This window comes from Lactuca saligna, chromosome 2 (assembly GCF_052625555.1).
Source record: "Lactuca saligna cultivar CGN05327 chromosome 2, ASM5262555v1, whole genome shotgun sequence".
Classification (NCBI taxonomy): Eukaryota; Viridiplantae; Streptophyta; class Magnoliopsida; order Asterales; family Asteraceae; genus Lactuca; species Lactuca saligna.
In genome coordinates, this window is record NC_136418.1 from 101,160,129 (window position 1) to 101,232,217 (window position 72,089).

Here is a 72,089-nt window from a genome sequence, read left to right on the forward strand (position 1 = left end):
AATTGCGACACATGGAAAGTGTCGTGAATCTGCCCCAACTCTGCTGGCAAATTCAAACGATAGGCTATCCTGCCTACCCTCGTGACTACCCGAAATGGTCTGATATATCGGGGCCCCAACTTGCCCCTCTTCCTGAATCGAATCACTCCTTTCCAGGAGAGACCTTCATGAGCACAAAGTCACCGACCTGGAACTCAAGCTCAGACCGGCGTCTGTACGCATAACTCTTCTGTCGACTCTGAGCAGTTAGTAAACTCTGTCTGACCTGCTGGATCTGCTCTATTGTCTGAAGTACGATCTCAGTGTTTCCCATAACGCGTTGTCCGACTTCTCCCAGCAAATGGGGGTCTGACACCTCCTCCCATACAACAGCTCAAAGGGTGGCATACCGATGCTCGAATGATGGCTGTTGTTGTAAGAAAACTCGGCCAAGGGCAAATACGAATCTTAACTTCCCCCAAAATCCAATACACATGCTCGGAGCATGTCCTTGAGCGTCTGAATCGTCCGCTCACTCTGTCCGTCTGTCTGGGGGTGATATGCGGTACTAAAATGCAGCCTAGTACCCAGCTCCTCATGAAACTTCTTCCAGAATCTGGAAGTGAAACGTACATCCTGGTCTAAGACAATCGAGATCGGCACCCCATGCCGAGATACCACTTCCCTCACATACATCTCTGCGGAAGAACTCTCGCTGATAGCAAGGAAGTGAGCGCTCTTCGTCAACCTGTCCACAATCACCCAAATTGCATCAACTCCCCGAGCAGTCGTTGGCAATTTGTTGATGAAATCCATGGTGATCTGTTCCCACTTCCATTCAGGAACCTCCAACGGCTGCAACTTACCATGCGGTCTCTAGTGTTCGGCCTTAACCCTACGGAAGGATAAGCACCTCTCAACAAACCACGCAACATCCCTCTTCATACAGGGCCACCAATACTCCCTCCTCAAATCCAAATACATCTTAGTGGCCCCAGGATGGATCGAGAATTTCGACCGATGAGCCTCTTCCATCAAAATGGTACGCGTTCCTCCCACAAACGGTACCCAAATACGCCCCTGAAAAGTCATAAGCCCCCGACCATCGGTAACAAACTCCGATACCAACCCAACAACTCGCTATCTCTTCTGGTTTTCTGACCTCACTGCCTCAGCCTGTGCTCCTCGAATGGTGTCCAACACCGGAGTCATCACGGTCAATCGCAAACATACATCTCACAACGAGGTGCTCTCCGCCTTGCGACTCAGGGTGTCGGCTACCACATTAGTCTTGCCCGGATGTTACAGGATCTCATAATCGTAATCCTTAACCACATCCAACCACCTCCTCTGTCGCATATTTATGTTGGACTGATCCATTAAATACTTCAGACTCTGATGGTCCGTGTATATCGTACACCGAACCCCATACAAATAGTGGCGCCAAATCTTGAGGGCGAACACCACTGCCCCCAACTCTAGGTCATGGGTGGGATACCTCGTCTCATGAGGCTTCAACTGCCTCGATGCATATGCTATCACATGCCCTCTCTGCATCAGCACTACTCCCAATCCCAAGATCGATGCATCACAGTATACAACAAAGTCCTCCATTCCCTCCGGGAGGGCTAACACCGGGGCCTTGCATAACCTTTGGCGAAGCATCTCAAAGGAGGCCTGCTGCTCGGGGCCCTATGAAAAAGCGACACCCTTCCGGGTCAACCTAGTGAGTGGCACTGCGATCTTAGAGAAATCCCTGATAAATCTCCGATAATAACCGGCCAGCCCTAGAAAACTCCTGATCTCGGAGGGTGACCTCGGCACCTCCCAAGTCATTACCGCCTCAAATTTGGCCGGATCGACCAATATCCCTTCCTGGTTAACAAGATGTCCCAGGAACTGGACCTCTCGCAACTAGAAATCACACTTGGAGAATTTGGCATACAGCCTCTCCGATCTTAGAACTCCGAGGATCTCCCTCAAATGCTCCTCATGCTGCTCTCTAGATCTCGAATATACCAAAATGTCATCAATGAATACAATCATCGATCGATCCAACATCGGCCTGCACACCCGGTTCATGAGATCCATGAACACTGCCAGGGCATTGGTGAGTCCGAAAGGCATCACAACAAACTCATAATGCCAATAACGCGTCCTAAACGCTGTCTTCTGGACGTCCTCATCTCGCACCCTCACCTGATGGTATCCAGACCTCAAATCGATCTTGGAGAACCAAGATGCTCCCTGCCACTGGTCGAACAAATCGTCGATCCTCGGTAACGGGTAACGGTTCTTGACCGTCAGCTTGTTCAACTCCTGGTAATCAATGCACATCCGGTGTGAACCATCCTTCTTCTTGAAAAACAGAATAGGCGCTCCCCACGGCAAGCTACTCGGCCGAATAAACCCTTTCCCCAGAAGCTCCTGAAGCTGTGAGGATAACTCTTGCATCTCTGGAGGTGCAAGACGATAAGGCACCTTAGGATAGGTGCGGCCCCCGGGACCAAATCAATATCGAACTCTACTTGCCTCACGGGAGGCTCACCCAACAACTCCTCTGGAAAGACATCCGGGAACTCACGCACTATAGGAACCTCCTCCACTGACCTCGGCCTTTTGGAATTAACCCGCGTATCCGACACGTACGCCAGAAAACCCTTACAGCCCTGTTGTAGACACTGCCTCACCCTAGCGGCCGAACAAAATACTGATCCAGAACGGGTACCCTCGCCGTACACTATAAGAACTCCCCCACTAGGGTCTCGTATGGTTATTAGCTGTCGCTCGCAGTCGATAACCGCACCGAACCTGCTCAACCAGTCCATGCCCACAATGACATAGAAATCCCCCATGGCAATAGGAACCAAATCAATCGGGAACTCAACACCGAAAATCTCGAGTACGCACCCACGGATCACCTCTGTGGCATATATCACATTCTCGTCAGCTATGGAAACTCCCAGAGGCCGAATCAGCGCCTCGCGACTAACACTATTGTGCTGACTAAAAGCCAAAGATACAAAAGACCAACTCGCACCCGAGTCAAATAATACCAAGGCAGGTACAGAATTCACAAGAAAAGTACCTACATATAACATAATATAAGCCTAATATCTCAACATTACAATAAATACACGAAAGAATGCATACCAGCCACGACATTGGGCGCTGCGCGGACCTCCTCCGCGATCAACTGAAACGCCCTCCCACGTGCCCTCGGCGCCTCGGTCTTCATTGGCCGACTCTCGATAGCTCTGATGGCGGCAGGGGCAGATCCCTGAAGTGCTCCCTGAGCTGATCCCCGCAACTGTGGACATTCCGCCTTCCGGTGTCCGGTCTGGTTGTAGGAAAAACATACTGTAAACCCCTTGGGGCAGTCCTTGGCCATATGCCCCTCCTTGCCACATTTGTAGCAAGATCCAGCTCTACATACTCCATCATGACCCTTGCCACACTTTCCACAAGTGCATCCCTTCTGGCTCCCTGATTTGGGATCAGCGGGCTTGGCCCGCTTGGCTGCCGGGTGGAATTGTGCCGGTCGCCGATCCCTCCCCTGAGACTCAGCCTCCTACCTAGCATGAGTCTCCAGCTCGATCTCCCTCTTCCGGGCATTTTCCTGAAGCTCAACAAATTTCCGGTATGAGGAGTTCACCACGAACTCCCAAATGTCTCGCCTCAAGATACTCAACTACCGGCTCATACGTGCCTGCTCAGTGGACACATGCTCAGGGCAAAACATCGCCCTCTCGTGAAACATCCTGGTAATCACCGTAACAAACTCAGTGACCTGCTTGAGGGTCAGAAACTCCTGGGCCAAACGCTCCCTCTCCACCTGGGGAACGTACTCATCTCGGAACATGGCAGTGAACCTCTCCCAGGTCACTGCCACAAGCTCAGCAGGCGAAAAGTGTGCTGTCACAAACTTCCACCAATCCTTCGCTCCCAAGCGAAGCTGGTTCAGCGCGAACCGTACTCTCAAATGCTCAGGAGATGAGCAAGTGAAGAAACACCCCTCTATGTCAGGAATCCATCTCATAGCCACCACCGGGTCCTGGGTACCATCAAACTCTAGTGGTTTCGTGTTACTGAACTCCCGGAACAGCAACGCATCACCACCCTGCGACCTTGCAGCAGCAACAGCTGCAGTGGCCGCCTCAACAGCAGCCTCAGAAAGCGCAACATAACGCTCATCAAAAGTCTCAATCAGCACGGTCTTAATAGAACCAAACATCTCGGGTATCTCTGCCCTGATGACCGCAGCCACTTCCTCGTGAATGATCTGACGGATCTCCTCATCATTAGCCTCGACGCCCTCCGGCATATGATGTGTCCTCACCATGATCAACCTCTGAAATACAACATATGATAAATTAGAATCCGCTCGAGCATACTCACACTCGACAACTCATCCCTCCTTGATCCTTGGCATTCCGAAGATTCTTACTCGGACCGTACACCGACCCGGTGCTTTCAGTAGTACCGGCCCAATACTATTGTCCACATCGTTTCAGTATACACCCTAAGTCCTCCTCTTCGAATCCCAATTTCCAAGTACTCTATCACTTTCTAACAGATCTCTCATAAGCTCCTTGCTGCTACCTATTCACTCTCAAGCATCTCATAGCAGCTCACCTCTCCCTAGGCTAAGGCATCACAAATCAGGGCACTCTAGTCCTAATAGGAATACCTAGCCTACTTTAGCAAGAGAATACATCATAACAATCTCATAAACATATAATATAAGGGTATTTTGGGAAATCACCGTTCGGGCGCTAACTGATCGTACACACGTTTCTCCTCTGAATTTCTCTACAAATATTTTACTCTTAGAAAATTTGGTTTTTTTTTTAAAATATTTTCCAAATCCTCAGTTTGAGTTCAAATACTCCCGAAGGTGTACCCGAATCCCTCAAACCAAGGCTCTGATACCAACTTGTAACACTGTAAATTTCAAAAAAAATTTTTGAAATTTTATAAAACATAATTCACTTAATATTCATAAAAGAACCATGTTTGAAACTCAATCCAAGTAATACAAAAATCCCAAGATCTCAAAATCATAAATCCCATGCGTGTGTACTGATCAAGTCGGCGCCTTCCCACGGTCGTCACTAGTACCTGAAACAAATAACACCAAACACTGTAAGCACAAAGCTTAGTGAGTTCCCTAAAATACCACATATAACACATATTAGCCACTCGAGGTTATAAGTCTGTGGGTCCGTGCACCCAAACTCTGTGAACCCTCAGCTTCTAACTCTGTAAACATGCACATCATAAATCACAAAGAATAATGCAGTGCAACACATAACATATAAATATAGCATACAAGCATTGTATGACATAACTCTATTTACCTACTCAAGGTAAAATATAGTGAGAAGACTCACCTCGCGTATCTCAGTAATTCGTAATTCCCTGAAATCACTAGTGCTCGATCTCCCGAGCTATAGTCCTCCTATAACATAATACGTCTCTAATTAACACTTTCCCAACTAAGGTTGACTATCCCTTAACAAGTCAACATAGGTCAACACTGGTCAATGGTCAACGGTCAACTTTGATCGGACTCGGCGAGTGCACTATAGCGACTCGGCGAGTCTATATGCATACACTGATTTCCCTGGGATCCTCACTTGACATGACGAGTATTCTCCTAACTCGACGAGTTTCACCCGACATGAGTTGTGGGGCCTCCACGACTCAACTCGCCGAGTTTCAAGAACAACTCGGCGAGTCCCAGCTTGACTCAGTCCACCTGTCAACCCACTCTGACTCTCACTGACTCACTGAGTCAATCCCTCAACTCGGCAAGACCACTCGCTGAGTGGTGCTGGGCAATCTTCATGCTACTCGCCGAGTCTGTTCTTCGGACTCGACGAGTCCATGCCATACAACGACTCAAACTTACTTCTGAGGTCAGATCTGTTCCACTAACTCATAGATCCAGTCCTTCCAAGCTTATTTATCACGTAAAGTCACTATCTTGATGTACATACAACATCTATATGACCATATATGATGATTTAGCCACAAATACCACAACTCAAGGTCATAACCTCCATTGCTCTTCATAAATCTTGATGAGTGAGGCTCTCTGGACCTCTATGGATCCAGATCCAAAGCCTCATCACTAGAAGGGACTATTTGGGCATCAAGTCAACCCAACAAAGGCCACAAGAAACCCTAAATCCAAATATACTTCATAAAACAGAAGATGAGCTGAATTAATACCTCAAGTGCGATGATCTAAGCTTCAAATCCACAGTATAGCAACCTCCTTTGCTTCCTCTTTGTTAGGACCTCCTTCTTCTTGCTAAACAACACCACAAAGGTCAAGAATGGCTTCCTTTCTCTCTCAAAACGCTCAAGCACTCTAGGGTTTCTCTTTTATGGATTGGTGAGCACAAATGACGGACATAAGGCCCTTTAAATAGGTCTCACACCCTGGGAATTAGGGTTTCATTACACAGCGTGGACTCGCCGAGTCCACTCTTGGACTCGCCGAGTCCATACGTGAACCCGCTGTTGGAATAGTGTCTAAGGCTATAACTATATTCGGTGGTGCATGGTCCTTTTGGGTTGCCTTCACCATAGCAACTTGAAGGATGATTTATTAAGAGAGAGTGAATATTATAAGGAATAATATTTAGCTATTTGATTAATATAAGTCATAAATTAATTGGTATTAATTTGGTGACTTAAAGAGATTAATTAAATAAGAGGGTATAAACTGTCAATTGTTTGATAGTTAGACTTTAGACTATAAATCCATTAGGATACACCTTGGATGGATTCTAAGAGCTTTAGGATAGCTCAAAATCGTCCATAGGGTTATCTATGGAATGGATTTGGATAGCCTTAAGAGAAGATTATCCAATTAGGGTTTAGGGTGAAGCCCTTAAGGAGTCTAATAGTATAAATAGCCCCTATGGGTGAGGGAATTCGACACATAACCTAAAGCAAGGAACCTCTGGTCGAATTCCTCCCCTCTCCTCTCTCCTAAATCATCTTGCTTGCTATTGGTGTTTGTAAGCCATTAGAGGAGTGACAATTGTGACTCTAGAAGCTCCAAGACAAACAAGATCAACAAGGGATTCAAAGGTATGATTCTAGATCTGTTTTAATATTGTTGTTTAACCTAATTAGCCATTAGAAGTCTTGGATTCAAAAGCATGTTTATTAGAAAGCCTAGATCCAAGCAATAGGGTTTTGCATGCGCACATAGGAAAGTTCTTATGGCTAAAACCCAACAGTGGTATCAGAGCCTAGATTGGTTTTCTTTAAATTGTTGCTTAATTAACTGAAACAAACCTGCAAAATTCGATTTTTTGGGTTTTGAGTCACTGACTCGTCGAGTTCCAAGGTGGACTCGTCGAGTAGGCCTGACTCGGCGAGTCCCCTTGTGCACTCGGCGAGTCTAGGCGTCAGGAATGGCCATATTCGGGATTTTTTCATAATTATCTTATGGAAACTTACCTTAATCATATTAGATCAATGTAAATCCGATTTTTTGATAAATATGACTATTATCTTGATCTAATTAAAGATATTTATCATCCAATAAAATATTTAATTTCCTTATATGATAATGATTAATTATTTTGGTAATTATCTTCAAAGAAATCAAGATAAATCAAATAAAGATAATTAGAATATTAATTGTTAATTGGAATTATTTGTTATTTGATCCTTCATGTTTTAAATGTTTAAAACCTACCCTAAAGTTTTGAAATTTATATTTGTGATTAAAAGTTTTAATTTAGACATCTTAAATTTCAAACCCTAAATTATGAAAAGTTTAAAATGTAACCCTATACTTATATGATATTACTAGATTAATATATATATGTATAACTAAATGCTAGTCTTACCGCTAGTAGGCCTCATTCACGAAGCCGATCTATAAGGTGGGTATAAGGTTGGGGCCTATAAAATGGCACTTAATGGGTGTACACTCACACCCACCGCTTGCTTGATTGGTGGAGGGTCGTTAGCCGAACGGGTAGGATAGGGCAACCTCATCCTCTCATTGAAAGTATGATAAGAAATACGAAGTAACTAAATTTTTTTTAAATTTCCCAATCTTAGTTACTTTAGGAAAAGTGAATTGATGCAATCCCATGAAATTACACTTTGCACCTTGCTAAGATGTTAGTGGAGCGTGTGTGGTTTACCGGCACACTAATTGGTTCTAAGCGAAGGTGGCAAAGGGTGATTCATTGTTCATCATAGTTCGATGGAGCGTGTGTGGTTTACCGGCACATTGAATAGGTGATCGTTACAATGAAGGCACCATGTGAATTTGCATGGTAATTCACACCCGCTTTGTGATCCTCGGCATCCCAGTCACAAACAAGAGGGGCATATCGAGATTTAAACATGCCATTGAATAGTTCAATGAATCTCATCCGAATCTAGGAATTCTCAAAAACACTTAGGACTAAAAGTTTAAGTTTTGTGATGGAGAATTAGTGAATCGTCATTCACTTACCTTCAATTTATTTGCATGATAGATTACGGCATCCCTTTTCTAGTATGTAAATGTTATTGTTGGATCCTAGCCCTAATTTTTCTTATTGGGTGATAATTAGGGATTCTTATTCTAATCAGTCTTTGTCCTTTCTATAGATGTCAAACGCAAGCAACGCTGCTGCTAGTTCTTTCACGTTGATGAGCCTTTGCCAAAAGGTCACCTTCGATGGAACGAACTTTGGCGAATGGATAAGATACATTCGCACCATTGCTCGCTATGAGGATAAAGAGTATGTCCTCGATGAGAAGCTCGAGAAAATCAACCCCGAAGTTGCTACTCCCGCCGAAATCACCGCCTTTGAAACTCATGAGCGAGATGCAACGAAGGTACATTGCATCATGATCGCTACCATGAACTCCGAATTCCAAAAGTCCTACGAGGACATGTATCCATACGAAATGAATCAAGACTTGTTGGAGAGGTACCACCAAAACGCGAGACAAGAGCGTTACGAGATCTTCACTAACATGATTTCCGCCAAGATGGGTCATGGAGAATCTCTTATCGTGCACTTGCAAAAGATGCAAAGGTATGTCGACCGCCTTCGCAAGTTAAATGTTGACTTCGGCGAAGACTTGGCGATCGACATGGTGCTTCACTCTTTGCCTCCAATGTACAATCAATTTAGGATGACCTACCACATGAACAAAGAGGAGGTCACTCTAAGTAAACTCCAAGGTCTCTTGAGGGTTGCTGAGAGCAATTTCAAGGACAAGTCTGTTGCACCAACTCCCAATCCATTCGCTGCTCCTGTCTTGGCTATTGGTCAAGGGAAGGGAAAGAAGAGGAAAGCTTCTTCAAATAACTATCGAAAGGTGAAAGCCCGAGATGGTTCCTCTTCTAGTGGGACCAAAGTTGATCCCTCTAAGCCCTGCTCTAACCCGAAGGAGGCAGAGTGCCACCACTGCCACAAGATAGGACATTGGAAGAGAAGCTTCCCGGATTACCTGCAAGCCATCAAGGAAGGAAAGATCAAGCCATCTTTCGCAGGTATATATGCAATCAAATCTAACGATTCTAATCATGCTATTTCTTGGGTTCTTGACACCGGTTGTGGTTATCACATTTGTTCTAATGTGCAGGGACTAAGAAGAAGTAGGGATGTGGAGCAAGGAAGGATCAATCTAATCATGGGGAACAGAAGATCGTCGCCTGTGACCAAGATTGGAGTGTATTCTTTAGTGCTTAAGAATAGTTTAGTTTTAGATTTGAACAATTGTTGCTATTCGCCAGAAATGGCTAGAAACATCATTTCATTTCATGGTTTATATAGACAAGGATTTAGATTTTCTTTTAATAATGAGAATGGTTCTATTTTGGCTTATCTAAATGGTGTCTTTTACTTTGAAGCTATACCATGTAATGGAATATATGAAACTGTTATGATTGTTGATAACTTAGGAAATGATGTTTTGAATATTGATTCTTCCACTAGTATGGATAAAGCATCCTTGTGGCATTGTCGTCTTGGACATGTCAACAAGAAACGCATAGCCCAACTCCAAAAGGATGGAGTGTTGGAGTCATTCGACCTTAAGGAAGATGACACATGCGAGTCTTGTTTACTTGGAAAGATGACTAAGTCACCCTTCACGAGTACTTGTGAAAGGGGCGAGGGACTATTAGACCTAATACATACCGATGTATGTGGACCTTTTAGATCAACCACGAAGGATGGGAACCGCTTCTATGTGACTTTTACCGATGATTATAGTAGATATGGGTATATCTATTTAATCAAGCAAAAGTCAGAAACCTTTGAAAAGTTCAAAGAGTTCAAGAATGAAGTGGAGAATCAATTGGGCAGGAAAATCAAGATGCTTCGATCCGATCGAGGAGGAGAGTACCTAAGTCTTGAATTCCACGATTATCTCAAGGAGTGTGGAATAGTTTCGCAATTGACGCCTCCTAGGACACCGCAGTTAAATGGTGTGGCAGAAAGGCGTAATCGAACCTTATTGGATATGGTTCGCTCTATGATGAGTCGTGCTTCACTACCTATCTTCTTTTGGGGGTATGCCTTAGAGACTGCCGCCCATATCCTTAACCGAGTCCCTACTAAGAAGGTTGCCAAAACACTTCACGAGATGTGGACGGGGAAAGCTCCCTCATTGGCACATATCAAGGTTTGGGGTTGCGAGGCTTTCGTAAGACGAGATACTCACGACAAGCTTGAACCTCGAAGTGAGCGATGTATTTTCATCGGCTACCCGCAAACTTCCTTTGGATATCTCTTCTATAGACCAAAAGATAATGTTATCTTTGTTGCGAGGAGAGGAGTTTTCCGAGAGCGAGAACTCATAAGCCAAGGAGACAGTGGGAGGCAAATCGAACTTGAAGAGATTCAAGAATTGATAGATGAAGGAACCTCTACCGCTGGCATTCAACCCGAGGAGGAAACTCCGGTTGAACCGATTGACGAATCCTTACCTCTTAGACGTTCCGATAGAGTTAGAGTTCATCCCCAGTTTTATGGTTTTCATATTACTACCGAAGGGGACACGTATATTAGTGATGGTACACTAGTAAATCTTGATGAACCTAATAGCTATGAGGAAGCCATGGCAGGCCCGGAGTCTGCGAAATGGAAAGAGGCGATGGATAGCGAGATCCAATCCATGTACGATAACCAAGTTTGGAATTTGGTTGATTACGTGCCCGAACGTAAGACCGTAGGGTGCAAATGGATCTTCAAGAAGAAGACCGACGTGGATGGGAACGTACACACATATAAGGCGCGATTAGTTGCGAAGGGCTTTACTCAAACTCCCGGAGTTGACTATGATGAGACCTTCTCACCAGTTGCGAAGATTAAATCTATTAGAGTGATGCTAGCAATTGCCGCATTTCATGATTATGAGATTTGGCAAATGGATGTCAAGACCGCTTTCCTTAACGGAAAGTTGGCTGAGGATGTTTACATGGCTCAGCCAGAGGGGTTTGTGGATCCGAAGCATCCGAATAGAGTGTGTAAGCTTGAGAAGTCCATTTATGGACTTAAGCAAGCGTCTCGCAGATGGAATCTTTGCTTCGATGAGAAAGTCAAAGAGTTTGGATTTGTACGAAGCGAAGACGAATCTTGTGTATATATCAAAGCCAGTGGGAGTATAGTAAGCTTCCTCGTTCTATATGTCGATGGCATATTACTCATAGGAAACGACATCCCGACTCTGCAGGAGGTTAAGTCCTGGCTCGGGAAGTGCTTCGCTATGAAGGACCTCGGAGAGGCTTCTTACATTTTGGGAATAAGGATAGTAAGAGAAAGAAGTAAGAGACTAATTAGACTTAGTCAGAATACTTACTTGGAGAAGGTACTAAAACGTTTTAGTATGGAAAACTCAAAGAAGGGAGAACTACCGATACAAGGAAATGCCAAGTTGAGTAGGACTCAAAGTCCGAGTACCGAAGCTGAGATAGCAGAAATGAGCCGAGTACCATACGCTTCCGCAGTTGGCTCAATCATGTACGCTATGACTTGTACTCGCCCTGATGTAGCCTTCGCTTTGAGCATGGTTAGCAGATATCAAGGGAACCCTGGCAAAGCACATTGGATTGCGGTGAAGAACATCCTTAAGTACCTTCGGAGGACGAAAGAATGGTTTTAGTCCTTGGAGGGAGTGATGACTTGAAGGTGCGAGGGTATAGTGACGCCAGCTTTCAGACCGACAGGGAAAACTATCGTTCGCAGTCGGGCTGGGTTTTTACCCTAAATGGAGGAGCAGTGACATGGAAAAGTTCCAAGCAGGAAACCATAGCTGATTCAACGTGCGAATCAGAGTACATCGCAGCGAGCGAAGCGTCGAAGGAGGTAATATGGCTGAAGAACTTCATCGGTGATCTTGGAGTTGTGCCGGCCATAAAGGAGCCCATGGAGATTTTCTGTGATAACGAAGGTGCGGTTGCCTTGACCAAGGAACCAAGGGATCATGGTAGATCTCGACATATCGACAGAAAATATCACTTCATTAGACATCGTGTAGAAGAAGGAAAACTCGTAGTGAAGAGGATATCATCAGAAGATAACCCAGCAGATCCGCTTACGAAGGGACTGAGTAGGGTTAAGCACTTGCAGCATGCTAGGAGTATTGGGCTGAAGGATGATATTAGCACAGATTAGATAGTATTAGAAACGTATAATAGATAAATGTAATTGACATTTGATGATTAAATAAAGGAGTTTTATTTATGAGTAAAGTTACTGTCACATGTTAATTGTTTAACTATTGTTTCACTTTGCATGTTTTGACTTCCAGAATAATTGAGTTTATTAGGAATAATCGAATTATTCAAATGGTCCATAATCGTTCATATGTTGGGAGTAGATATGAATGAAGATTGTCATGAATTGGTGTGTAGAGTGTCTAAATGGTGTTAGACATAGCAAGGGTTGCTGTAACGTTCATGAGTGCTTATGAACTGGTTTTGAGCATTGGAATAAACCCGCGCTTGCTGGAATCACCTTATGGAATACGATATAAAAGGTGATCGCAAGACGATAATATCATATGGTCTTAAAACCTAGATATATGGTTTATTATTTGTTAATTGATTGTGCATTGATAATGCGAAAACGCATCAGTAACTTGATGTTATAAAATGCATTGTTGTGTATAGTTGGTTAATGAATAAGTAAATGCATATAAGTCGAAGTTTATCTGTAAATTTTATCCTAAGAGGATAGAAGAGATATCTTGGCCACTCGATGATTTGATTTGACTTATGTGCCGGGCCCGGTCAGAACTGAATTGATGTGTTCGATTAAGTTCTATGTCAAATAAATCGAAGATCGAGAAATCTAAATGCTAGACTAACCATTCCATAGGATTGTCAGCATGATATCTAACAGAGGACTGTACGATCCCTTATCTAAAGGACAAGATTGATTAGATCAGAGTTGACAGCGTCTTTGAGAGCTACGATTGCAAACCGTATTGTACTTGTATAGTTACTAGACTTATCCAAGTGGGAGACTGTTGGAATAGTGTCTAAGGCTATAACTATATTCGGTGGTGCATGGTCCTTTTGGGTTGCCTTCACCATAGCAACTTGAAGGATGATTTATTAAGAGAGAGTGAATATTATAAGGAATAATATTTAGCTATTTGATTAATATAAGTCATAAATTAATTGGTATTAATTTGGTGACTTAAAGAGATTAATTAAATAAGAGGGTATAAACTGTCAATTGTTTGATAGTTAGACTTTAGACTATAAATCCATTAGGATACACCTTGGACGGATTCTAAGAGCTTTAGGATAGATCAAAATCATCCATAGGGTTATCTATGGAATGGATTTGGATAGCCTTAAGAGAAGATTATCCAATTAGGGTTTAGGGTGAAGCCCTTAAGGAGTCTAATAGTATAAATAGCCCCTATGGGTGAGGGAATTCGACACATAACCTAAAGCAAGGAACCTCTGGTCGAATTCCTCCCCTCTCCTCTCTCCTAAATCATCTTGCTTGCTATTGGTGTTTGTAAGCCATTAGAGGAGTGACAATTGTGACTCTAGAAGCTCCAAGACAAACAAGATCAACAAGGGATTCAAAGGTATGATTCTAGATCTGTTTTAATATTGTTGTTTAACCTAATTAGCCATTAGAAGTCTTGGATTCAAAAGCATGTTTATTAGAAAGCCTAGATCCAAGCAATAGGGTTTTGCATGCGCACATAGGAAAGTTCTTATGGCTAAAACCCAACACCCGCATCCAAAATCGCGATCCTACTCGGCGAGTTTGAGCTCCAACTCGCCGAGTCCACTCACAATTCTCAAAAAAATACACCAATAATAAATACCTAGAAATTCCGGGCTGTTACACACAAGTATCATGCTCTCCCTCCAAGAGATTACGGTTTATAATACAGGACTTGAAATGCATACTCGAAAGTACGTTGAAGTTGAATATCTCACATCACTTAGTATAAACAGATTCACGATAAGAAAGTCATTGTTTTACTTTATGTGAAAGTATTTCGTTCTTCAATATGTATATGTAAGAATGTATGAATAACTCGCAAACTATACCCATAATAGTTTTTCAGAAAGTATGTTCCATTTGATGAAAACAACTTGGTAAAATACTAAACTTTATACGTAAAGCAGGATAGATGTTGTATTTATAACGATACGTTTTCTTGTATTGTACTTGTATTCCCCCCTAAAACATGAAAAGACTTGAAAAGTAGGGGTATGAACTCACTTGTCTGGTTTGGAGAGAGTGGGACTAGAGTTGAGTAGAACTTCAACCGCAGAAAGTTGCGTCTTCGAGCTTCTCGGGGATCTCGGTAGCGTAGAACCTTCGTAGGGGGCTCGAGTGTGGAACCGAGGGTGTTAGGATGGTCTCTGGTACGTATGAGTGTGTGAGAGTCAGTGAAATTTTGAGAGAGGTGTGCTAAAATCCGGAGCTTATGCCTTTTATGTATAGGGCTGAATACACGAGTACGCTGGGCGTACCACCGGAGTACACTTCGCGTACGCGTTACGCTGGGCGTACTTCGGTTACGCTGGACGTAACTTTGCGTCATGGCTTATGACTCGGGTCTAGCTAGGCGTAGAGCTTGCAGCCGATGGGACTCGACCCTGCACCTGAGTATGCTGGGCATACTCTTGAAGTACGCTGGGCGTAATCCCAGCTTCAATCTTCTAAATTGTGTAACTTTTACGTACGGGCTCCGTTTTTCGCGCTCTTTATATACACACATAGGTGAGACTATGCTCTACAACTTTCATTTAGACTCCGTCGGCTAGTTTTGACTTTATTTTTAATACTATGTTTTTAATAGGCTGGGACTGCTAAAGCCGTCAAAAATTCATAGTTTCTTTATCCGATGTCTGTTTTTGTTTGTTTTTTTATCATCTTACTCCTGACGTGGAGACCTTCAACTCTAGTTTAGGTTGCATTAGCTAAATATCGTTCGATCTTCAATTCGAGTTTTTAGTTCTCTACTACTGTTATGAAACTTTGAAAATTCGTAACTTCTTCATACGAGGTCCAATTTGGGTGATCTTTTTATGCACATTCACCGTTTAACGTAATATATGACTTTTGTTTAGATACTTAAGGCTAAAATGCATTTTATTGAAATATCTCATTTTACATTTAATAATGTCTTACCGGGTGTGTCGTGAATATTTTGAGTAGTCGAAATCTTTTCATTATAACTCGGTTTTGAATGTTCTTTATGTTTTTGGAAACCTGTGCACGATATCTGTCATTTGATGCATCCTAACTTTAGATTTTTAACACTTTATTTTTGAGGTTAATTCCGTTGATTCCAAATAGTTTCGTTGTATTAGACTTTTGAGTGTTACATTGCTTTGGAAAAATATAGGGTTGTCACATATTCCATAACTCTTGCTCCATTTTCTGAATTTCGCCACACGGGAAATACTCGGCCATCAACATTTCTTTCAATTCTGCCCATGGCATGGCATTGGCAATAGGAAGAGTCATGGCCTCCAAATGTCCATTCCACCAAGTGAGAGCTTGATCAAAAAATATGCATGTTGTAAACTTCACTTTCACATCTTCGGGGCATTCACATATCTCGAACACTGATTCCACCTTTTCAATGCATCTCTTTAGGGTTATCATTCCCCTTGTGCCATTAAAGATTCGTGGCTTGGCATTGGTGAAATCTTTGTGGGAGCATGTCTTGGTAGGCCCCTGGTTCATTCCGTTATTTGAGCTTCCAGCCCCTTGCCCATTGCCTCCACCATTGTTCCCAGTGTGGATCTGCACCAGTTCCTCTGTGACTGTCGCATATACAGCTTATTGAAATGAGACTGAGTTGATTTCATGTGGTATCGGCTCGGGGTTTCCATGGGTGGGTCGTTGAGGCATCCTTTTGTCATGGAACGAAAAGATGTTTAGTGCCTATACTTCTTGTGAGTTTGTAGTCCTATAAGCTAGGTGTATAGCATATACTTATGTAATTTCACATATTGACATATAACATAGAAATATAGCACATAGCAGATAGTAGGATCACGATAGAACACATATTATTTCCACTAATAATATCCATACTTTGATACATGAAAATTTGCTCAAAAGAGCATACATACAAAGTTTAGCAGCATAACGATTCTATGAGTAGTGTAATCACTTAAACATAGAGTCGATGGTACATAGAATAGATCATATAAGAGAGACCTAATACCAATACACATACTACTGATCTTGATCCTGCTACAATTTTTTAATGGTGGCAATGATATCATATGCTAAAATGATGTGCCAATAGCTGAGCCATCTCGGTTATCTCTCCGATGACTTCATCCCGTTCTTGCTCAGCTTGCATGGCTTGTGATTCCATGGAAAACAACTGTTGTCGAAGTGTGGCAACCTCTTCTTCTAGCGAAAGATCCTCTCCCACGGGGTTTCCTGGTGGGGCAGGATAGTCCTGGTTCATTTCGTCGGTAGGGGATACGATGGGGGCTTCGTCCGTGTCTCCTTCCACCTCTGTGTCGTCATCGGTCCCCTCAAACTCGTAATCCATATTAGTGTACTCGTCGGGTCCAACGTCATGAGCTGATCCTTGTCCTTCCCCGGGGTGGTCTTCAATCATTATGTGGGCCACCAAGGCCTGGTGAAACTGAATTCCTTGATGTTCCTCTTCCATAGTGATTGTGATGAGGAACACGCATGGAAGGTATGTAAATAAACCAGTATTACTCCTAAGATGTTCTAGTCGTTATAAAAATTTGGGTTGATGTTCTCCTCTTAGATAACAAAAGGGTATGTGTTAAGTTTACTAACCATCGTGATCGCCCCAGGGCTTGTGATAGTTGTATTCTGAAGGAAATGTAGTTGATCAGGCTACATTCGCCCCTAATACAACTGTGAACTGTACTGGCTGAACCGAGATGTCGGGATCTTCCAATCATCTTATTTGAATGGTTATTATGTTCATTTTCCTAAGTCGCACAAGTAAGAGTGTTTATTATTATATTTGTATTTGTTTTGTTTAGAGTTATTTAGTCCCTCTTTGGGTTTATAGTTGCATATCAATGTGTGGTTAGATATGCCAGTTCACTATAAACAGAGCTCTGATACCAACCTGTCACACCCCCGAACCAGACGGCAGAAACGTTCGAGGGCTTGCGTGACTTAAATTGAAATATCATCACATGAATATACATGAAACATAACATAACATCACCATGCATCAATACATTACAACTGACCTTGTTCACATCAAGTGCATTGTCTAAATATTACATATCCATAGTATAAATTGTTTGAAAGTTTTCAAAACATAACATCCTAACACACTGAGTATTGTTCTTCAGCTTATCTGTTACCAGAGAATACAAGTTATTTTGAAAACATCAACATATATAATGTTGGTGAGTTCATAAGCTTTGATATGAAAATGTTTTGTATAGTTTGTAAAACCCAGAAAATCCGATATTTTCTGAATGGTAATTGTTTATACAAAAGGTGTGATAATCCATAAGTATATGCGTGAATGATTCAAAAACATGTATAGATGAGAAGTTTTGCATTATTGTTATTGAGAGTACAAGTGCATAATGTTGGTTTCCCCAGAAAACCCGATGTTTTTCGATAAAATAGTATGATCATTTTGTATTATTGTATCGTCATCACAAATGAATATGATTTCCCATGATTACTTAGATGGTATACGATCTCTATGTGAGTCGTTATAACCATGCATGATAATGACTAGTTCGTCTGTCTTGGCATTCTAGCGAACGCCGAAATTGATCTTAAGATTTTGTCACCCTAGACTAGACGAGTCTAACTGTAGCGAACAGCTTAGGTGGGGTGGGGGGGGGGGGGGGGGGAGACGAGTCTAACTCTTATTTTAGCTATTTTGACCTTTTGGTCCTTGTAAAAACTGTGAATGAAATGTTTTTCCCCATCTTTTGTTTATTTATCAAAAAAATAGTCCAATAACAAATTTTATGTTGTAGTATGCTTATTATAAACCTTGTATGGTAGTTTATCTTGACATATTAAGTGAAATGTATCCTAAATCACATATTCTTCCTCCTTGAACTATAGATCTCAAAATATCTTTCATTTTTAGCACATATTTACCACATAAATACAAGAAATCACACATAACATACAAATACACATGGATCTACACATTTTACTTGTATTCTCCCCCATAAATCATTTGAAAACCAAAAATACAGAGGTATGAACTCACCTTTGCTTGTTGTTGTCCGTTTTGAAGAAAGAAATGGAAGAGATTGATGAGATTCTCGACCCTAACAACTTCTTGAAGAGACCTTCGAATTTGAAGAGTTCTAGGGAGTGTGATCAAGAATTTAAGGTGGTAAGAAGGGTGATTAAGTTGTATAAATAAAGTATGTTGTCAAGATCTTACCACTATTATGTATCTTGGAGTGATTCTAGGATGAAAACCTTCTTGAAATGCCCTTAATCTTAAAAAATTAAAGGAGGAATGAAGGTGTTCTTGAGAGGATTTAGAAGTGAATTAAGTGTGTGTGTGTGTGCGTGTGTGTGTGTGTGTGTTTGGTGATCCTCGGCCGAGAGTAGAAGAAGAGAGGGGAGAGAGAGTGGTGAATGACTAGCTTGGATACATGGAGGATTTTGCATGGATGTATGATGGAAAAAATGGAGGTTGCACTCCAAAGTCAACCCTTCCCCTTTAATTATCTTTTCCTTTTTTTTCTACTTGGGCTGAGAGAGAGAGAGAGAGAGAGAGAGAGAGAGAGAGAGAGAGAGAGAGAGAGAGAGAGAGGAAGAGAATGGCTTGGGCCTTTTGTGCTTGAATCCATAATATGAGGCCCAATTTGATGATTTTCAGCCCATTGGGCCTTTAGAGTAGTTCATGGCCCATTTTACCATAAAGCAATGGATTTGAGTCCGTTAAAGCTATTTGGATTTGTTATGGCCCAATAAGACCCATTAAAGATAAACTAGTCCGTTTTAGGCTTAAAAGGCCCAAAAAGGTTAAGTCTCATGAGAGTGGGTCCAATTAGAGCCAATTTAACAATTCTAAGTCCAAAATAGTCAAATTGAAAGCTTATTGGTCCATTAAGCCCAATAAGGAAATCCTAGTCCATGTTGGACTTAAACCGGAATTTCTAGGGTTTCCAATCTTTCGTTGACTATTTGAATATTTGTACAAGGTCTTTGATGGAATTTTGTTGTCATTGAATATGCATCATACATGCTTTCAAGTTTTAGTTACAATGTTATCCATGATTAATGTTTACAAAACATTAGAATTCCTAGTTGTGACAGACTTATTGTGCTTCTGACTTAATTGTAGAGTAATAATAAATTGTTTTTTTAGTTTGATATTTTAATTTGAATACTTACTTTTAGGATGTGGATGTTAACTTTTCTAGAAAACACGATATTTGTAACGGCAATTGGAGATATTATTCGTTCGTTTAAGAATCAACTCAACAATTTGGGTAACAATGACAAGGAAAACAACGATGGAAAATATGAAGATACTTGGTAATTCTTGGTTTATGTTTTGGATGATCTTATTTTGGGTTTATTAGATAATTTATAGATGACATGGATTAGTATTTCTTGTTTATTAGATTGTTTATTTAATATGCAATATTTGATGTTTTATGTAATGCATATTTGTAGATTATGATGTATATATATATATATATATATATATATATATATATATATATATATATATATATATATATATATATATATATATATATATATATATATATATATATATATATATATATAAAATCTGCATTTTATAATATATAAACTAATATTATATATAAATTGTACATAGAAAAAAAACAATTAATGGGGACAGCTTTTACGATGACAAGCACCAATTGCGAATATGTCTGCCTCCCGAAAGCTTTGCGGAAAAAGACTCCGACCGGTGGCCAGAAAGTTAATATTGACGGAAAGTTAACATTGACGACACTAATAGCGACGAGTGGACCTTTTAGCAACATCATTTATTAGAGACGACACTAATTGTAACGACTTTTGAGTATTAGCTACCAGTTAATAGTGACAATTTTAGGCATCGATGTTATTTGTCATGGTTAAAGGTAGCTTTTTTTGTTGTGATATTTAGTATTCAATATATTAAATTTACATATTTTTTGATGTTGATTTATTTACCCAACACATCTTAGCTCTTTGAAAATATAGACTACAAAATATTTTGATAAATTTACATATGTTTTTTTTAGATAAATGACGTTATTTTCATAATATAAAAAAAACTTAATTAGTCTAGTTTATAAAGGCTTTTTATTTTTATTTTTATTTATTTTTATTTTTAAATTCTCATAATTGAAGACAACAATTTACAAGAGTATATCTATAGTTTCCATCATTAATAATGACCAAATGGTTGTAACTAAAAGAAATTCAAAATTAAACTGGTCACATTTCAAACATTTATTGTCGTTAAAATTAGCATTCTTCAAAAATTAACACCAAATCATCCATATATTATCACAAAAGTTTTTCTAGTATAATTGATCATTAGTTCTTATATTATTCATTAAAATAACCACCTTCGCATAAACACGTTTATAGTAGTTTTCACCTAATTAATCCTCATTCACACTTCATATTTAAAAGAAATTTATGATATTATAACCATTACCACTTGCATTCATTTATTTATTCGCAAAAATAACTATCTTCCCATAAACACGTTTATTGTAGTTTTCACCCAATTAATCCTCCTTCACACTTGCTACCATACTTAAAAAGAAATTTATGATATTATAAGTTTATAACCATTACCACTTGCATTCATTTATTTATTAGCAAAAAGTAATTCTTCATAGTTCTTTTAGTTTAGGAAAAACTGACGCAATAACCACTTGCTTTGATCTCATCAACAACGTACTTTACTATAACCATAGTAGTAACATATACTTATTTAGAATACTTATTTATATCATCAATAACGTACTTTACTATAACCATAGTAGTAACATATACTAATTTAGAATACTTATTTATTGTTAGAGCATTGCACTTTTAATTTTACCTATATTGCAAATTAGTAAGACTGGTGAGAGTGGGCAATGCACACCCCTGTTTTTCCAATGTGACAAGCTAAACACAGCGTTATAACGTTTGCTACGCAGTCCGGGGCGGCGTTTTCAGGCGTTACGGTAATGAGTGTTATGGTGGTAACGGGAGGAAACGATTGAATTTGCTTTAGAACGGTCACCTTTTTGACCGTTTGCGAACGATCATAAACATAAAAAGAAAATTCCCTATTCATATCTAATATAAATACACAATATTTATCTACAAAACTCAACAAATTGTTTCAACATTTCACATTTCATTCAATTTCATTTTTTTCTAGTACTCTATTTAATTAAAAGATGGATCTTTTTGATGCGTTCCGTCGATCCATACAATAATGATATCGACGAGGATGATATGTTCGTGAGTATGATGTACCGATATGCTACGAAAATGCTACCGTCAGAGCTAACTCCACTACTGACCAGACGTGCAACGTTGAAAAGAATTCGTGAAGAAGGACATATGAGAAGTCAAAATGATCTGCACAAGAAAGTTTGTATAATTTGGCAAGATGTGTTATCAAAACCTTTGGTGACAAATAGTTGCGCAAACCTTCATTGAATGACATGCAAGAACTATATGCAGCACATGAAGAACGACATGCTTTTCCTGGTATGCTTGGAAATATTGATTGCACAAATTGGATATGGAGAAATTGTCTTATGGCGTGGAAAGGTCAATACATAAGTGGTCATCCTGGATCGCCTTTGTTAGTATTAGTGGCTATTGTGTCACAAGACTTATGAATTTAGCATGCTTTTCTCGGGGTTACATGTTCTATTAAAGACGTAAACATTCTTGATCAGTCACCAATATTTTAGAAACTTTTGCCAGTAAAAGCATCAGATGCTCCTTTCACAGTAAATGGCCATGAGTATGATTTCGGGTATTACTTCACGGATGGAATATATCCACCAAGTTCCACATTTGTGAAGGCGTTTCGACACCTGATAGAACCAAGAGACACTTTTTTTTTAAGAGAAGATAAGAAGGAGCACGTAATGATATAAAATGTGCTTTCGGAGTTCCGGAAACAAAATAACACATAGTTGATCGTGCGACACGACCATATGAGTTGGACATTCTACGAGATATTATGTATGCATGTATCATAATGCATAACATGATGATTGAAGATAAATAACAAAACATTACGAAATATTCGCTTACAGAACCAATACACATTCAATTTGAACCGGAGACAACATAATACTTACATAGAGTCTTTGACATTTAAGACCAACAAAAATACAAACAACTTCAAGAAAACTTGACAAATCATATATATGATGATACTGAAGATTAATAATTTAGGTCAAACAAATGTAATTTTTCTTATCTCCTTTTTTTAGGTTTTAAATGTTTTTGTCCTTTGTTATAATTTTTTAATGTTGTTTTTAATTTAGGATTTATTATTTTTTTTTACTTTATAAATGTAATTTTTAATCTATGATTTAATTTATATGATAATTAAAAATATTATGACTTAATAAAAAAACAAACCACAAATACAGAAATTAAAAACTTCAAAAATAAAAATAAAAAAATAACATAGAAAATAAAGGTATTATCACATGTTATTTGATGTTGTCTATTTCCACCTCGGATATTATAACACACATGTATGATTAGGATGATGATTTGATATCCTTTGGGTATGGTAACATACAATAAGATATTGCCCACACCCAACAACTTAAATATTTTTCTTACCATTTATAACAATGTACTCTAATTTTGCTACCAATATGAGCAGCATATTTTATTTTTATAAATGTTGTTACGAGTAAAGAATTGCTATTATGTTGCTCTTCCAAGTAATAAGCGAGTTCATATTGTGTAAAGAAATGTAACTATGTCGGTATCATTAGTAACATATTGTTATTATCGGTTAAAATAATAAGTGTGCTGCTATATATTAAGGGTAAAGAAATCTAAGTATATTGTGTTTATAACTAAAACAAATAGTACAATGTCTATATTGGTAAAAGAAGTAAAATGCATTGCTTTTTTCCATAACTTGTCCTTGTGTTTTGTATATTTAATTATTTATATTCTTGATGTCTTATACGGCTCGTTTTAAGAGAACTATTTCACCAGCACAGCTCCAAAATAGACTTGATTTTCTTGAATCCATTGGACCCGATACCCGCTTTGTTTCCGGGCGGAAAGGAGATTATCACCTCCAAACGTGACAAAAAAATTACAACATTTATTCCCCTCCCTTTATCACCACCGATCCCCATCAACACATTATAAATATATATTCATTAAATATAAATACCTAAGAATAATAGAGTGCTTCTGAGATCCTACTCTTCGCTATCACCCAACTTTGCCATTATGATGTATTTATATTATTGTTACAAAAGTAGCTAGAGAAATAAGAAATTACTTTTGTAAAGGCATTTTGATTACAAAATCAAAACGTATGACTAAACGGGGGAAAATGTAGCACCTCATCTATGCCAATTTTCTGTTTCTATGACAACAAATTCTGTACCAACAAAACTGAAAAATAAGGATGATATTCTAACTCCTAAATTGCAATTACATGTACTTCATAATGGCATAATTAACTACTTGAAGAAACTTAGATCTTTAAATTAAATTAACTGTAGTACGTTTTTTGGCAAATTGAATCTAGAAGTCTAAATTTTTCTTCATTAATTTTTTTCACAAAAACAATATAATAATTTATTTAACCCATATTAGAGGATATTATTTTGTGACCAAAAGCAAAAGCAAATGGGTATAAGGTATAAAAGATTTGCAAAACTGAAATCTCAATTTTTTCTATAGAACCTTAGAAACGGGGTTTAGCTACGATTAAAAAAATAACAAAACTTTCCCATATAGCGAGGATCTCTGTCACTTATAATGCTTCGTGGGAGTCCCAATACTTCACGACGTTCTTGAAGAACAACCATCTGGCTTTTTCGGCTGTGCAATCTCGTGGGGCAGGAATAAATGTTCCATATTTCGAAAACTGATCTACAACCACCATGATGGAGCCGTATCCTTCGGACATAGGTAATTCCGAGATGAATTATATCGATATACTCTCCCATGGTCGTTCGAAAATCGGTAGTGGTTCTAGTAGACCTGCCGACTTCGCTTGTTCCACCTTGTCTTGTAGGCATATAAGATAAGTCTTCACGTAAACATCCACATCGCTTTGCATACTTGGCCAGTAATATGATCGTTCTATAAGTGCCCTTGTACGATGGGAGCTCGGATGTCCAACCCATTTAGAGTTGTGATATTCCTTCAGGACTTCACGCCTTAAGTTGTCCCATTTCAGAACATACATTTGGTTGCCAGCTGTGATTAGGAATCCTTCTTCGACCCACAATTTTCTCGTCATGCCTTCTCTAACCATATCTATCAAGTTGATGGCTAATGGGTCATGTCTCAATCCTTCTTTTATTCGATCGTCAAGGTTACACGTTGCCAACGTAAGAACTGTTAGTTCTGCCTTGTGACTTAAAGCGTCGACAACAACGTTGGCTTTCCCAGGTATGTACTCAATGATATAATTGAACTCAGCTAGAAAATCTTTCCAACGTGCTTGTTTGGGACTGAGTTTCTTCTGATTTTGAAAGTAACTGGTGGCCACATTATCAGTTCAAGTTAAGAACTGGCGTCCACGCAAATAATGCCTCCTTACCCGAAGGCAATGGATGATGCCTATCATTTCCTTATCATGTACATGATACCTTTGTTTTGTCTCATTTAATTTTCAACTTTTGTAGTCCACCGGATGTTCATATTGAATCAAGAATCCTCCTATCGCAAAGTTCGACGTGTCCGTTTGCATAAAGAATGGTTTGGAATAATCTGGAAGCTTCAAGACAGGTTCTTTCGGTGCAACATTCTTTAAGTTGTCAAATTCTCCTTGACATTTCTCAGACCATTCCCAAATTACTTTCTTTTTGAGAAGGTCGGTTAGTGGTGTAGCTCTAGCCGAGTAACTTGATATGAATCTGCAATAGTAGTTTATTAGGCCCAAGAATGATCTTAAATTGGATACATTCTTAGGTGGCTCCACTCAACGATGGCTCGTACTTTGCTTTCCTCCATATGGATCTTTCCGTTAACATTCCTATGTACTAGAAATGATACTTCAGGTTGGGTAAATGAGCACTTTTCCATCTTAACATATAGTTGGTTTTCTTTGAGTACTTGGAAGACTAAGTGTAAATAATTAATGTGCGCTTCCAACGACTCTGAGTACACCACAATGTCATCCATGTACACTACAACGAATTTATCCAATAAGGGATGGAAGATCTTATTCATTAAGGTGTAAAATGTGACAGGTGCGTTTGTTAATCCAAAAGGCATGACTAAGAACTCGAACGATTCATACCTGGTTATGCATGTCGTCTTTGGTTCATCCTTGGCTGCTATACATACTTGCTAATATCTGGATCTCAGGTCTAGCTTCGAGAACCATCGTGCCTTTACTAGTCGGTCGAAAAGATCTGCTACTATAGGAATGGGGTATTTGTGTATCACCGTTATGTTGTTTAATGCTCGGTAGTCGATACACATTCTTAAAGTACCATCATACTTCTTTTGGAACAACACCGATGCTCCGAACGGGGCCCTTGAATTTGATGTCTAGTAGATCTTTCAATTGTTTCCTAATTTCTTCCAACTCAGGGGGTGCCATTCGATAAGGCCCCATCGCTAGTGGTCGTGCGCCCGACTCCAACTCTATCTCATGATCTACCTCTCGCATAGGTGGTAGGTTCTTCGGCAACTATTGAAGCATCACATCTTTGAATTCTTCAAGCACATTCTTTATCTTTGTGGGTATTTTTTTTTGGGATGTGTGGTTGTTCTCTTTGAGTGTCACCAAGAAAGTCATTTCACCTTTTCGGAGTCCCTTATTAATTTGCACGATTGATAGGGTTTGAGACCTTGTCTTGTTTCTTTCTACGGGTATAATATATATTGTCGAACCCTTAGTTATACGCATGGTTTATTCTTCAAATGAGAAAGGGCGTACTTCATCCAGGAATTCCATTCCTAGCACTAGTCGATAATCATTCCATGGGCACGATTGTACAATCAACCATGCCTTTCTATCCTTCAATCTCGATCAAAATTCCATGAGAAACTTCAAGGATAGGTTTGGACGGATATTTTACTGCTTTTAAATAGCCTATTTCTTTCGTATATTGAATATTCATCTTCTTGGCCTCGTTTTCAGATAGGAATTTATGAGACGCACCTGTGTCAATCAGGGTTTTAACATTTTATTCGTTTAAATTGGCATTGAATAACATTAGACCACGTTCCCTTTTTTTTCCCTTTTCTGTCTCAGTGTCTTCTTTAGACACAGAGTTAAGGAGTCGCATCGAACTTAACTGAGGTTCTTCACTTTCATCTTCAAATACCATGACATTGAAGCTTTTCTTCTTCCGACAATCCTTTATTAGGTGGGGTCCGTTACATAGATAACACTTCACCTCCTTTCGGGGTCCTATTTCAACCCACTTTCCTTTGAAAGTTGAGGGTTTGGCAACACGCCTATCATCCCTTTGTGGTGGTCGTGGAGTGTGTTTATCTCCCCTACTCGTCCTTCTGGCCGGAGCATCTCTTCGAAAGTCCATAAGGTCTTCCGCCACAACTATTGCTTCATCGACATCTTGGATGTTCCTCCTCTTGAGCTCATTGTAAGCCCAGGATTGTAGTCCGTCTTGGAAGTAAAACAACTTGTCCTTTGCCTATAGGTCGGGTAGTTCGAACATCAAAGAGGTGAATATTTCGACATAATCTTTAATTGAACCGACATGCTTGAGTCCTCGAAGTTTCTTCATGCCTACATCTTCATCATTGTGAGGACAAAATTGTTTCTTAAGTTGCTTCTTTAACTCTTCCCATGCTTTTATGACGTAAAGACCTTTCTTGATGTCCCCGTGCTTCCGCCTCCACCATAGAGCGGCATTTTCACATAAGTAAAGACTTGTCTTCCTTTACTCTGATAGCATTAAAATAACATTCCAAGTACCAGAAAAAAATCATCGAGTTGTTTAGGATCATGGTTACCTCCATACTTCGGCGATTTGGGTACTTCCTTATGTGATGTTGCTTTCACAATAGCTCCTCCAAGAATAGCCGCCTTGTATAAGTTTTCTCCGGCTTCCAACATAGCTACTTTCTCATGGAACTCATTCCAAAAGGTGTTGATAAGTCCAAGGACTTCTTCCTTGATGACACTGACGATCTCCTTTAATCCATCGCTCGTGTCACTTATTTCTGCAATGAACTGATCGACGGTATCCTTCCAATCAAGGATCTCACCGACGTTAATCTCTGTCCTTGTAAGCGTATTTTATAATCTTGCCAAGGCATCTATCTATTGGTCCCTTTTCTTGGACTTTCTTCCTTTCTACTCGATGACAGGGGGTATGTTTGCTAGTTCACTACTTCCACCTCCCATAGCCATGATCTCTTGCTTGTACAAACTCTGTGCTCTGATACCACGTGTCACGGGATAACTCAGTCACCGTGTGCTACTTAGTGTTTCTTTTACTAAGCCAGACCCACTACGATATCTCAACGATGTAATAATAACTTAGAAAGCAAGAGACAAGAATTGAGAAGTACTACAAACAAAAGAGAACTTTTATTATACGAATTCAAGAGAATACAAGGCAACTTCTGATGATCTTGGAGCAAATGGCTACACCCCTATTTATAGAGTGATTACACCTTATCAAAATATTCTAAATACTACTACTTATTTCTGTATACAAGATTTCTCTAGAATAATATATCTAGATGTTTACATTGTTCTATAAGGATCAAGATAAGCCTTCATGTCCTAGATAATTCTAGGATGCTCTAAGGTATTCCAGGAGAAAATAACATACTCCACCGGCTTCTCGAGTACTCAGAAAAATTCTAGATACCGTCCGTGTACAATCGTTGCATTTCCCAAGATTCCCTTTGAAGTTAGGCCATAGAAACCATTAAATATTCCACATTGTAATTACTAGTAAAATATATTGAATGGTAATTAGACTCTCTGTTGTATGCCGATTTGAGATGGAAAGTCTCCAAGAACTAAAGACAAGAAGAGATGGAGCAATTTTCTATATTTTCTTTGATAACCTTAAATGCAAACTACAAAATACCTAAATAATCAAGAAAACAACTGAAGATAAGGAAAAACTAAGTGGTTGTGGACCTTATGCAGCTAATATGTGAGCTAAACTTAAGCATCAAGAACTGGAAATACTAACTCTATTGGTGATTAATTCTCGGATTTGACTTCTTCCTCTTTTCCTTGTTAGTCCAAAAATATGACAGACTTATGGATCACACGTTTGGTCTGGCTGGTTCTCTTGTTGGACTGATATGACTTGGGCTCGTATCAATTGCCCCATCCTTAGCATTGAGCTCGTCTTGGAGCAATGTCATGATGTTGTTGTTGAAGCATAATTCTGGAAAGCGAAGGCATAACTCCTCAAATGATTACCATGTTGGTTTTGTCATGTCGGTATTGCCCCACTCAGAAATGACTTTTTTTCCTTGTCCTACAGTGTGATGTTTGAGAAGTTCTTTAGGCGTGCCTTGGCTACTTGTTGTTAACTCTGCGGGTGGTAAGGGAACTGTAACATCCCAAAAATACGGTCCAGATATTTTGTTATTAAATCATTAATAAAACCATAAATATCATCATCATCATATAAACATCATAAACCATGTATCTGAAAAATAATATAACAACTGTCAAAGTATTAAAATATCATATCCAATATCAGAGTGAAATATCCCAGTCTACAAAACTGTGGTGTGTGCCATGCGTTCATCCAGAGCTCTTCCCTTTGCTAGCCGAAGTACCTGAAACCAAAACTGAAAACTATAAGCACGAAGCTTAGTGAGCTCCCCTAAACTATCACATACCATACACATAACATATAACATAAACTTGTGGACTCCGTCCAGCTGCATCGGGACGAACCTAACATCGAGCTTACCCCGACATCAGACCATGTCTGGCATCGAGCCTTGCCTAACATCAGGCATGCCCCGACATACATACATCATATCATATAACATAAGCACATAACCTAAGCATATAACATAAACATATAACGTTCATCGGGATTTCCCCGACATCAGACCGAAGCCCGAAACACATAACATATAAGCTAACCTACATCGGGCTGGCCCTGACATCGGACCTAGGCCCGGAACACAGAACACATAACATGCATGAATCACAAAGACATCAAGCATACATAAACACTTTTCGGGACTGCCCCGACACCAGACCAAAGTCCGGAACACATACTCTACATCGGGCTAGCCCCGACATCGGACTGAAGTCCAGTATACGTTAACATACATAAACGGGCTAGAATTGGTGCCTTCAACCCGTTACTACTAAAGGAAAACTCACCTCTCAAACTGGTTGCTGATATCTCAAGTGAGGAATCTCCGATGGCTGCTCTAACGACTCCCTGGCTACACATTTTCAAAATCATTTAGTCAAAAACTGAAATCCTTGTAAGGGTATAATGACCATTTTACCCCTGGTCAAAGTCAACGCTCTAGTCAAAGTCAACGTTCTGGGTTGACCAACTTGCTGAGCCAAACTTTCAACTTGTCGACTTCTTTGACTCAGAAATCCTAGAATCATGACTCAACTCGCTGAGTCATTCCTCCAACTCGTCGAGTCCTTTCAAGCTGCTCATAGTCGTGACTTGGTGAATCAACTCGTCAAGTCCTTCTATAGACTCGTCGAGTTCTACCTTAAACTGGAATGGGACAATACCACCCAACTCGTCGAGTTCCCTTATGGACTGGATGAGTCCCTCTGTCTGTTTGGCCATCTTAACAGATTAAGCCCCTATTCTCTAGATCCAAAGTCAATACTTCGCTTGTTCACTGGAAATGATCTTTCTAAGGGTAAAGGTTCCAACTTTACCCATTGATATCCCTTCTTGAAGGGTTTAGCTAAAACCCTAATTCCTTTAGGACATAGATCTTGTCCAAAAATCCTTGATATCCCAAACCAAATAATGAAAACCTAGATCTAGGGCCTAGATACCAGTTGAAGACGTAAAGTCTCGAGCTTACTTCCATGCATGACCCATTTGAGCTCAAAAGGCCATTATGACGTCCTTACAGCTTGCATAGGGGATCTAATGACATAAATTTTTCACCTTTATGCCATTCCATCCCTTGAAGGTCTTAGATCTAGAAGATTAGCCTCTTGGGTCGATCATTCTGCAAATGTCATCATTTTTTTGACCAAAACCCCACAAAAATATGACATAAAGAGATCTAATGAATTAGTAGCCAAGATAAGAGCTTGATTACCAGAGAGTTTAGCAAATAGGTTGGAGTTCCTGGATCTATTATTCTCGTCTTGAGCCCTATATTCTTCTTCTTCTACAAGCTTCAAAAACACACCAAGATCACTTAAATGGCTCACACTCTCAAAGAACACTCTAGGGTTTTGTGGATTTGGGTTTAGGACAAGGAGGTTGGAAATGAGGCCAAGGGGTGAGGGTCAAGGAGTTTAAATAGGGTGCAAAACCCCAAGATTAGGGTTTCACTCTGGCTGAAATACTCATCAAGTTGAGGGCTCTTGAATCGTCGAGTAGACAGCTCAAACCCCACGCATACTCTGCTCTCTACTCGACGAGTTATGGCCACCAACTCATTGATTCCCTCTTTTAAAACAAATTAATAAATGAGTTAAATGCATACTAGGAACCAGACGTTACAATTATACCCCACTTGTCTTAGACTTTATTCTCGAAGTCTGTTGCATCTGGAAACAACTCCAGGTAGTGCTCCCTTATTTCTTCCTCGGGCTCCGAAGTCCACTCCAAACCCTTACGTTGATGCCACTACACCTTTACTAGCTCAACCCTCTTGTTCCTCAGCTCCTTCATCTGGCGATCCAGAATCACCATCGGTCTCGCAATGTAATTTAGGCTGTCATCAACCTAAATATCCTCTAAGGGTACAACTGCCGAGTCATCCACTAAGCACTTCTGTAGTTGGGAATCATGGAAATTATTGTGGATCTGGATGAACTTTGCTGGAAGATCAAATCGATACGCTACCTTGCCACTCGGGCTATGACTTTGAAAGGGTCAATATATCTGGGGCCCAGCTTGCCCCGCTTTCGGAACTGAATGACACCTTTCCAAGGTGACACCTTCAGGGGGACCATCTCACCCACCTGAAACTCTAAGTCTGAACGCCGCTTGTCAGCGTAAGTCTTCTACCGACTCTGGGCAGTCTAGAGCCAGATCTGGACCTTTTGGATCTGCTCGGTGGTCTTGAGTACTATCTTAGTACTCCCCATGACCCTTTAACCGACCTCACCCCAATAGATTGGGGTCCTATACTAACTCCCATAGATCATATCAAAGGGAGGTTGGTCTATGATGTCGTGGTAACTATTGTTATATGACAATTGTAACACTCATGAAAATCATGCAAAATTTAAACTTTTTCAAAACATTTCAAACCATAAATCATTACAAAATTTGCTTTCAAAATAGTATAATATCAGAGTATCCCAGAAACAAATCATAAACATGAGGAGCTATACGATAACGCCTTTGCCTTCCCGCGATCATCTGATGTACCTGAAAACACACCCTTCAACTTCGATTCCAACTCTAAAGTATGATGCTAAAAATTGTTCAACTGGACCAACACGCCCCTTGTTAGTATAGAGTAAATGAACACGGGTCGTGTTCAGTGAGGTCAAACTGACTGGGATGGTCAAGCACGCCCCGTGTTGGATTTCTGGGCCAAGCTCAACATGCCCCATGTTGTCCTCTGACTTTGAGCCCAAACTTGATTTTCTCAATTCTTCCGTTTTACGCCCGATCATCCTGCAATCTTCACCAATTCCCCCTGGTACCTCCAAAATCGCACTCCAAGCTCCGGTTTACCTGAAAAGGACATAAAAGTGTGCAAATAAGTTTGTTCTAGAGACTAACATGAATATGATGAAATTCAAGAAAAAGGAAGAACAATTGTGCTAAATAGATGCATGAAATGGGACTAAAAGGTGTGCAAAAAGGTGCACAAATCGCACCTGACAAATCTCCCCAAGCTTAGACCTTTCTTGTCCTCAAGAAAGAACAAGAATCAAACAAAACAGGATGATTTCTAGATGGCAAAAAGAAACATAGAGCAAAAAGGGACAGAAGGATCCTAAAGGCTAGAAATGAGTCCATGCAATGCAAACAATGAAAAGGAAAAGAAAACATATGTATAGAAGCACTAAAAAAAACAAAATGTATCAAAAAGAAATTTAAGGAACAAGTAAATAATTTATACAAGTACGATCAGACTTTACATCAGTATTGCTCCAATCATTAGTACCTAGGCAACCATCCTGCTTCCTTCTATATATCATAGACTCCCAAAGTGAGGAAGACCCGAAACGGCGTAACCCAATAATCTAACTCTAGTTTTATTAAAACTTTATACCTTACTAAGCTTTATGGGCGAAAATAACACAGTCCGGATCTCATGTCCTTAAGACTAGATGGCCAAGAATCAGAATCAACGCATCTTTAAGTACTCATCACGGCGAATTAGCTTTCGCTGAAACAGTGAGCCCACCCGAAAGGGCTCAGCTCCTATGCTTTCAATTTTTCGAGAGCCACAAGTATCATATCGAATAGTTCTTCATTCGCCAGATTTAACTTGAATTGGATTTTGATTTGATTGAACTTGATTTGTACTTCGTTTTGAATTTGGATTCTTCAATCTTCATTTTTGGAATTTCTTGAGATTTCTTCATTTTGGCATTTGAAATTCTGATTTGGGTACTAGATATGACAGTTGTACCCTTCCTTCTTTCATGACTGTGTGGATCTAATACTTAAGCAGTCTGTTACCATGAGGGTAACATAGTTGCCGATAACGCGTTGTACCCTTCCTTCTTTCTTGACTATGTGGATCTAATAACGCGTGTCAACAAATAGGTCCGTGTTTTGTGGGTCCAAAGTTGCCGATAAAGATTCTTTTTAAACGTTTAGAAGCAAATCATCCTAAAGCTGTTATTACCGCCCATAAAACGTTTCATTATAAATTCTTTTTATTATCTAAGGCTAGGGTCTCGAATTACGGTGTTTGGGTCCCGTAGTTATGACAGGTGATTCTACAATTCCGGTAACAATCCGGTTGCTTCGGTATTTTTTTTTCATTTTCCTTTTTCGTTTTTCCACTTCATGGAGCACTTGTATGTAAAGAGTGTCATCATCTCGTACAAGTTTTTTTTATATATAATGATGCATGAGAACCTAATGTGACTCTACCCCTCCCCAAACTTAAAGATAAACATCATCCCCGATGCTTGAAGAGGGCGGAACAACCTATTGCGGAGTAGGATGATAAGAATAGTAATCGGAGTTTCGGGTCTAAGCCCAAAAGTCATCCCCATGCTTACGTTGGCACTCTTGATCTCTAGTGTACTGGGTAGTGAAGGAAGAGAAACTCTGAGTGAGGCTTGTGATATCTTGTTAGTAGGTGTCGAGGCGAGTATAGATTGATTGGAATTCATCCATATACTGCTGATGATAAGACGGGGGTGCAACATAGTGGGATGAGCTGGCACCACTGGTGGGACAAGCATGGTGGGGCTCCTCCTCCTCTTCATCATCATCATCACCATCTTCCTCATTTTCTTCACTTTGCTCATCTACCTTGGTGGAGTATAAGTGGGGGAAGATGTATGGAATGATTTGCCAATCGGTCATGTGAATGGGGTTTCGGAAATCTGGTGTGATGAGGAGCTTTGGATCATGATTTTGACCCATGGTCTAGTGATGTGTGCCATCCACTGCCGAACGGAATAGTCGCATGGACTCAAGGATAGCAGTGGTGAGATAAGGCTCACCTGACAGTGGATGGTGGGGACCGGGTATGGGGCTCGGACTTGGGCGCTCTTATAGAGCATCCTGACAATAACCCCGCAACAAATCTTTCCCGCTCGGGATGTGCTCAGTTGGATGATTTTGTGGCACATAAATTGACCATAATGAGGAACGAGGTTATCCTCGGGATGAGCCATTGCATAGAGGATTTTGAGCTCCAGCGGGCTAATGGTGCGTTGCTCCTCTCTAGGGTCGACGAGTGAAGCAATGATTCTATGGGCCACCTTCATCATGGGATGGATAAGTGATGAGGCTTCAGCAGCGCTAGAGATGTATGGGTGCAACTGGGTGAGTTGGGTTTACCATGTCATATCAAAATATCCTCTAATTGGGTCAGTGGGGCCAAATGTGATTTCAGTTGGGGCCCCAACAATGGTATTAATTTGATCCAAGGAAATCTCATAATCTTGATTCATGAGGTGGAAGTAGAGGATCCCATGGTACAAATAAACTATGGATAAAAAATCAGTTGTTGGGACTTTGTAACTTAATTCGTGGACCTTCAACAACCTGTGCCATCCTATGTTGTGAAACATGGTTTGGACTTGTTTATAAATGTGCAATTGTTTAAGAGATGGCACATGCGCAAACTTTAAAATGACATGACCCCGTTGAAGGAATGACTCAAATTTGCCCTCTTGGATTGGCCAAGACACACGACACCACCATGATCCGGGTTGGGTAGTGGTGATGGGGACCTAGATGGAGGCGATGGGGTTTTAGGTGGAGGCGATGGGGACCTAGGCCTAGTACGACGGGCGGATGATTTGGTGCGTCTAAGCCTTTTAGAAGGTTTACCTTCCATAGTTAAATTCGGAAAATTAAAAGTCAACCAATCAATAAGTCAAAAAGCCAACTGTTGACGGGCCCGATCAACACGAATTCAACCACCAAAATTTCGTGGGAAATTTGGTTTTGAATGATTTCTTATTGAGATTCAAGTCCAATATGCCCAGAATTTCAAGCAATTTGACTCAGGAACATAAATTTCACAAGTGAAGATTTGGAAGGAATTTACCGAATGTTACATGGGATTGTGTTGTTCTTGATGTGAAAGACCTTCTTCAATCCCCCCATGCTTGCTCTTTTTGAGATTAAGACACAAAAACACCAAAATCATATGAGATTTTCGGACGTAGGGTTTGTCAAAACCCCCAATTCCACCATTAGAATGCAAGAAAATGATGTTTAGGATGGAGAAGATGAAGTATAGATGATAAAAATCAAACCTTTTTTGGAGATGTAAGCCAAAATCTTGTAGAAATTGAAAGGTTTTGATGAAAATCGGACCTATGGTTTTTTTTTTGTTGGGAGAGAGAGGATGTTATGAAGTGATTGTGGGGATAAATGAGGCAAAGTCCCGATTTTTATCATTAAAAAACCACCAGGTCTGATGTGTGAACATGACCCGTGTTCCCACAGGCCAATTTGACACGCCCCGTGTTGGGGTTTTTTAAGCTGACTGAAGCACGAACACGACCCATGATGAGCATAAGGCAAAACTCAACACGGCCTGTGTTGCTCTCTGTATGTGTCATGTTGGATTTCTTATGAACACGGCCCGTGTTGATTTTGTGCCAAAATCCAACACGACCCATGTTGGTCTCTGGATGAAAAATGGACAACATTTTTATGGACACGCCCCGTGTCCAGTTTAGGCCAAGTGGGGCACGACACGTGTACCCCACTGGATGCTATTCCACACTCTTTTGAACTTAAAAATTCCCTCTCATTGAAATGAAATGCTTTTGTATCCCAAGGTCCGTTTTTTGGTTTGGAAACAATGACAAAATACATTTGGAACATTAAAACCATAAATTTTTTTGCAAAGAACGAAATGTTTGAATGAAAAATGACAAAAATACCCCCGGGTTGCCTCCCGGTTAGCTGCCCTTGTTTTAAGTCGTTGGCTCGACGTTGCCCCCCCCCCCCCCCCCGGAATAATGCTCAATCTTGGTACGTGGGGTTCTCCAACACATCTAGCTCCTCATTCTTCACCTCGAATCCTTCATAAAATGGCTTCAATCTATGACCATTAACCTTGAATGTTTTACTGGTTTGCTTGCTTGTGATTTCCACCGCACCATGGTCAAACACCCTTGTGACCACGAAAGGACGAACCCATCTTGATCTTAACTTCTCCGCAATTAACTTGAACATTGAGTGGTAAAGAAGCACCTTTTTTCCTTGCACAAAAGTCTTTCGGGAGATCATTTTGTCATGGTACACTTTTGTCTTTTCTTTGTAAATCATGTTGCTCTCGTACGCGTTATTCCGAATCGCCTCTAACTCTTGAATGTCTAGCTTCCTTTTGTTTCCCACCTCATCTTCCTTCATGTTAAATTGCTTTACAACTCAGAAAGCTTTATGTTCAAGCTCAATCGGAAGATGGCATGCTTTTCCAAACACTAGCCTATATGGGGACATACCAATAGGAGTTTTAAAGGCAGTACGATATGCCCATAAGGCATCATCTAGCCTTATGCTCTAATCTTTACGGCTTGTGTTGACCGTCTTCTCCAAGATGCTTTTGATTTGCATGTTTGAGATCTCAGCTTGTCCATTAGTTTGGGATGATAAGCTGTTGATACTTTGTGTATCACCCCATACTTCTTCAAAACAAATTCGAGCATCCGATTGCAAAAATGGGTCCCGCTATCACTTATGAGCACCCTAGGTGTGCCAAACCATGATAAAATCTATACTTTAAGAAAATCTACCACAACTTTGGAATCATTAGTACGGGTGGCCTTAGCCTTCACCCATTTGGACACATAGTCCACCGCCAACAGGATATAAGAACAACCAAAAGAGGGCATAAATGGTCCCATAAAGTCAATACCCCATATATGAAATATCTCACATACTAGAATGGGAGTAAGGGGCATTTGATTCCTAGAGCTTAAGGTCCCGGATTTTTGGCATTTTTCACAATTTGCACAAAACATATAAGAATCATGAAATATAGAAGGCCAAAAGAATCTGCTATCTAAAACTTTCCTAGCGGTTCTTTGGGGTCCAAAGTGACCACCACAAGCGTAGGAATGGTAAAAATTAAGGATAGTTTGTACCTCCTTTTTCTCAACACACCTTCAGATCATTTGATCTGCATAGTACTTCCAAAGGTACGACTTGTCCCATATGTATTGTTTGGCTTCCTTCTTGATTTTATCTTTTTGCCAACGGGATGAATCTGGGGGAAATTGACTTGTGACCAAATAATTGACGATATCTGCATACCATGGTGCTTCTTTGGCTACAAATAGATGCTCGTCTGGAAATGTGTCACAAATTGGTATACGATCTTCGGGTGATACAATGCGGCTTAGATGATCTGCAACTAAATTCTCCTTTCCACTCTTGTCTTTGATCTCAATATCGAACTCTTGCAAAAGCAGCATCCACCGTATTAACCTCGGCTTCGAATCTTTCTTTGTAAGTAAGTGCTTTATAGTTGCATGGTCTGAATATATGATCACTTTAGTTCCAAGAAGGTACTGTCGGAACTTCTCTAGAGCAAAGACAATAGCAAGCAACTCTTTCTCTGTTGTGGTGTAATTGTCTTGTGCACTATCAAGGGTCTTTTATGCGTAGTAGATGACATGATGTGCTCGATCAACCTTTTGTACCAAAACCGCCCCAACCGCAGTATTGCTAGCATCACACATGATCTCGAATGGAAGATCCCAATTTGGCGGTTGAATAATTGGGGCGGATGTCAACAAGTCTTTCAAATGATCAAATGCCTTTTACATTCATCATTAAACTCAAAATCAGCCTCCTTTTGTAGAAGTTGACACATCGGCACCGTGATCTTGGAAAAATCCTTTATAAACCACCGATAAAAACCTGCATGGCCAAGAAAAGAACATAATTCCCGAACATTTTTCGGGTTTGGTAAGCTCTTAATAACATCTGTTTTGGCCTTGTCAACTTCTAAACCTTTTTGGGACACCACATATCCAAGTATCAAGCCCTTGTCAACCATAAAATGGAATTTTTCATAATTAAGGACTAAGTTCGTGTCAATGCACTTTTTTATGATTTTTGTGAGATTTTGCAAACATTCATTAAAAGAATTTCCATAAACAGTAAAATCATCCATGAAAACCTCTATGATATTTTCGACATATTCTGAAAATATGCTCACCATACATCTTTGGAAGGTCGTGGGTGCATTGCACAAGCCGAAGGGCATGCGTCTATACACAAAGGTGCCGAAGGGACATTTGAATGTGATTTTCTCTTAGTCTTTCGAGGCAACCATAATTTGATGAAAACCAGAAAAACCATCAAGGCAACAATAGTGGGATTTCCCGACCAATCGTTCTAACATCTGATCGATGAATGGAAAAGGGAAGTGGTCTTTGCGTGTGGAAGCATTTAACTTCCTATAATCGATACAAACTCTCCACCTGTTTTGCACACGGGTGGGTACCAATTCCCCCTCGGAGTTTTTGACAACGGTGACTCCGACTTTTTTCGAGACAACTTGCACGGGACTTACCCACTTACTATCAGAAATGGGGTAGATTACACTTGCATCCAATAGCTTCATGATCTCTTTTTTTAACCACCTTCATCATAGGTGGATTCAACCTCCTTTGGGCTTCACGGGTTGGCTTGAAGTCCTCTTCCATTAGTATATTGTGCATGCATAATGATGGACTGAACCCTTTTATATACGCAATAGTCTAAACAATAGCCTCCTTGTACTTCTTCAAAATTCCAACCAACTCTTTTTCTTCTTCTCGTGCTAGCTTATTTGAAATTATCACCTGTAATGTCTCTTCCTCTCCAAGATAGGCATACTTGAGATGGTCGGGAAGAGCCTTCAACTCAAGAATCGGTGGTTGTACAATGGATGCGAGAAGTTTTGGATTGGAACTTTTTAGCTTCATGTGGGGTGGTTCAACTCTTATGGATTGTGATTTTTCCAGGGAGTTGATTACTCCAATCAATTCATCCTCCAAAGTGTACTTGTCAGCCAAATTCTTGATCCCTGTCTCATCAAAGTGTTTGCTCAAGATGGTGGTTAGCACATCTTCGCTTGACATCTCAAAGCAATCGTTAGTACATGTATCAATAACATTTATGAAGTTTAAAGAATGAATATCACTAGGAGAACACATGGATTCAAATATATTAAAGTTAATTACCTCACCATCGAACTCCATAGACAAAGTACCATTGGCTACATCTATTTTTTTTTGCGGTACTCATAAAAGGTTTCCCCAAAAGGATGGAGTTCGATTGTGGGGTGTTTTCATCACCCATATCCAAAACATAAAAGTCAGCGGGGAATACAAGTTCATTAACTTGCACTAACACGTCCTCCAATACACCTTTCGGGTGTACCAAAGACCAGTCGGTAAGTTGAATGATAACTCCGGTTTTTGATAAAGGACCAATTTCTATTGTCTTATAGATTGGATATGGTAAAAAATTGATTGATTCTCCAAGATCAAGCATGGAACGTGGTACAAAAAGGTTACCCATATTACAAGGAACCGTGAAAACACCCGTGTCCTTGTATTTTTTTGGTAGCCGCTTTTGTAACACGGCTGAGACATTTTCACCAACCTTCACAGTTTGATTTCCTTTAAGCATTTTCTTAGATTTGCAAAGTTCCTTGAGGAACTTAGCATATCTAGGAATATGGTTAATAGCATCTAAAAGAGGGATATTGATTTCAACCTTTCAAAACATGGCCATGATTTCATCATCTTCCCACTCTCTTTTGGTGCTTTCCAACCTCGAAGGAAATGGAGCTGGTGTGACTTTCACTTCGGTCTCTATGGGCTTCCTTGACTTGGAAGTACTTTTCCTTTCCTCTTCTTTGATAGCTTCTTCCACCTCTATCTGTTTCTCTTCCTCTTCTTCATCCGGCATCTTTGGACCTTCATAGCTATTCCCACCTCTTAAAGTAATGGAACAAGCATTGTGTTTCGGGTTCTTCTCCGTTTGAGATGGTAGTTTGCCTTGTGACTCCATCTTACTTTCGGATTGAGCAAGTTGTGACACTTGTTGCTCCAAGCTTTTTATGCTTGCCTTGGTTTCTTGTTGGAAGCTTTGAGTGCTTGTGGCAAGGCTTTTCACTATGTCCTCTAAGGACATACTTGATGAACCCGCTTGTCGAGGAGGGTGTTGTGGCTGCCTTGGCTGGTAATTTTGAGGTTGGAAGGGTGGTCTTTGTTAATTTTGAGGAAATGGTGGTCTTTGCTGGTATTGATGTGATTGATTTGACTGATAGTTACCTTGTTGATTTCCTCCCCAACCCTGATTATTGTTCCATCTCTGATCACCTCGTGGTTGCTCATAACCCCTCTGATTTGACCCGAAATATCCTCCCATGAATTTTTCTTCTTCATAGTCTTCCTTTTGGAGTTGTGGGGACATATCGGTTGGATGCCCCACTTGAGTGAAAATACCGCATGGGCAGGGTGTGGGCTATACACCTTTATCTTTGGCTAGCATCATAACCACTTTCTTGATTAGATTTTAGATTTCGGTTGGAGTCTTATCGGGTAGAGATCCGCCACTCGAAGCATTAAGAAGCCTTTATTCCATTGGGGTCATTCCTTCAATGAAATATTGGAGGATTTGGTACTCGGTAATTCCATGCTTGGGTCAACGGGCACATAGTTTCTTAAATCTTTACCAATATGTGTGGAAAGCTTCTCTTTTGTGTTGCTTAATTCATATAATTTCCCTCTGTAGGGCTGAAGCTTTCATTTCGGGAAAGTAATTATCCAAGAAGAGTCGTGCAAGATCTACCCATGTGGTAACTGTCGTCGGTGGAAGGTCATATAGCTAGTCTTTTGTTGTGTCTTGCACCGCAAAGGGGAATGCCCTAAGCTTAATTTGATCCTCGGTAACATCGTGTGGCTTCATGCCCACACACACAACATGGAACTCAGTGAGGAACTTGTGAGGATCTTCATTTTCATGACCTCTAAATGCTGGAAGTAAGTGGAGGAGCCCAAATTTTAGATCCATGTTTGTGGTAGCTGGATATGTGATGCAAAGAGGTTGTTGAGTAACCTCTTGCCTCGACCATTGACGAAGAGTTTGTTCGGGTGGGGGGTTTGGAGGTGGATTCCCTCCATGGTTATCTTCCATGGTGTGAGTAATGGTTGAAGTTTCTATGGGTATAGTGTTTGGGGTATTATGAACAGGTGAACAGGGTGGAGTGGTATTTATGGGTGATGATGGTTGTTGTGAGAGTGTTGGGATTTCTGTTCCTAATGTGGATACACTTGAGAGGGGTATGTCCTCCCAAATGTTGATGACCGGGGGATTGGATGATGAAGAAGTACCGGAAACCGGCTGCCTCTTACGAAGCTTGGCTTGCTTCCTTAACTTCTTTGTAGTCTTCTCTATCTACGAGTCAATTGGCAATGGCGTACCTATACGTAAAGATCTACGCATAAACAATTAGTAACACCGTGTCCCCGACAACGATGCCAATTTGTTAGGCGTGTCAGACCCAAAAAATAATGGCGTACGATATACTCCAAAAGAATCCCACTGTATTGCACTAAAAGGTAGTACAAGGCAAGCATGGTCGATCCACAGAGACACGAGATAGTTAGTCTATACCTCTTTGCGTAGGGTACTATGGTCACCAACAGTAATAAGGGGGAGGGGGTTAGAATGCAATGACTAAAGAAACAAATTTAAAACACGAGTAAACAACCAAACGAATGAATTAAGTTCAGATTTTGTAAGGACCCCAACTCCATGTATGACAATCCAGCAATGTGAATCAAAGATGACAAGACATTTGTTTAATTCTATCTAAGTTGGTACTTGAAAGTGTTAACAAGCTCTACCACTTTCCATTCACCACATTAATCAATCAAAACAAGCTCTTTGATTAATCCTAACCTTACTAACCTAATCTAAACAAGCTCTTAGAAGTAGATTAAAAGATTCCATTAAGCTTATTGTGAATGTTCCCAACAACACCCAATACTCCTCACAAGCTCGGGAGCGTAAGAATGTGTGAAAAGATTTACACTAAATTCATTCATAAGAAATGAATTTAATGCTTTAGTTCAATTCACAAAACAATTACAGATTTTGCAAAATGAATAACTTGAATGACCTAACCTTAATTCAAGTGGCCAATAAGAATTATTATTAGAATCAAGCATTCGATTGAAGTAAAATCAGTTTCACTAGATATAAATTAAACACAAACATCAGGTCAGATGATTTGATTCACGACCAAAAAGTCAAAACATGAAATTGGAGAAGTTAGGGTTCTAGCCACACATGGCTAGAACAAGATCACAAGTCTAAAAGATGAAATTAAGTGTAATTACAACTTACAAAGACGAGAATTAATGTTTCCAAATGATTGATGGACAAACCCTTGAAAAAATCTTCGAATTCTCCTCTCAAATGGTGCTCTGATATGTTCCCCCCTCTAAAAAATGACCCAATTTTCGACATAAGGCAAAAGGGAAAAACTGCCAAAACACAGTTTTTAATTCAAACACGGCCCGTGTTGATATAGAGTAAATCAACACGGGTCGTGTTAAGTGAAAATACACCCTTCAACTTCGATTCCAACTCTAAAGTATGATGCTAAAAATTGTTCAACTGGACCAACATGCCCCCATGTCAGTATAGAGTAAATGAATATGGGTCGTGTTCAGTGAGGTCAAACTGCCTGGGATGGTTAAACACGCCCCGTGTTGGATTTATGAGCCAAACACAACACGCCCCGTGTTGATTTTCTCAATTCTTCCGTTTTACGCCCAATCATCCTGCAATCTTCACCAATTCCCCTCGGCACCTCCAAAAGTGCGCTCCAACCTCCGGTTTACCTGAAAAGGACATAAAAGTGTGCAAAATAAGGTTGTTCTAGAGACTAATATGAATATAATGAAATGCAAGAAAAAGGAAGAAAAATTGTGCTAAATAGATGCATGAAATGGGACTAAAAGTTGTGCAAAAAGGTGCACAAAATCGCACCTAACAGTCTCTCCACATAATTCAGGCTCTCATCGACCTGAATGTCATTCAATGATACTACAACCTCCTCGTCCAGTATGCACTTTCACAATTGCGAAACGTGAAAAGTGTTGTGGATCTGGCTGAGCTCCTCTGGAAGATCTAGTTTGTAAGCTACCTTGCCAACCCTGGCAATGACCCTGAACGACCCTATTTATTGGGGACCCAATTTTCCCCTCTTCCTGAAGCAGATCACACCCATTCCAGGGAGAAACCTTCAGGAGTACCATGTCACCATTCTGGAACTCTAACTATGATCAGCGTCGGTCGCCGTACCTCTTCTGTCTACTCTGTGCAATCTGTAACCGCTGTCTAATCTACTGAATCTTCTTATTAGTTTGTAAAACTACCTCTCTCCGCCCCATCACTGTGTGACCAACCTCACCCCAACAGATCGGGGTGTGACATTGGCTCCCTTACAACAACTCAAAAGGTGGGGCACCAATACTTGAATGATAGCTGTTGTTGTAGGTGAACTCTACAAGCGGTAGGTGGGAATCCCAACTCCCACCGAAATCGATAACACAAGCCGTCAACATGTCCTCAAGGGTCTGTATAGTCCGCTCACTATGGTCGTCGGTCTGCGGATGATATGCTGTGCTAAAATGCATTCGTATGCCCAACTCCTCGTGGAACTTTTGCTAGAAGAGGGAGGTTAATGTAAGATCTCAGTTACAAACAATAGAGACCGAAACTCCATGGCGAGCAACGATCTCGCGGACATACACGTTGGCCAGCTTCTCGACCGATGAATTCTCCCGTATAGCTAGGAAATGGGCACTCTTTGGCAATCGGTCCACGATGACCCATATAACATCATATCCATTCGCCTTCCTCGACAATTTGGTAATGAAGTTTATCGTGATCTGTTCCTATTTCCACATGGGAATCTCTAGAGGCTGCAGCTTACCATGCGGCCACTGATGCTCGACCTTGACCATCCTCCAGGTCAAGCACTTGTCGACGTACCAAGTGATTTCTCGCTTCATGCACAACCAGTAGCTCAAAATTAAATCCCAGTACATCTTGGTGGCTCCCGGGTGAATAGAGAAGTGAGACTTGTGAGCCTCCTTCATAACTGTCTTCCTTACTCCACCAGACATCGAAGCCCATACCCGACCGCATCGGGTCAACAATCGCTGACTATCCTGCACAAATCGTGTGTTCTCACCCCTACTCCTCTCCAGTTTCCAGTTCTCTGCTCGCATACCCTCAGTCTGAGCATCTCTAATCATACTCATGAATGAATAATCCACCAATATCCTCATACATGTCACTGGTATGGAAGACCCAACTGACTTGCGACTCAGAGAATTTTCCACCACGTTCACTTTACCTGGGTGGTAAAGGATCTCATAGTCATAGTCCTTGACTACATCTAGCCACTTATATTGTCTCATGTTCAGGTTCAGATGATCCATGATGTGTCTCAGGCTCTTGTGATCCGTGTATATGGTACAACGGACCCCATAGAGGTAATGTCTCTAAATGTTGAGAGCGAATACCACTATTCCCAACTCCAGATCATGAGTATGGTATCTCGTCTCGTGCAGCTTCAGCTACCGTGATGCATAGGCTATCAACCGTCCCTTCTGCGTAAGGATTGCCCCCAGTCCTGTGATGAATGCATCACATAACAGTATGAAATCCTCAACTCCCTCCGAGAGAGTGAAGACCGGAGCCTCACATAGTCACTGCCGGAGGGGCTCAAACACCCTCTGCTACTTGGGGTCCCACCAAAAATCCACCCCTTCCTCATCAGATGAGTGGGGAACTGCAATCTTAGAGAAATCATGTATGAATCTTTGGTAGTACCCTGTCAATCCAAGAAAACTCCTGATATCCAATGGAAATTTCGGTACCTCCCACTGTATAACCGCCTCGATTTTAGTTGGATCGACAAAAATCCCCTCCTGATTAACGAGAAGTCCGAGGAACCGAACCTCTCGTAACCAAAACTCACACTTCGAGAACTTAACATAAATCCATTCTTGCCTCAGAACTCCCAATAACTCCAGTAAATGCTCATCATGCTCCTCTCGGGTCTTGGAATATAACAATATATCATCTATGAACATGATGACCGAGCGATCGAGCATCAGTCTACACACACGACTCATCAGGTCCATGAATATTGTCGAGGTGTTGGTGGGCCCAAATGGCATCACTACGAACTCGTAGTGCCCATAACGCATTTGAAATGCAGTCATCTCCATGCCCTCCTCTCTAACCCTGACATGATGGTACCCAGAACTCAGGTGTATCTTGGAGAACCAACATGCTCCCTGCAACTGATCAAAGAGATCATCTATCCTCGAGAGTGGATAATGGTTTTTCATCAGCAGTTTATTCAACTCCTGGTAATCAAGGCACATCTGGTGTGAACCATCATTCTTCCTGATGAAAACAATCGATGCTCCCCATGGAGAACTGCTCAAACGAATGAACTGCTTACCTAACAGTTCCTGCAGCTGTGATGATAGTTTCTGCATCTCATGTGGCATGAATCAGTACGACGCCTTGGCGATAGGGGCCACACCTGGCACCTGGTCGGTCCGAAACTTGACCTGCCTCTTCGAAGGTATCCCTGGTAACTCCTCCGGAAACACATCCGCACACTCCCTGGCCACTAGAACCTCTGAAACTGAAATTTGATCTCTGTCTCACGTATCCACCACATATGCTAGAGAACCCGCACACCCGCACTGAATATACTGTCTAGCCATGCCAGCTGAAGAAAACCCTGATCCCACTCTAATACCCTCTCCATAGATAATCAACTCTCCCCCACTTGGGGTTCAAACAATTACCCGCTGACCCTCACAATCAATTATGGCACCGAATCCACTAAGCAGGTCCATCCCTACAATCACACATGCATCCCCCACGGGGATCAAAATTTGGTCAATCGGAAAAGATAACCCGAAGATCTATAACTCATATCCAGGTAGACTAAAGAAGCGGAAATCCCATGTTCATTAGCGATAGAGACTCACAAAAGACACTCTAGCTCTCCTACTGGCACACTGAACTCCCTACTAAACGTCTTAGATACAAATGACCGACTTACCCCCAAGTCGAACAAAACCAATGCATGAAAGGAGTTCACTAAAAACTTACCTAATCACAGGTATAAACGGATGGGCATAAACATGTACAATCAATAAGATAAGGGATAGAAATATACCAACAACCACATCGGGTGCTGCCGTGGCCTCCTCTGCTGTGAGCTGGAAGGCGCGTCCTTGAGCCTTCAGGGGCTCTAGTCTACCTGGTCTCCAATCTATAATCCTAAGTGTAGCTGGCGCGAGAGCCTGCACTAGCTTGACGATAAGTAACGGACAGTTGGCCTTCATGTGGCCAACCTGATCACAGTGATAACACAATCTCATACTGAGAACTGAGGCGAGATGGGGACAATCCTTCTCATAATGACCATCCTTGCCACACCTGTGGCACCCACTACCAGCTTGATAAACCCTAGAATGACCCTTGCCGCACTTTCCACAAGTGCGGCTCTGCTGACTCCCGTTCCATGAATCAGCGATCTTAGACTACTTTGGCACCAGCTGTGACTGTGTCGGGACCTGCCGCTGCTCCCTCAATTGCAGCTCAACCTCCAACTCACGACACCTAGCGGCCTCCTGCAACTCCAGTAGAGTATCACATTGATAGGTAGATACAAACTGACAAATGTCAGTCTTGAGCATGCTCATATAATGTATCATCTAAGCCTATTGTGAAGCAAACTTTTGGCAGAACATTGCCCTATCTGTGAACATGTGGGTGATCTTCGTCATCGAATCCCCATTTTATCTTAATCCCAAAAACTCCTGACCCAAATGTTCCCGCTCAACTCGTGGACTGTAACGAGCGCAAAACATATCCCTGACCTGCTCCCAAGTAACAACAGCTCTCTGATCATCAATATATGACCGAGTCGTCAATCTCCACTAGTACTTGGCTCGGACCTCACCGGGTTTAGGGCACACCTGACTTTCTGTTCAGAAGGACAGGAACATGTAAAGAAACACCCCTCTACATCAGAAACCCACCTTATTGCTTTGATGGGATCCTGAGTCCCATCAAAAGTAGGAGGCTTCGTGTTATTGAAGTCTCTGTAATGAAAATCCCGACTGTTTTCTCCCCCTGATGTCGTTACAGCCGATGCAGCTGCGGCGACAGCTGTCTCTGCAAGGGTTGCCTAACAGTTGTCTAAATACTCGACCATGGCGGTCTTAATTGACCCAAACATGTTTGGTAGTTGTGTCTGGAGCAAAGTGGCAACCTTATCGTGCATGATCTGTCAAATCCTGGCCTCTAGCTCATCTTCCCTCATCTATATCACAACCTCGGGTGCTGCCGGCCCCTCCTGGCCATCATCTCCTGGTCCTGATCCTGATCCCACCACAAAGCGTCTTGTAACCACCATTCTGAAAATATACCTGAAAGATATCAAATAAATCACATAATAACAGGGAACCAACTCCCAACTAAACCATATGGGTTGTGACTTCCTTGCTACACATATGGAGCCTGTGCTTTCAATAGTACGGGCCCACACTACCTTCCATACATACCAATAATCGTCTCAAGTATCATCACAACACCCTAGCAATATAAATATGCATGGTGATCGCTAATTCCTCACTCCTAGAAGAAAGCTAACTATCTCATAGCTGACCTACCAGCCTCACACATCCCACCCATGAAACTTCCACCAACCCTGCAGCACAAGTTTATGCTAGCCATACATAACATTGGCCCCTATAGACTTTCAAATACCTGATCCTACCCTAAGCCCTTCATCAAACAAGAACAGGAAATAAGGCCAAACCAAACATTCTTAGGCTATAAGTTCCTATTATGTATAACCGTGATGCATACACAAGCAACTATAGTAATGATGTAAATTTCATATAAGAGAAACGTACGCTATCAGACATTATGTAATCAGGCAATTCTATCATGTAATTACTGAAGATCCTTAGCCTAGTACTAGCATGATGTTCTAACATATTACAATATCAAATAATTGTATGGTATTTCGGGGTCTGCTTACTAAAACCTTTTTGAAAATCATTTCCATAGTTTGAGATTAGATTCACATAAGTGTTCCTCCAATTCACTAAAACCAAGGCTCTAATACCAACTTGTAACACTCGTGAAAATCATGCCAAATTTAAACTTTTTCAAAATATTTCAAACCATAAATCATTACAAAACTTGTTTTCAAAATAGTATAATATCAAAGTATCCCAGAAACAAATCATAAACATGAAGAGTTATCATGCCTTTGCCTTCCCGTGATCATCTGATGTAAACAAAAACAGAAAATGTAAGCCCAAATCCTAGTGAGTTCCCCCCAAAATACTGATACACTGCAAATAACACATATACATATAACAGCATGTATTAGGTACACAACTTTGTAGACTGGATTACCCCTACACCCATAATGTGAGTCTGGATTGCCTTTCGAGACCACAACTCACATCTAGATTGCCATCGAGCCGACAATATAAGTCTGGTATTGTCACACCCTGCTAAAGCGGAAACACAAGGCGTAATAGAATAAAGGGTTTCATAGCAAAAGTTAAAACACAACACCAACCATAGTATTAAAATCATTACAAATTTACAATGGGTTTGAAAAACTTTTAAAAGAAATTACAATGAAAATTGGAATACTACACATGCGAATGCTTCTAACAGTGAAGTGTCCCTAAGTGCCACTTACTCAATGATTCCTGAAAAAGCATGTAAAATGAGCGTCAACTATAAAAATAGTTGGTGAGTACTCACAGATAAATAATAATAATAATAATAATAATAATAATAATAATAATAATAATAATAATAATAATAATAGTATTGGTTTCATGAATCGAAATCAAAGTTGTGATAAAAGTTTCCATAAATAGAAATATATTGCAAAAATGAGTATTAAGTTTGCATAAACAAAGTTCGTTGTTGTAATGAGAAACAAAGTTCGTTGCTATAATTAATAAACATGTTTATTGCCATAATAAATAACAAGTTTGTATGTGTATGAGCAAACAATGAGTTCCCAACCAAGCCTATAACTGATGCCCTATCAAGATCTATGTTTATCGTGCCATAGATTTTATGGTATCATGCACTCCAACAATCGGGCGAGTGAGATGTTATCAATTCCTAATAGCGCTATCCACAATGACCATTGGCTCAAAGAGATAATGGTTGGATTAAAGTGTAAAGGGAATGGATTTAAGACGATAAGGCCTCATGTTTCGTGTTGCATAGACATACATCGAGAAATATAGAAAAATATACCAATCAAGTTTGATACAAATCAATTTAAACACAACGAACAATAAATATTTTTTCGGACATGCTTTTCTACTCGTACCACTATCGTTTTCCTAGAACGATCTTACACACTAATGAATCTCTAATTGAAATCTAATACTAGTATACTTTCTACTACAATAGAATTATGTCAATAATGTGTCAAAATTTGATATTGTTAATTTACAAACATTTGTTTTCTAAAATGGTGAAATTTTATAACTCATGTGATTAAGATAATTTTGGATATTAATTTCCAAATTTTTGTAATATTAATTGAGGGTATTTCAACATATTTAGAGGTGTTTTAAACTCCTAAAAATCAGAAATATTATCAAAAAGTTTCCAAAAAATTTCAAGCTTTGGATTTTCATTGAAAATACAGTAGAGGTTTTCCAGAAAATTTCCCTTGAATTTTTGATGTGATTAACTATTTTACAAATTTTTAAGGAATCATAACATTATAAATTCATGAAAAATAGCATTCAAAGGATAAAAACTCCCAAAGTTTTTATTTTACTGCCATTAGACATACTTGAGCTCGGAAAATATAAAAATGGTCTTCTAAATTGTTTAACCTAATTTTATGATTTTTGTGCATTTATTCTAATAAAAATTGAAATAAATAGAGAACGGTTTTCAAAATTACCCAAACCTTTTGTATTACTATTATTCAACATTATTAAGCTGGGAAAAATATAAAAATGGATTTATGAACTGTTTAACCCAAGTTTTATGATTTTTGTGCATTTATTCTAATAAAAATTGAAATAAATAGAAAATAGATTCTAAAATTACCCAAACTTTTTGTATTATTGCTACTAAATATTATTAAGCTGGGAAAAGTATAAAAATGAATTTTTAAAATGTTTAACCCAAATTTTATGATTTTTGTGCATTTATTCTAATAAAAATTGAAATAAATAGAAAACAGTTTTCAAAATTACTCAAACTTTTTGTATTACTATTATTAAACATTATTAAGCTGGGAAAATATAAGAATGGATTTCTAAATTTATTAACCCAAATTTTATGATTTTTGTGGATTTATTCTAATAAAAAGTGGGTTTAAGTGTATTTAATCATGGGAAAATAGAAGAAAAATAGTATACAGAAGACAAAAGTCATGAAAATTTTATGTATTATCCTAATGTACTACAAGGTGTTGTGGTAAATCTTCATGAATTTTCGATGAGCAGAACTATTTTTTTAGGCCATTATAAATACAAAAATCAGGGAAAAATAGGAAAGCAATATGAAAAATTCTGAAAAGATTTTTCTAAGTCTTCTACATAGAGTAGAAGCTTCGAATATTATTAGGTAGCCATTTCACCTTCTCTAAACTGGTTTTATGATTTATTAGAGATAAATAAAAAGAAAATTCAAAACCATACTAAAAAGTAACAAAAATCGATGAAATTCTATGAAGGATCATTACTTAGCTTAGGGGTCATCCACGAATTTACATCGGATTTATAGACCTCAGAAAGTATTTATATGATTTATTGCCTTATTTTCTTTCATTAATTATAATAATTCAAGATAAATGACTTATTTTCTTGAAATTTACAGATCATCTTATTTTGTTGATGAGAATCTGGGAAAAATCGGATTTGGTCAAAAAAGGAGTTTTAGATATTTATTTGGAAATAAATCCTTCATGAACACATTTGAAAGCTTTTAACAACATACTTTGATTATCTAGAATCTAAGCTTGAAGATCATCACATGAATGTTTGTTTGAAGACCATTAATGAGTTTGAAATGTACAAAATTCATTTTTGAAAGAAAACTTTGGATGCATGTGGTGTTTTTCTACCAAAACATGTAGAAAGGTGTGTTTCCCAAATTTTTGAGATAGGTTTAGGTCATGGGACTTCACTATCTACAACATGTATGTTGTTTTTGGGTGAAATCCTACCACCATCATCATCAAAACCGTGAGTAGGTGCAAGTGATCATTATTTTACAATAGAATGGAGTAGAGTATGGAGAAAATCCATGAAAAACAAGTAAAACTTGAAGGAATGGTCAAGTAGAAATTGATTTTACCTTCCAGACCACCTCAAGATGATTAAGATTTTGAGTTCAAGGTGTGTTCTATGACCCGTTTTCTGGAGAATTTCGTGGTTGGTGGAGAGAGGAATAGAGAATAGAGATAAAATGAAGTGAGGGAGTGTGAGAGAGAGAGAGAGAGAGACAGAAAGTGAAGTATGGAGAAATGGAGTGTAGAGGGGAATTGATTGAATGTGTTGGGAATAAGAGAGAGAGGAGAGAGAGAGTGAGAGAGAAAGAGAGAGAGTAATCCTAATTTTCAATGGAGAAAGGGTCTCCCTCATTTAAATTTTATAAAATATAACCCTATTTTATAAAAATATCAAGTTTTTAAAAAATATACACCTTATCCTAATTTTCATTCACAAAACCTTGATTTTTGGCTTAGAAAATAAAGTTAAATACTAATGACTTAAATTTTATTTCTCCTTGGTTATATTTTACTAATTTGAGTTATTTTAAATTGATATTATAAATTCCATACCAATTTTTTATGGATTTTTAGGTGTTAGAGTTTATAAATTTGTGTTTTTAGGGTTTTTACGGTCTTGAGATTTAATAAATATTTGGATATCAAAATGAATTGAATTATTTAAGATTTCAATTTATATTAGATTTTCATAACTCTTTTATAGTTAAAAAATAGTGTTTGTAATTTATTTTTATCGATTTATTGACATTCTATGTAGTGGTTTCGAGATTCAAGAGAAATTGAGGAATCGAGTATACTAGTCCTAGTCTTTAACTTTGTCTTAAGTTTCTATAAGACTTTTACCTAATTTCTACTTTTAAGTCAAGTGCATAATGTGTGTATTTGATTCATGAAAAGGTGTTCGAGTCAAAGAGTAACCCGAATACGGATAGTCTCTATAGTTAAGTAGTTCTAGAATTCACATAACATGTGAAATCTAAGTACACTATCCTTCGATTCTACTTGTTTCCAAGTTTTAGTAGGTTATAACTTAGCTTCTAGTTACTAAGTCTAGTATGTGTCGTTCCTTTATGTGCAACTAAGTTTAGTCAAATCTAGAGCTGACTCGAATTTTAACGGTTGTCACAGGTATGCCCTACCCGACCCTCAGCTCGTATCCGGGATGGTCCTAAGCCCATAGTATAAGTCTGGCATGCCCTACCTGGCCTTCAGCTCATATCTGGAATGTACCCGAGTCCTCAGTATGAGTCTGGCATGCCCCACCCTGCCCTCAACTCATATCTGGAATACTCTAGGTTTGTTGGCTACCGCACGAAACAGTATAACCTCAACCCAACCCACATAATATGTAGACATATAACATAATTAATGCACATACAGATAATCGCAAAATAATACATGTAGTCCAACAGATCTACCAAATTGGCATAGCAACTAGCATGCATCACTAACTCATACTTAACATAGTACCAACTGCTAGGATAACATATCCAATGGGATGGCATTGGTGCCTTCGATCCCTTGGTATATTGAGGATAGCTCACCTCTCAACTATCGAATCAAAGTGATAACTCAAACGCTCGAACCCCTGCCATGAAGTCTACCACCTATAGTTACCAAAAGATCATTTCGTAAATTTCTGATTTACAAAAATACCCTAGAAGCCAACTAGTCAACCGTTAGGCAAAGTACAAGTCAATGGTCAAGGTCAACATTCCATGTTCACCCGAATCGTCGAGTTTAGTTCACTAACTTGTCGATTCCTTCTTGAACTCGAGAAGTTGTGAAATCCCCATTTGACTTGTCAAGTTTCCCTGAAACTCACCGATTTCATGCATGTACAAATGTCAGGAAAACCCTAACTAACTCACTGAGTCATCCTACTGACTCGCCATGTCCATGCAGAAATCCTTGCATGACAATATTCATTGGACTCACCGAGTTAGCCATTAACTCATCGATTCCCTTCAGTCCTTTCTCCATTAAGATGCTTTTTAAGCCATTCCAAAGCTCCATATTGTAGATCAAGCTTCCCAATGCATATTTATCATGTAAAGTTGGAAACTTTACGTGCATGCAAGGCTCTAAAGGCTTAAAATGTCAAATCCAAGCTTGTAATGGGGTTTAAATTACAAGGGAAGGTTCATACTTGCTAAAGCTGGAGACTTTATAGCTATAGAGACCAAGGTAAGCTCAGATCTGAAGTTGTAACTTCAGATCCTAGTCCATTCCTAAAAATGGCTAATATACAGGCTAGAAATCCCTAATCTTCAACATAATGAGATCTAGAAGAAAAGAAGGTCAAGGTAACGACTTGTTACCTTCAAACTGATGTGAAGAAGCAAAAGAGTCAGATGTACTAGCTCCTCTTGCACTACTCTTCTTATACATAAAGTCTTTTCCTTACAAAACACCTTCTAAGCTTGAAAATTACACAAGAACTGAGCACACACACGAATTAGGGTTTCTGGACTCACAAGGGGATATAAGGGAGGCTAAGGGAGGCTAATGACCCTTTAAATTGGGTGCAAAACCCCAAAAATTAGGGTTTCATCCTCCATCTCCAACTCATCGAGTCGTGTCTCCAACTCAGCGAGTTGGTCCTTTAAACACATAGCCCCAAAAGTTCAAACCCGATGAGTCACGACATCCAACTCATCGAATAGATCTCGTAATATGAAAAATAAAGCTGGAAAATTAATACCTGGGAGTTAGGGTGTTACAAAAATTCCGCTAATGGAAGATATGTATCGTAACTGCCACCGAAATCCAAAACACACGCACGAAGCATATCCTAGAGAGTCTGAATCATTCTCTCGCTCTGCCTATTCGTTTGTGGGTGGAAAGTGGTGCTAAAGTGGAGACGAGTACCCATCTCATAATGGAACCGCTTCCAAAATCTGGAAGTAAAACGGACATCTCAATCTTATACGACCGAGACATGCACTCCATGTCATGCCACCACCTCTCGCACATATATCTCAGCCAACTTCTCGACCGATATGATCTTCTGGATTAGGATAAAGTGGGCGCTCTTGGTCAACTGATCCACAATGACCCATATCGAATCAACCACACGTGCGGTCTTGGGAAAGTTAGTGACGAAATCCATAGTAATGTCCTCCCACTTGCACACGAGGATATCTAATGACTACAACTTTCTGTGAGGCCTCTGGGGATCTACTTTGACCTTACTGCAGGTCAGGCATATATATCTACGTACCAGGCTACATCCCGATTTATGCAGGGCCACCAATAATCAAGACGAAATCTTTGTACATCTTCGTCTCCCCAGAATGGATGGAGAACCTGGACTTGTGGGCCTCATCAATCAATATATGTCGTGCTTTGCCCCAGTACGGTACCCAGACACACCCATGTATGGTCTACAATCCACGACTCTTGTAATCAAAGGAGGCCACATGGCCTATGATTCGATCGCACTTACGGTACTCCTCTTTAGGAACCTAAACTTGCGCCTCTCAGATCTGCTCCAATAATGGGCTAATCACTATCATCCACAGACATGTGTGTCGAATCGGGTCCGCTACCGCCTTGAAGCTCAGGGAGTTGGCCATTCATTTGTCCTTGCATGGGTGGTAAAGGATCTCACAATCGTAGTCCTTCACGACATCTAACCACTGATGCTACTTCATGTTCAGATTCAGCTGATCCATGAGGTACCTCAGAATCCTATGGTCAGTGTAAACGGTACAATGGATCCCGTAGAGGTAATGCCGCCGAATCTTGAGGGTAAAAACCACAGCCCCTAGCTCTAAATCGTGCGTCGGATAGTTTGCCATGTGATGCTTCAGTTGCCTCAAAGCGTAAGCTATCACATGACCCTGCTGCATCAATACCGCACCCATGCCCGTGATCGAAGCGTTATAGAAAACCATGAAATCATCAATAACCTATGGTAGAGTGAGAATCAGTGCCTCGCAGAACCGCTGCCTGAGCATCTCGAAGGATGCCTGCTACTCAGGCCCCCCATCAAATAACCACTGACTTCTTGATCAATCTGCTCAAAGGAACTGCAATCTTGGAGAAGTCCTGAATAAATCTTCTGTAATAACCTGCTAGACTCAGGAAACTTTCAATCTCAGTTGGAGACATCAGAACCTCCCACTACATCACGACCTCTATTTTGGCAGGATCAACCAGAATACCCTTCTGGTTGACAAGATGTCCAAGAAACTTCACCTCACGCAACTAGAACTCACACTTAGATAACTTCACAAAAAGTCTCTCCCTCCTCAACGGCTTCAGCACCTCCCTCAGCTGCTCCTCATGCTGCTCCTGAGTCTTGGAGTAAACCAAGATGTCATCAATGAAGACTATTATAGACTGATCCAGCATCGGTCTGCACACGTGGTTCATGAGGTCCATGAACGCGGCTGGAGCATTTGTGAGCTTAAAAGGCATCACCACAAACTCATAATGACCATAGCGAGTCCTAAAATCCGTCTTCTGCATATAATCGTCCTTACTCACATCAAGTGATACCTTGACCGTAGATTAATCTTGGAGAACCAATATGCTCCCTGAAGCTGATCAAAAAAATCATCTATCCTCGAAAGTAGGTAACGGTTCTTCACTGTTACCTTGTTTAGCTCCCGGTAGTCTATACACATGCGATGTGACCCATCCTTTTTCAAAAGCAGGATCGAGGTTCCCCATGGCGAAGTGCTCGTCCTGATAAGTCCCTAATCTAGCAGCTCTTGCAGTTGTGTAGACAACTCCTACATCTCGGGAGGAGCCAACCAATATGGTGCCTTGGCTATCAGAGCCGCACCAACGACTAGGTCAATCCTAAACTTAACACGTCTGTCTGGAGGTAGCCCAGGTAAATACTCCGGGAATATACCCGGGTACTCTCGCACTACCGATACATCATCAACTGTCTCCTTACCCTTATCCTGTGTATGCATGACATAGGCGAAGTATCCCGTGAAACCCTACTGAAGGTGGCGCCTCGCCCTCGCTGCTGAATAGAAAACTGGTCCACGATGTGGCCTCTCGCCCTGGATCACATGCACACCCCCACTGGGAGTGTGAACCCTCACTAGCTTTTGCTCGCAGTCAATCACTACTGCATTGGGGCTCAACCAATCCTTACTACTATAACCTTATTCCCTCGGAAGGGAATAAGAACCATATCTACTAAAAATTGCCCATCGTATAAATGTAGTGTACATCCATTGTGAACCCTTGCAACCCTGAAGGTCCTGTCATCTACTATCTCCACATCAAGTGGGCAATCCAGCTTTCTTGGAGATCCTACAAATCGCTTACTAAGCATGAGCGACACAAAAGATTAGGTGGAAGCCAAATCAAACAATACTAAAGCCGATATACTGTTCACTAAGAAAAATCCTATAACAAAACATATAAACATAAGTAACAATCAATATCAATAAAGAGATAAGGGAAAGATACATACCTATCACCACGTCAGGAGTTGCTAGTGCCTCATCTGCAGTAAGTTGAAAAGCCCTGCTCCGCACCGTAGGCACCTCAGCCCGGACCCGGAGGCCATATGTAATCCTCAATTTGGCAGGAGAAGGTGTTGCCACCTTCCATGCTACTGTTAAAATCAGGTACTAGGACCGCTTGTGTCCCCTTTGATTGCATTGAAAGTAAATTAGATCTGATGTTGTCGTGGTGGTGGTACTGGCTATACAATCTCGGCTCACATGCTGAGTTCGGCCGCACTTGTAGCAACCTGAACTCCCCGCCTTGCACAGTCCCTTGTGCATCCTGCTGCATTTTCCACAACGGTCGTGGCTCTACTGGCTCCAAGATTTATGATCTGATACCTTGGACTTCTTTCCCGAACTATTGGACTGACCCCCCTCGGGTTTCCTCTTCCTCTCCATCTCCAAATCCAACTCTCTCTCTCTCTCTCTCTCTCTCTCTCTCTCTCTCTTGCCCTAGCAATCATGTCCTCCAGCTTCTTGCAGATGGAGCGGCTCACAAACTTCTAGATATCACTCCGCAACATCTCATGATACTGAGCCTTTTTCATCTCCTTGTCTGCCACGTACTATAGAACGAGAAGGGCCCTCTCCCTAAAGTTGGCGATGATCTCCACTACTCTCTCTGTTGTCGGTTCAAGATCCTGAAACTCCCTTGCAATTTACTACACCTCTATCACGGGTGCAAAATTGGCCATAAAACTGGCTGTAAAGTCACTCCAAGTCATAGCATCAAGAGTTGTATCATTACCCATGGCATATCCAACCTCGTCCCACCAATCACGTATCCTGTCTTTTAGAAGACATGACGTAAGTCAAACCTTGTCCCCTTCGGGACATTTTCTGGTGTGGAATGTGTTAGCGACATCTACCATCCATTTGGTGCTCGCAACGGGGTCCTGTGCCCCATGTGTAACACCATGATTTTCGAGACAAAATTTTTTTATTGAAATAATCAATTTAATATTAATACACTTGTTTAAAACCTCGTTCATAATAGAATTACAAAACGTAGTTTCATTTTCAGTTAAATAGAAAACCAGGATCCTCCAAAACACAACTCTTTCTTCGGTGTGTACAATCGAACCGTTGCCATCCTGCGTTACTGTAAGCACCTGAAACAACATAACATAACCAACGTAAGCACGAAGCTTAGTGAGTTCCCCAATATACACCTTACGCACGTACGCCTTTCCAGGCCCTGACCTTCCGGTCCACTGCACAATGCCTTCCGGCCCATGAGATAATCGCCTTCCGGCCCAATAGATATTTGCCTTCCGGCCCATAAGATAATTGCCTTCCGGCCCATAAGATAATTGCCTTCCGGCCCATAGAATAATTGCCTTCCGGCCCATACACATATATAACACATAATACAATTACTCTAACACATAAAGCACATATATCATATATCGACCTGCCTTCCGGCCCGAAACATATTCTAACACATAAAGCACATATATCACATATCATACCTGACCTTTCTGTCACATAATACTTTGCCTTCCGGCCCATATAACATGCATATCACGCGTAACTACTAACTTCCATTTACAGTATGAATACATAACGCATAACATGTTCGACCTCCCGGTCACACAATCAAACCCTTCCGGGTAAAGTATAGTGAGAAGACTCACCTCGCGGACGCTGGGAGATAGCACTCCTGAAGTCCCTTGCACTTGATCCTCCGAGCTACAAGCTCCCTGTAACATCATATATCTCTTATTAACACTTCTATCTTCCACGTTAACTGACCCTAAGAAATCACACCGGTCATCTCTGGTCAACAGTCCATTGTCAGCCCGACTGGACTCGGCGAGTTCCCTGGCGACTCGGCGAGTCTGGTCGTTCTTTAATCCTCTAAAATTCTACTCGTCGAGTATCCACTTTAACTCGACGAGTTACTCCTGGAAGAATCGCGGGGCCACCCCGACTCCACTCGCCGAGTCTGAAGAACAAACTCGGCGAGTCCCAGTGAATCTTCAAGCTACTCGCCGAGTCCGATCATCCGACTCGGCGAGTCCACTCCATGCAGTCGATCGAACTGCTTCTTGAGGTACATATTTTCCCGAATATACAAACATGGATCCTTCTGGACCTCTAAGGGTCCTAATGCAAGGTTATAAACGTTGAATAACAACACAACAAACCATCTAGACTCCAAATGGGTTCCATAAACCCTAAATCTATATATACATCAATCACAGGAGAATGTAATTCGAGTTATTACCTGAATGATGTACCTTCCATGTCCCCAAACTTCAGAACTCGAACTCCCTGCAGTTCCTTTAACTAAAACCCTTCTCCTCCTTGCACAACAATTCCTTCAAGGTCACCCATGGCCTTCAATCTTGCTCTAGACGCCTCAGTCGTTTAGGGTTCTCTTCAATCGGCCAAAAGACGAGCAATGACGGCATAAGATCCCTTATATACGTCCCAAACTGAACGGCTAGGGTTTTCCGCTGAACAGCGTCGACTCGCCGAGTCCATACCTGGACTCGTCGAGTCCAGCCGCGAACCCGCGACCACAACTGCGACCCTACTCGGCGAGTCTGGCTCCAACTCGCAGAGTCTCCCCTTTAAAACACCCCCAAAATGCAATTAAACAATACTTAAGATTTTGGGCTGTTACAATTCTCCCCCACTAGAATTAGACTTCGCCCTCGAAGTCTCACTCTGAAAATAGTTCTGGATGCTGCTCCCGCACCACACGTTTCGGCTTCCCTAGACACTTCCGATCTCTTCCGAGGTTGCCACTGAATCAATACCAGAGGTACCTCCTTGTTCCTCAGAAACTTGATCTTCCGATCCCTGATGGCCACTGACCTCTTGGCGTAACACAGGCTCGCATCCACCTAATCGTTCTCTAGTAGAACCGCTGCTGACTCATTTGCTATACACCTCTTCAATTACGACACCTAAAAGTGTCATGGATCCATCTCAATTCCGTTGGCAGCTCCAACCGGTAGGCCACTTTTCCTACCTTCGCACCTTCACGCAAAACCCCAACATACCGGGCCCCTACTTACCCCTCTTCCTGGATCGAAACACCCCTTCCCAGGGAGAGACCGCCAGGAATACGAAGTCGCCGACCTGAAACGCATGCTCGTAACGGCGTCTGTCTGCACAACCTTCCTGTCAACTCTAAACGATCTTTAACCTCTGATTAACCTGTTGCATCTGCTCTGTCGACCAAAACACGATCGCTGTACTGTCCACCACTTCCTGCAACCGAGAATTTCCCAAGACGCGACTCTGCTCTAAATCTCAATGCTCACACGACCCGTAAGGGTTATGAAACTCTGAATCACCGGTTCCCCGATCCCAAGCCCACTTTATCCATATCGGAACAACTGAGGGACCTATTCTCAATTCTCAGGGCAACTCTCACGAGTTCACCTCTTGCAATTGTATACACATGCTACACTCGCCCCAACATACCTTTCCATTCCCTTACTTAGTGAAATCCGCTTAACAACCTTGCCACTACTCCCTGTATCACACATGCACTGGATCTGCTCGCAAGGACTCTCGGGTCCATGCATTACCTTTCCTCAACGAACGAGATTCCGACATCACCTTCCATGCAACAGCTCAAAGGGCGGCATACTAATGCACTAATGATGGCTGTTAATATGGAACAACTCAACCAATGATAATTACGTACCGCGGCTTCCTCCGACAGCTAATACACATGCCCGAAACATGTCTTCGAACGTCCGCATCGTTCGCCCTCTCTAAAGTGTCCTCAGATGTCATCATGATAAGCTCCTTTCCCATATTCCTCTTCAAGACTAAGTACCAGATCAACTTTTGGCTCCACATCCGAGCCCCCAACGGTCACCCATTTCGCGATCCAAATATTCCACTGACTTTTCTCCCCGTGACCACTATCCCGACCCAGTGACACGTAAGTCACAAAATCTTCTTTTCCTCGTGAGAGAAAATACAATCCCACCGAGGATCGTCTCAACTCTAATCTCTGGTTTCTGTCGTGCCTCTTCCTTGCGTATCTCCCCGCATCTCCCGACAGAGACGAAGACCCCCGTCTCACCCCCGACTCAACATCCAAGCTCCAAAGACTCAATATCAGGGCTACCCAAACTCGAAGCTCTTCCCCCTCATACGCTGCTCGAAAATATTCCAACCTAAAAATTCTCTTGCCACCCAGTGAGTACTGCAACTCCACGCAGTATCACAACACCCTCTGACTAGTGAGTACTGCGACTCGAACATCCACCACAGTCTATGGAGGCAATCAACATAACGAACGCCCATCTTGCGAAAATCCACCCTCTCAAATAATCTCCCTGAATGCCCATACCCGAAAACTCCTACTAAATCCGCAGATACCTGATATGCCACATGTCGATTCAGTTCGGGATTCCCGAATAACTCCAAAATAAGGATATCATACCCGAATATCCCGGAATACTACCACCACCAATGATCTCCTGCACCCCATAATTAAATCTATATTTTCCCCGCCTTACAACCTTGGTGCATCTAATTTCTCGATCGGAATGCGAGATAACGTTGACGTACGAAATGCGCTGATAATTCTCCAAATCCCTTTTTCCCGACACTCAAAATCCAAACAAGGATACGCATACTGACTCCGGAAGTTGACTGCTCAATCATTCTCTATCTTCTTGCAACAACACCAATCACCTGTCATGAATACGTTCGTTCTCCTCTTCAAGTACTTCCCGCATTAACTCACTCTGACCCCTTTACTCGATCATCGACACCTCTGGTCTCATGATTTCCTACTGCATCTCTATACTCCACTTATAACTACTCTTGGCAATTCTTTGTTTCCTACGTTCTGCACCCGGTTCTCCCCCACTAGGGTTCGAAGAACTTCTCAGAACCTCTGGTTAACTCTCCAAGAACTTCTCATCACGGCTGCCTCTAATCATTCCAAATCCCATACCAATCTAATACTAAGCGCCTGCACTGCTCGATAACATCTTTGACTCGTAGACTGCACCGCAAAATCATCGTTCCTCTCATCTCAACTCATCAACCCATATCCAACGCCGGATTTGTCCCAAGGACAGGAACTCACTCTCAACATAGACGAAACTCTCTGCACTGCAAAACTCGACTGAACTCTTCACTGCTACCACTATAACACAACCTGTCATTCTCAATTAGGTGTGGTGTGGTTCTCGACTACCTCAGTCCCAACTGACTGTCTGCTCACAGTAAATCACTGTCTCGCGGCACACCCGCTACCTGATGCTCTGTGGGAAGCCATTATCGAAAACTACCTGCAGGGTGTACTCCCAAACCCAGAACTGAAACACCAGACCCCTCGTGTCTTGCACACGAACATAAATGGCACTACCCACCTAGAAGGTGACCTCTCCTTTATCGACTGATTTCTCGACTTAGACCGAAATTTCCCTCACCCTTTAACTCCCTACCACACTACTCTGATAGGTACTCGCCTTTCCTCCTCTCAAGGAACGCCTTTCCATCCTCAATCGTGGTCCACAGGCCTAAAACCCATAGCGTCCGATCTCTACCCCTTCGATCATAACCGGATAACAAGATAGTCACCAGCATCATCCACTACGAACCATGGTACTCATCCCATGACATGCCTTCTCAATTTGCTCCGGTGTATGGTACCTGAACCATAGCATCACCCTCAATCTGCTCCAACGTATGGCACTCGAACCACAACATCTATTTCAATCTGTTCCGATGTATGGTGCCCGGACCATAACATCACCCCGCAATCTGCTCCGATGTATGGTACTCGAACCATGACATCACCCCTCATTCCGTTCCTTAGGACCTTCAAAATGCTCCCTGTATCCAGTATGGGTCCTCTGCTTTCAGTAGTACGGGCCCATACTACCTGCCACATCTACCCATACTTTCCACACGGACCATCCCAGAGTTCCTAAGTAGCTGATCGAGTTACTCTTTCACCAGTCCCATCGTGCGTGCTCGCTCTCCAGCGAAATCCTCTACTCTACCAGCGCACTCATCTGGCTAGTTTTACTCCCTAGTCCCTTCCGCCGTCCCCCCACTTCTTTGCTATCAGCTGCTGAAGAATTCCTAATGATGCCAGCCATCTACCTCCTGAGTATCGTCATACTCACTTAGTAGCTGACTCCCATCATCGAGAACTCCACAAAGCACGAAGCAAGTAGCATTCGAGCATCGAAGCATACATAGGACTCCCTATCCTTGATAGCTCCACCTTCTCGGTTCATCCTCAGAAGTACCACTGTACTCTGTAGCTCTACCCCTCGTGCGTTCTAACTAGATACCCTCACTCATCACATACACACAAAAGCATAACGCACATATAACAACAAACCCTAGGCTAAGGCATCACAAATCAGGCCACTCTAGTCCTAAGATATGAAATTCCTAGCTTGTCTCTAGCATACAATAATATCTCATAAAGTGCATAATAGATATTTCATAACACAAAAGTAAGGGTATTTTGGGAAATCACCGTTTGGCTCTGGCTGATTGTACACACTGCTCTTTCTTGCTTTCTCTTTGAACTCTTATTCACTTTTAGAAAACTATTTATTTGAAAACTTTTTCTTACTTCCTCAGTTTGAGTCCAGATTCACCCGTAGGCGCGTTCGAATCCCTCAAACCAAGGCTCTGATACCAATTGTAACACCATGATTTTCGAGACAAAATTTTTTTATTGAAATAATCAATTTAATATTAATACACTTGTTTAAAACCTCGTTCATAATAGAATTACAAAACGTAGTTTCATTTTCAGTTAAATAGAAAACCAGGATCCTCCAAAACACAACTCTTTCTTCGGTGTGTACAATCGAACCGTTGCCATCCTGCGTTACTGTAAGCACCTGAAACAACATAACATAACCAACGTAAGCACGAAGCTTAGTGAGTTCCCCAATATACACCTTACGCACGTACGCCTTTCCAGGCCCTGACCTTCCGGTCCACTGCACAATGCCTTCCGGCCCATGAGATAATCTCCTTCCGGCCCAATAGATATTTGCCTTCCGGCCCATAAGATAATTGCCTTCCGGCCCATAAGATAATTGCCTTCCGGCCCATAGAATAATTGCCTTCCGGCCCATACACATATATAACACATAATACAATTACTCTAACACATAAAGCACATATATCATATATCGACCTGCCTTCCGGCCCGAAACATATTCTAACACATAAAGCACATATATCACATATCATACCTGACCTTTCTGTCACATAATACTTTGCCTTCCGGCCCATATAACATGCATATCACGCGTAACTACTAACTTCCATTTACAGTATGAATACATAACGCATAACATGTTCAACCTCCTGGTCACACAATCAAACCCTTCCGGGTAAAGTATAGTGAGAAGACTCACCTCGCGGACGCTGGGAGATAGCACTCCTGAAGTCCCTTGCACTTGATCCTCCGAGCTACAAGCTCCCTGTAACATCATATATCTCTTATTAACACTTCTATCTTCCACGTTAACTGACCCTAAGAAATCACACCGGTCATCTCTGGTCAACAATCCATTGTCAGCCCGACTGGACTCGGCGAGTTCCCTGGCGACTCGGCGAGTCTGGTCGTTCTTTAATCCTCTAAAATTCCCCTTCTACTCGTCGAGTATCCCCTTTAACTCGACGAGTTACTCCTGGAAGAATCGCGGGGCCACCCCGACTCCACTCGCCGAGTCTGAAGAACAAACTCGGCGAGTCCCAGTGAATCTTCAAGCTACTCGCCGAGTCCGATCATCCGACTCGGCGAGTCCACTCCATGCAGTCGATCGAACTGCTTCCTGAGGTACATATTTTCCCGAATATACAAACATGGATCCTTCTGGACCTCTAAGGGTCCTAATGCAAGGTTATAAACGTTGAATAACAACACAACAAACCATCTAGACTCCAAATGGGTTCCATAAACCCTAAATCTATATATACATCAATCACAGGAGAATGTAATTCGAGTTATTACCTGAATGATGTACCTTCCATGTCCCCAAACTTCAGAACTCGAACTCCCTGCAGTTCCTTTAACTAAAACCCTTCTCCTCCTTGCACAACAATTCCTTCAAGGTCACCCATGGCCTTCAATCTTGCTCTAGACGCCTCAGTCGTTTAGGGTTCTCTTCAATCGGCCAAAAGACGAGCAATGACGGCATAAGATCCCTTATATACGTCCCAAACTGAACGGCTAGGGTTTTCCGCTGAACAGCGTCGACTCGCCGAGTCCATACCTGGACTCGTCGAGTCCAGCCGCGAACCCGCGACCACAACTGCGACCCTACTCGGCGAGTCTGGCTCCAACTCGCCGAGTCTCCCCTTTAAAACACCCCCAAAATGCAATTAAACAATACTTAAGATTTTGGGCTGTTACACCATGGTAGTCGAGAGTTCCAAAAGATCTGAACTCCCTGAAATTCAGTGTGCGCGACATCATCATGGCCGCCACCTCAGTGCGGAAAGCACTAAACCTCTCATCAAAAAGCTCCAAAATACCCTCCTTGATCATGCCAAGGATCACAGGAGTCTGATCTAGGCTACAACACATGATCTTAGAGGAGATGAACTCCCTAGTCAGGTTGTCTAGTTGCCTGACTCTTGAGCCTAAGCATGATCGCTCACCGACGCCAGAACTGCCAACTAGTCTAGTACGTAAAACCACCATTTTTGAAAACACATCATAAAAAAAATCAGAAAGCTAATAAATTCTTGAGGGATCCCATATACTATAAGTTCCTTGGATTCATCTCAACCTTACCTGACTCGAGTACGCATCCTCTGATTTCAGTAGTACGGTCCCATACTACCTTCCACATCAATGCGTACTTAACTCAAGAACTGCTTTGACTTCACCATGTCCCTGCTACTACTAATGCTTCACGCGCTACTCTCTTCCTAGGCTTTCCATAGGGTAATCTGATGGGTTTTGTACAAACAATCCTATGTGTGCATGCAACCCTATATTTGGATCTATGTTTTCTCTATTAGATACACAACTTGAACAAAATAAGAACCCTAGCTAGCAGGTATTTATTTCGAAATTTGTATAAAAGAGTAGATCACATACCTCTTGTTTTTATATTGCATTAACAACACCAATCTTCAATCTCTTAGTCTTAGAAGCAAGTACTACAAGCGTAGTACATCTAATGGCTCACAAACACCACAAGCAAATGGAGAGGCGATAGAGAGAGAGAGAGGAGAGAGGTTAGAAATCGGCTCTAGGAACCCTAGGGAATCAAGTGGCCGATTTCCTTAGGCTTAGGGGTCTTTATATAGGGTAGAGATTAGGGTTTTAGTCCTTATCCTTATCTAGTTGCTTGCCGACCAAGTAACCAAAAGATAAGCCTTGATAACCCTTATCCTTGGACAATTTCAAGGGCCTTATCCCCCTTGAATTCATCTACCTCTGCCATAGGGCATCCATTGCCCTAATTTGCAACTATCACATAATTATAATTCAGTCCGTGCAGTTTGATTAAGATCATATGATATTATCATCTTGCGATCACTCGTGATAGATTCCATGAAGTGATTCCAGCAAGTGACGGATTATTCCAATGCTCAAAACTTATTTATAAGCACTCATGAATGTTGTAACAAACCTTTGTTATGTCTAATACCATTCAGACAATCTACACACGAATTCATGACAGTCTTCTTTCATACCTACTTTCAATATATGAACAACTGTGGATCGTTTGAATTATTTGATTATTCTTAATTAACTTAATTATTCAGGAAGTCAAAACATGCAAAGCAAAATAATAGTCAACCAATTAACATAAGACAATAGCTATTCTAATAAATAACACTCCTTTATTTGATCATCAAATGTCAATCACAATTATCTATTACTCAAATCTAAACTATCTAATCCAAACTAACATCGTCTTTCAGCCCAATGCTCCTAGCGTTCTACAAATTGTTAACCCTACTCAGTCCCTTTGTAATCGGATCTGCTAGGTTCTCCTCTGATGATATCCTCTTAATTACGAGGATTCCTTCTTCTACCCAATGTCTAATAAATTGATATTTTCTCTCAATATGTCGAGATCTACCATGATCCCTTGGTTTCTTGGTGAAGGCAACCGCTCCTTCATTATCACAGAAAATTTCCATAGGCTCCATTATGGCAGGTACAACTCCAAGGTCTCCAATGAAGTTGATGCTTCACTCATTGGAATGTACACTGATTCACACGTTGAATCAGCTACGGTCTCTTGCTTGGAACTTTTCCAAGTCACTGCTTCTCCATTAAGGGTAAAGACCCAGCCCGACTGCGAACGGTAGTTATCCTTGTTGGTCTGGAAACTGGCGTCACTATACGCTCGCACCTTTAAGTCATCACTCCCTCCGAGAATCATAAACCATTCCTTGGTCCTCTGAAGGTACTTAAGGATACTCTTGACTGTGGTCCAATGTGCTCTGTCGGGGTTCCCTTGATATCTACTAACCATGCTCAAGGTGAAGGTCACATCAGGGCGAGTACATGTCATAGAATACATGATTGAGCCAACTGCGGAAGCATAAGGTACTCGACTCATCTCTGCTATCTCGGCTTCGGTACTCGGACTTTGAGTCTTACTCAACTTGGCATTACTTTGGATTGGTAATTCTACTTTCTTCAAGTTTTCCATAATAAAACGTTTTAGTACCTTGTCCAAGTAAGTATTCTGACTATGTCCTATTAGTCTCTTACTTCGGTCTCTCACTATCCTTATTGCCAAAATATAGGAAGCCTCTCCGAGGTCCTTCATAGCGAAGCACTTCCCGAGCCAGGACTTAACTTCGTGTAGTGTCGGGATGTCGTTTCTTATGACTAATGTATCATCAACATATAACATGAGAAAACTAACTATACTCCCACTGGCTTTGACATATACACATGATTAATCTTCACTTCATACAAATCCAAACTCTTTGACTTTCTCATCAAAGTAAAGATTCCATCTATGAGATGCTTGTTTAAGTCCATAAATGGACTTCTCAAGCTTGCACAATCTATTGGGATGCTTCGCATCGACAAACCCTCTGGCTGAGCCGTGTACACATCCTCAGCGAATTTCCCATTAAGGAAAGCGGTTTTGACATCCATTTGCCATATTTCATAATCATGAAATGCAGCAATGGCTAGCATCACCGTAATAGACTTAATTTTGGCAATTGGTGAGAAGGTCTCATCATAGTCAACTCTGGGAGTTTGAGTAAAGCCTTCGCAACCAATAGCGCCTTATAGATGTGCATATTCCCATCCATGTCTGTCTTCTTCTTGAAGATGCACTTGCACCCAACCATCTCACGTCTGGGCACATTGTCAACCAAATTCCAAACTTGGTTGCCATACATGGAATGAATCTCGCTGTCCATCACCTCCTTCCATTTTGCAGACTCCAGGCCTGCCATGGCTTCCTTATAGCTGTTAGGTTCATCTAGATTTACTAGTGTATTATCACTAACATACGTGTCCCCTTCGGTAGTAAGATGAAAACCATACAACTGGGCTTGAACTCTAACTCTTTCGGAACGTCTAAGAGGTAAGGATTGGTCAATCGGTTCAACCGGAGTTTCCTCCTCGGGTTGAGCACCTGCGTTAGAGGTTCCTTCATCGATCGAATCTTGAATCTCTTCATGATCGATTTTCCTCCCACTGTCTCCTTGTTCTATGAGTTCTCGCTCTCGGAAAACCCCTCTCCTTGCAATAAAGACAATATTGTCACTCGGTCTATAGAAGAGATACCCAAAGGATTTATGCGGGTAACCGATGAAAATACATCGCTCACTACGAGGTTCGAGCTTGTCGTGAGTCTCTCGTCTTACGAAGGCCTCGCAACCCCAAACCTTGATATGTGCCAACGAGGGAGCTTTCCCTGTCCACATCTCGTGAGGTGTTTTGGAAACCTTCTTTGTAAGGACTAAGTTAAGGATATGGGCGGCAGTCTCTAAGGCATACCCCCAGAATGAGATAGGTAGTGAAGCATGACTCATCAACTGCGGTGTCCTAGGCAATGACAAGTGCGAAACTATTCCACATTCCTTGAGATAGTTGTGGAATTCAAGACTTAGGTACTCTCCTCCTTGATCAAATCGAAGCATCTTGATTTTCCTGCCCAATTGATTCTCCACTTCTTGTTTGAACTCTTTGAACTTTTCAAAGGTTTCCGACTTGTTCTTGATTAAGTAAATATACTCATATCTACTATAATCATCGGTGAAAGTTACATAGAAGCGGTTCGTATCCCTTGTGGTGGATATAAACGGTCCACATACATCGGTATGTATGAGATACAGTAAACACTCACCCCTTTCACAAGTGCTAGTGAAGGGTGACTTGGTCATCTTTCCAAGTAAACAAGACTCGCACACGTCATCATCCCTAAGGTCCAATGACTCCAACACTCCATCCTTTTGGAGTTGGGCTATTCGTTTCTTGTTGACATGTCCAAGATGATAATGCCACAAGTATGCTTTATCCAAACCATTGGAAGAATCCACACACAACACATCATTTCTTAAGTTATCTATAACCATAACAGTTTCATAAATTCCATTACAAGGCAATGCTTCAAAATATAATACACCATTTAGATAAGCATAAATTGAACCTTTCTCATTATTAAACGAATATCTAAATCCTTGTCTAAACAAACCATGAAATGAAATGATGTTTCTTGCCATATCTGGCGAATAACAACAATTATCTAAATCTAAACCTAATCCATTACTAAGCACTAAAGAATACACTCAAATCTTGGTGACAGGCGACGATCTTCTGTTTCCCATGATTAGATTTATTCTTCTAGGCTTCACATCTCTATTTATTCTTAGTCCCTGTAAATCAGAACATATGTGAAAACCACATCCTGTATCAAGAACCCAATAAATAGTACATGATGAATCATTAGATTTAATTGTGTAAATTCCTGTGAAAGACGGCTTGATCTTCCCATCCTTGATGGCTTGCAGGTATTCTGGGCAGCTTCTTTTCCAGTGTCCTATTTTGTAGCAATGGTAACATTCTGCCTCATTAGGGTTTGAGTTGGTCTTAGCGAGGCCAACTTTCATTCCACTAGTAGAGGAACCATCATGGGACTTTCCTTTTGTGCTAGCTCTTTGAAGGATCTTTCCTCTTTTTGCCCTTCCCTTGCCCAATAGCCAAAACAAGAGCAGCGGGTGGAGTGGGAATTAGTGCAACAGATTTGTCCTTAAGGTTGCTCTCAGTAGTCCTTAGGAGTCCTTGGAGTTTGCTTAGGGTGACTTATTCTTTGTTCATGTGGTAGGTCATCCTAAATTGGTTGTAGCATGAGGGCAAGTAGTGGAGAATGGTGTCGATTTCCAAGTCTTCCCAAAAGTTAACATTTAACTTGCAAAGACGATCAACATACCTTTGCATCTTTTGCAAATACGAGGTTAGGGATTCTCCACTTCCCATTTTAGCGGTGATCATGTTACTAATGATCTCTAGCACTCTTTCCTTGCGCTTTAGTGGTACCTCTCGAGCAAATCTTGGTGCATTTCATAGGGATACATGTCCTCATAGGACTTTTGGAGTTCAAGATTCATAGTGGCCATCATAATGCAACAGAATTTCGTTGCATCACGCTCATGGGTCTCAAAGACGGCCATGTCTTCTAGAGTAGCAATTTCCGGATTGATCTTTTCAAGCTTCTCATCGAGGACATATTCTTTGTCCTCGTAGCGGGAAATCATGCGAATGTATCTTATCTATTTGTTGAAATTTGATCCGTCGAATGTCACCTTTTGACATAGGCTCATTAGCGAGAATGAACCAGCAGCAGTGTTGTTTGCGTTTTCAATAGACATATGCAAATTGAATCCCTAATTAAACACCCAAAATGAGAAATGAGGGCTAGGATCCAACAACATTATATACACATTAGAAAAGGGATGTCGTAATCTAACATGCAAGTAATTTGGAGGTAAGTGAATGACGATTCACTAATTCTTCACCATGAAAAACATAAGGCTTTAGGTTTTAAATGTATTGTGAATTCCTAGATTTCTTAAGATTCATAGAACTTTTCAATGGCATGTTTAAATCTCTAAATTCCCCTTTTGTTTGTGACTGGGATGCCGAGGATCACAAAGCGAGTGTGAATAACCATGCAAATACACATGGTGCCCTCATTGTTACAGCCACCTATTAGATGTGCCGGTTAGCCACACACGCTCCATCGAAGTATGACAAACAATGAGTCACCCTTGGCCACCTTTGTTTAGAACCAATTAGTGTGCCGGTTAACCACACACGCTCCACTAACTTCTTAGCAAGGGTGCAAAGTGTAATTTCATGGGATTGCATCAATTCACTTTTGCCTAAAGTAACTAGGATTGGGAATTTTGTAAAAATGTTTAGTTACTTTATATATTTTCATTATACTTATTAATGAAGAAAGGATTTCCCTATTCTACCCGTTTGGCTAATGACCCTCCACCAATCAAGTAAGCGGTGGGTAAGAATGGATACCCATTAAACGGCCATTTTATAGGCCATAACCTTATACCCCCCTTATATATCGGCTTCGTGAATAAGGCCTATTAACGGTAAGACTAGCATATATATATATATATATATATATATATATATATATATATATATATATATATATATATATATATATATATATATATATTAATCTTGTAATAATATAATAGTATAGGGTGTATTTTAAACATTTTAAAAATACTAGGGTTTTAATCTCAATTTAAAATTTTCAAAATTTAT

The 72,089-nt window shown here is 40.9% G+C and overlaps 2 protein-coding genes across 2 annotated transcripts; both read right to left on the reverse strand.

Annotated features, from left to right (window-relative positions):
* Nucleotides 1-36,463: 36,463 nt before the first annotated feature.
* On the reverse strand, nt 36,464-36,853 carry LOC145029925 (uncharacterized). Its single transcript, XM_078978370.1, has one exon. The coding sequence runs from the start codon at nt 36,851-36,853 to the stop codon at nt 36,464-36,466; it is 390 nt and encodes a 129-aa protein (XP_078834496.1).
* Nucleotides 36,854-39,210: 2,357 nt separating this feature from the next.
* Nucleotides 39,211-40,126, reverse strand: LOC145029926 (uncharacterized). The gene is made up of 2 exons (XM_078978371.1): nt 39,705-40,126; nt 39,211-39,634 (listed from the first exon to the last, which is right to left on the reverse strand). Exons 1-2 carry the CDS (start codon nt 40,124-40,126, stop codon nt 39,211-39,213), a joined length of 846 nt encoding a protein of 281 aa, XP_078834497.1.
* Nucleotides 40,127-72,089: the final 31,963 nt, after the last annotated feature.

Excerpts from the sequence above, each read along its gene's own strand:
- LOC145029925 (XM_078978370.1), bottom strand. The coding sequence starts at position 36,853 with ATGAAGGAAGATGAGGTGGGAAACAAAAGGAAGCTAGACATTCAAGAG.
- LOC145029926 (XM_078978371.1), bottom strand. The coding sequence starts at position 40,126 with ATGCTTAAAGGAAATCAAACTGTGAAGGTTGGTGAAAATGTCTCAGCC. Across the intron at positions 39,635-39,704 it reads AAAAATAGATGTAGCCAATG|TGATATTCATTCTTTAAACT; the intron begins GTACTTTGTCTA and ends GTGTTCTCCTAG.